Here is a 72089-nt window from a genome sequence, read left to right as displayed (position 1 = left end):
TATATTTGCTGCCTACAAGATACTCACTTCAGATCTAGAGACATATACAGACTGAAAGTGATGGGATGGAAAAAGGTATTCCATGCAAATGGAAATCAAAAGAAAGCTGGAGTTGCAATAGTTATATCAGAGAAAATAGACTTTAAAATAAAGACTGTTACAAGTGACAAAGAAGGACACTACATAATCATCAAAGAATCAATCCAAGAAGAAGATATAACAATTATAAATATATATGCACCCAACACAGGAGCGCCTCAACATATAAGGCAAATGTTAACAGGTAGAAAAGGAGAAATTGACAATAACACAATAATAGTGGGGGACTTTAACACCCCACTTACATCAACAGACAGATCATCCACACAGAAAACCAGTAAGGAAACACAGGCCTTAAATGACACATTAGACCAGAGGGACTTAATTGATATTTATAGAGGATTCCATCTGAAAGCCCAAGAATACACATTCTTTTCAAATGCACATGGAACACTCTCCAGGATAGACCACATGCTGGGCCACAAAGCAAGCCCTGATAAATTTAAGAAAACTGAAATCATATCAAGCATCTTTTCCAACCACCATGCTATGAGACTAGAAATCAACTACAAGAAAAAAACTGCAAAAAACACAAACACGTGGAGGCTAAACAACATGCTACTAAACAACCAATGGGTCACTGAAGAAATCAAAGAGGAAATAAAAAAATACCTAGAAATAAAGGAAAATGAAAACACAGCAATCCAAAACCTATGGGATGCAGCAAAAGCAGTTCTAAGAGGGAATTTTATAGCATTCCAAGCTTACTTCAGGAAAGAAGAAAAATATCAAATAAACAACCTAACCTTATGCCTAAACCAACAAGAGAAAGAAGAGCAAACAAAATGCGAAGTTAGTAGAAGGAAAGAAGTCATAAAGATCAGAGCAGGAAGAAATGAAATAGAAACTAAAAAACAACAGAAAAGATTAGTGAAACTAAAAGCTGGTTCTTTGAGAAGATAAACAAAATTGATAAACATTTAGCCAGACTTATTCAGGGAAAAAAAAAAAAAAAAAAGGGAGCGGGCCCAAATCAATAAAATCAGAAGGGAAAAGGAGAAGTTACAACCAACACCACAGAAATACAAAGAATCATAAGAGAATACTACAAGCAACTATAAGCCCATAAAATGGACAACCTAGAAGAAATGGACAAATTCTTAGAAAGGTACAATCTCTCAGGACTGAACCAGGAAGAGATAGAAAATATGAACAGAACAATTACCAGGACTGAAATCAAATCAGTAATTTAAAAACTCCCAACAAGCGGAAGTCCAGGACCAGATGGTTTCACAGGTGAAGGAACACTTCTGAACTCATTCTATAAGGCCACCATCACTCTGATACCAAAATCAGATAAAGATATCACAAAGAAAGAAAATTTTTCATCAGGCCAACAGCAGTGATGAAAATCGATGCAAAAATACTCAACACAATACTAGCAAACTGACTCCAACAATACATTAAAAGGATCATCCACCATGATCAGTGGGATTTATCCCAGGGATGCAAATATTTGTCAGTATCTGTAAAGCAATCAATGTGACACACCACATTAACAGATGGAAGAATAAAAAGCATATGATTATCTCAATAGATTCAGAAAAAGCTTATGATAAAATTCAACATCCATTTATGATAAAAATTCTTCAGAAAGTGAGCACAGAGGGAATATACCTCAACATTATAAAGGCCATATATGACAAACCCACAGCTAACATCATACTCAACAGTAAAAAGCTGAAACCATTTCCTCTAAGATCAGGAACAAGAAGGATACCACTCTTGCCACTTTTATTCAACACAGTTTTGGAAGTCCTAGCCACAGCAATCAGAAAAGAAAAAGAAATAAAAAGAATCCAAATTGGAAAAGAAGTAAAACTGTGACTGTTTACAGATGACATGATGCTATGCATAGAAAATTCTAAAGATTCTACCAGAAAACTACTAGAACTCATCAATGAATTCGGTAAAGTTGCTGGTTCTATACACTAACAACAAAATATCAGAAAGAGAAATTAAGGAAACAAGAGATTATCATACTAAGTGAAGTAAATCAGACAGAAAAAAGACAAATATCATATGCTATCACTTATATGCGGAATATTTAAAAAAAGAGACAAATGAACTTATTTACAAAACAGAAATAGACTCACAGACATAGAAAACAAACTTAAGGTTACAAAGGGGATAGTGGGGGTGGGGGAAGAGATAAATTAGGAGTTTGGGATTAACATATATATACTCCTTTATATAAAATAGGTAAATAATAAGGACCTACTATATAGCAAAGGGAACTATACTGAATATCTTATAGTAATCTATAATGGAAAAGAATCTGAAAAAGAATAAATAAATAAATAAATAAATCTGAGTTACTTTGCTGTACACTTGAAACTAACACAACATTGTAAATTAACTATACTTCAATGAAAAAGACACTAGACAGCAACATGAAAATATACAAAAATATAAAGCTCTCTGGAAAAGGTAAATATATAGACAAATACAGAATCCTCAAGTATTGTAATGTTGGTACATGAATCACTTTTATTTCTGGAATAGAATTTAAATGGAAAAAGAATTTAAAATAACTATAAATCTATGTTATGGATATACAATGTAAATGATGTAATTTGTGACATCAATAACAGAAAGTTGGGAGGTGTAAATGTAAAGAAGCAGAGTTTTTGTATGCAATGTAAGTTAAGTTGTTATCAGTTTAAAATAGATTGTTATAACTTTAAGATGTCTTATGTAATCTCCATGGTAACCATAAACAAGACCTATAGAAGATCTATAAGAGGAAATGAAAAAGGAGTCAAAGTATATTACTACAAAAAAACACAAGGAAGGTAGCAAGAGAAAAAGAGACAGAACAGCTGCAAGACATATCAAAAACTATTAACAAATGGCAGTAGCAGGTTCTCCCCTACCAGTAATTACTTTTAAAATGTAAATAGATTAAAATCCCCAACCAAAAGACATAGATTGATTAGAAAGATTAGAAAGAAACCCAAACAGATCCATCCAAATGCTGTCTACAAGAGACTAACTTGAAATCTAAGGGCACATACAGGCTGAAAGTGAAAGAATGGAAAAAGACATACCATGCTAATAGTAACTGAAATAGAGCAGGGGTGACCATAATTGAACAGACATAATAGACTCTGAGTCAAAAACTGTCACAAGAGAAAAAGAAGGATATTTTATAATGATAAAAGTGTTAATTTACCACAGAGACATAACAATTATAAATATATATGCACCTAACAACAGAAATCCCAAATATACAAAGCAAACAGAATTACCGAATTGAAGAGAGAAATAGACAGCAACACAATAATAGTAGGAGACTTCATTAGCCCAATTTTAATAATGAATAGAACAACCAGACAGAAGATCAATAAGGAAACAGAAGACTTGAACAATAACAATACTATAGACCAATTAGACCTAACAGACATACAGAACATTCCACCCAACACCAGCAGAATACACATTCTTCTTAAGTGTACATGGAACATTCTCCAGGATACACCACATGTTAGGCCACAAAATAAATTTTAACAAATTTAAGAAGATTGAAATTATACCAAATATCTTTTCTGGCCACAATGGGATGAAAGTGGAAATCAACAGCAAAAGGAAAACTGGAAAATTCACAAAATGCAGAAATTAAACAACACCCAAGAATAAATGAGTCAAAAAAAGAAAAAAACAATATCTTGAGACAAATAAAAATGAAAAAAATCGGTGCTTTGTGACCACCTAGAGGGGTGGGATAGGGAGGGTGGGAGGGAGGGAGACGCAAGAGGGAAGAGATATGGGAACATATGTATATGTATAACTGATTCACTTTGTTATAAAGCAGAAACTAACACACCATTGTAAAGCAATTATACTCCAATAAAGATGTTAAAAAAAAAAATGAAAAAAAACCCCCAGCATACCAAAACTCCTGGGGTGCAGTGAAAGCAGTACTAAGAGGAAAGTTTACAGCAGTAAACACCGAAATTAAAAAAGAAGAAAGGGGCTTCCCTGGTGGAACAGTGGTTGAGAATCTGCCTGCCAATGCAGGGGACACGGGTTCGAGCCCTGGTCTGGGAAGATCTCACATGCCGTGCAGCAACTGGGCCCGTGAGCCACAACTACTGAGCCTGCACATCTGGAACCTGTGCTCCACAACAAGAGAGGCCGCGACAGTGAGAGGCCCGCGCACCGCGATGAAGAGTGGCCCCCGCTCGCTGCGACTAGAGAGAGCCCTCACACAGAAACAAAGACCCAACACAGCCATAAATAAATAAATAAATAAATTTATTTTTAAAAAAAAGAAGAAAGATTTAAAGTCAGTAACCTAACTTTACATATCAAGGAACCAGAAAAGAAGAACAAATTAAGTATAAATTTAGCAGAAGGAAGGAAATAATAAAGATTAAAGCAAAAATAAATGAAATAGAGAACAGAAAAATAGAAAAATCAACAAAACATAAGAATTAATTTTTTTGAAAAAACAACAAAATTGACAAACGCTTAGCTAGACTAAGAAAGAAAGAGAGGACCCTTATAAATAAAATCAGAAGTGAAATAGGAGCTATTACAACTGATTTTCCAGAAATAAAAAGGATTATAAGAGACTACTATGTAAAAAATAAAAATAAAAAAAGAGACTACTATGAAGAATTACACCCAACAAACTAGATAGTATATAAGAAATGCATAAATTTCTAGAAACATAGAACCAAACAAGACTGAATCATGAGGAAATTAAAAATCTAAACAGATCTATAATCAGTGAGGAGACTGAATCAGTAAACAAAAACTTCACAACAAAGAAAAGCCCAGGACCAGACTGCTTCTCTGGAGAATTCTACCAACATTTAAGGAAGAAATTACCAATACTCCTCAAACTCTTCCAAAAAATTGAAGAAGAAGAACACTTCCAAAATCATTTTATGAGGTCAGTATTACCCTGTTCCCAAAGGTAGACAAAGATACTGCAATAAAAGAAAACTACAAATATCCCTGATGGATATTGATATAAAAATCTTCATCAAAATAATAACAAACTGAATTCAACAGAATCTTAAAAGCATCCTACCACGACCAAATGAGGTTTATTCCTGGAATGCAAAGATGGTTGAACACATGAAAAGCAATCAATTTGTACTGTTAATGTAGTGTATCAACACTACATTAATAGAATGAAGAAAAAAACTACATGATCATCTCAATCAATGAAGAAAAAGCATTAACAAAATTCAATACCTTTTCATGATAAAAACATGCAACAAACTAGGAATAGAAGAAAACCAGTTCAACATAATTAAGGTCCTATATGAAAAGCCTGCAGCTAACATTTTACTCAACATAGAAAAACTGAAATCTTTTCCTCTTAGACCAGGAACAAGGCAAGTATGCCCACCCTCATCACTTCTATTCAAATAGTACTGGAAGTCCTAGACAAAGCAATTAGTTAAGAAAAAAAGGCATCCAGTTTGGAAAGGAAGAAGTAAGATTATCTCTGTTCACAGATGACGTATACTTATATGTAGACAACTAAAGATTACACACCCACACCCACACAAAACTGTTTGAACTAATAAACAAATTCAGCAAGGTGCAGGATACAAAAACAACAGGTAGAAAACAGTTGTGTTTCTATACACTAACAATAAACTACCTGAAAAGGGAATTAAGGAAACAATTCAATTTACAGTAACATTAAAAAGAACAAAATACTTAGGAACAACCTCACTCAAAACACATAGGAACAAACTCACTTAGGAACAAGACTTATACACTGAAGACTACAAAACAGTGCTATAAGAAATTAAAGAAGATACAAATAAATGAAAAGATATCCCATGTTCATGGATTGGAAGACTTTATATTGTTGAAATGTTCATACTACTCAAAGCAATCTACAGATTCAATACAAACCCTATGAAAAACCCAATGACATTTTTAAAGAAATTGAAGAGCCATCCGAAAATTTGTATGGAATCTCAAGGGACCCCAAATAAATCTTGAAAAAGGACAAAGTTGTTGGCCTCATACTTGATTTTAAAACATTACAAAGATACAGTAACCATAAAAGTGTGGTACTGCATAAAGACAGATACATAGACAAATGGAATAGAATACAGAGATCAGAAATAAACACTCACACATATGGTTGTATAATCTTGGACAAGGGTACCAAGACCACACAATGGGGAAAGGACAGTATCTTCAACAAATGGTGCTGGCAAAACTGGGGATCCACATGCAAAAGAATGAAGTTGGATCTTTACCTTACACCATATACAAAAATTAAAACAAAATGGGTTAAAGGCCTACACATAAGATCTAAATCTGTAAAACTGTAAAAGAAAACATAGGGGAATAGCGTCATGACAATGGATTTGGCATTGATTTCTTGGATATTACACCAACACACAGGCAAAAAAAGGAAAAAAAGACAAACTTAAAAACTTCTGCGCATTAAAGATAATCAACAAAGTGAAAAAGCAACCTACAAAACAGGAGAAAATATTTGCAAATCATATATATGACAAAGGGTTAATATCCAAAATATATAAAGAATACAACTCAACAACAATAAAAAAAACCCCAATTTTAAAATGTGCAAAGGACTTGAATAGACATTTCTCCAAAGAAGATATCCAAACAGCCACCAAGCATATGAAAATATGGTTTATCATCACTAATCATTAGAGAACTGCAATGAGATATCACACACACACACACACACACACACACACACACATATACTCAGAAAATGGCAAGTGTTGGTGAGGATACAGAAAAATTTGAAGCCTGTGCACTGTTGGTGAGAACGTAAAATGATGTATCACTATGGAAAGCAGTATAGAGGTTTCTCAAAAAAAATAAAAATAGAATTACCATATGATCCAGCAATCTCACTTTTGGGTATTCATCCAAAAGAATTGAAAGCAGGATGGAAGACATTTTGCATAACCATATTTATTGTAGTATTATTCACAATAGCCAAGAGGTGGAAGCAACCTAAATGTCCATGGAAGAATGAATGGATAAAGAAAATGTAGTATATCCGTACAATGGAATATTATTCATCCTTAAAAAAGAAGGAAATCCTGTCATATGCTACAACATGGAAGAAACTTTAGGACATCATGCTAAGTGAAATAAGAAATAAGTCAGTCTCAAAAAGGCAAATAGTATATGATTCCACTTATATGAGGTATCTAAAGTAGTCAAATATACAGAAGCAAAGTAGAATCGTGGTTGCCATGGGTTGGGGCGAGGGGGAGATGGGGAGCTGTTGCTCAATGGGTACAGAGGTACAGTTTTGTAAGATAAAAAAGCTCTAGAGATCAGTTGCACAACAATGTGAATATAATTAATACTACTGAATGGTACACTTAAAAATGGTTAAGATGGTAAATATTGTCTTAGATTTTTTTTTTTTTTTAAACCACAGTTAAAATAACACAAAACTCCCAGGCCCAGAGATCATGGAGCCATCTTACAAAATTACATTACAGTTAACACCTTTCCTACCTGCCTCCCATTCCATCTCTCTTTCTTCCCCGTTCCTCATCCCTTTAGCTTCAGCTTCAGCAGGGTCAAAATCACTGCTATAAATTTTTAAACAAACTAATTTTTTAAACAGAAAAAAATACCTCACTAACTCTATCAGTTCCTGGTAATAGTGAATGAGTTCACCAAGAACAAATACTGAACATTATAATGCTGTCTGCGTGTATTCCTTTTCTTTTTTAAAAAAGCACTTTTATGGATAGCGTAATTTTATGGAGAAATTTTATATCAACATGGTGCTCCCAAAAGTTAAGAATTACTAACAATGTTTTTACTTGAATTCCTTTTTTAACATAGAAAGAACATCGGATTACAGAGGCTTACAAAAAGACTAAGAAAACCTCGAAAAGTCTAAAAAAGCAATGTGGAAAACTTTCTTTGAAAATAATTAATGATAATAGCAAACATTGTTTTCCTCAATATTCTGCCGTTATTTTGGCCCTTCCTCACATGCTACCACTAGAATCCTATAGAAGCTGCTTCTTGCCAACATAAGCATTGTGTGAAAACTTTACAAACATAGCTGGGAAGAATAGACAATAAACTCTATATGACTTCGTAGCAACTTTGCAAGATGAAGGCCTAATTTGACATGTGGATTTGGTGGTTTGACCAGCCTTGGCTAACATCAGGTCCACATGTAAGGGGGGGGGTACAGTGGTTCCCTACTCCAGGGCACCAACTCAGTCTCATGTGCTGTGAGTCACAGTGGCAGAAGAAAGCCTCCTTCCTGGCTGTCTTGACTCACTCGGGAGCAGAAGAGGATGCTCATTGGGGTTGTGGTCCTGTGTTACATGAGAGACCATGGTAAGCTAAACGGCTTCACCAAAATGCAACCAGATCCCTCAAATTAGGAGAGAACAGGATGAGAATGAACAAATTCACTGATGTTTTGGGTTGGCAAACTTCTATGAAGTTCTAACATTAGCTCTGGTCTCATAAGTCGGGTTTTACTTAGTCTTTTAGACTTCTAATGCATATATTGCTGCAGCTGAAGTTGTCTTTTCAATAAATTCAATATGAATTTACATTCTGTTTTAAAGTAAATTAATATTTAAAGTCTATCTTGGATCAGACCCAAATGTCCCAACTTGCCCAGAACCCATGTCACTTTACGTGGTATAGATACTGCCCTTCCTAACAGGTATCTACTATTTCATTCTTCTCCAGGATTGGTGTGCTTTTCCTTTTTTAAGTTGAAATCATCTATCCCAGGTTTTTCACTTTTTTATTTATATAGTAGTATTACTTAGTGGGAACTAAGTTGCAGTGTGCATCAGTGATTTTGAAACCAAGCAGGACTTTGCTGGGCCTTCCTGGGGACAGAACCCCACATGCCCCTCACCTCTTGTTTGTAGAAAAACTTTAGCCTCCTAGGCTTTTCCCAAGTTCCAAAGAGCAAATTTAATCAGAGAAGTGAGAAAATGCTGAAACAAACAAACAAACGAACGAACAAAAACAGTCAAGCAAGACAAAATAATAATTTACCCATAAAGCAAAGTCAAGGACTTTTAGTTCCTCCTCAAGGGCCACAGATAATATCCTGAGCCATATCCTCGAGTTATTTTACAGATACTAAACCTCCACCAGGCAGAAGAAGTTAACTGCATGCTGACCACCAACATGTAGACTGCTTCCAACCAGTTGGAATCAGAAGTTGATAATTCAGATTACCAAAACTTCACTCTGTTACCTCACCATCAACCAGTCAGAGAATTGTGCACGAGTTGATCACACATCCTATGACCCTCTCCCTCCCACTGTCTTTAAAAACCCTTTCCTGAAAGCCATTGGGGAGTTCCAATCTTTTTAGCACAAGCTACCCATTTTTCCTTTCTTGGCACCCTGCAATAAAAGCTGTACTTTCCTTCACCACAACCTGGTGTCAGTGGATTGGCTTTGCTGCACTTTGGGCAAAGAGACCCAAGTTTTGTTTGGTAACAATGTGTCTAATTATTAAATTACTAAAAGGATTGTCCCTTTTAGACAAACTCCTAAGATTACTTTAGCTGCAAACTAGTGATAAAGGAAATATAAGAAAAATTTTAGGAAAAAATGCGTTAATCCCTCCTTTCATCATATGACCAACCATAGGCCCTCTCAGAACCTAAAGTGATTTCTCAATTTAGATAATTCAGAGACCTATAGTTTCATGTACCATTCAATCATGGCTACCCTCAAGGCTACTCACACATTACTGCTGCCATTTCTCTTCCTATAACGCTTGTCCTCCATCTTCCACTTATCATCTTACAGGTTTATATCACTTATATCCTTAAAAATCCAAATTACAGTTTATCTCTTTAAGTAAATATTTTCATATTTTTAAGACCACTGCAGTACCTGGGAGGGGGCTGGTCAAAGGCAAGTAAAAACACCCAAAACCCTTCTACCATTATAAAGTTGCCTTGTCTTGATTCAGCACTTGCTTGGTTGTTTGAAACCTTTGCCTGTTTTCCTGACTTCTGGCAAAATTGATTCTGTTTCTGCTTAATTTTTCAAAATTTCTGTGGAGGGATAAGCCATTGAACATGCGTACTCTGCCATTTTCACCACTGACATTCAAAAATAATTTTCTTATGGTGCACTGTGCTATTCTAGCCTAAGGTTCACTAAAATAATATTATTCACACCTGTCAACATGCTCAACCCATTTTGAGCTATAATTGAGTATACGGTATCAGACCAACTTCCCACCATGAATAACCACAGTGCTGGATTAAGTTTGAAAAGGAAACAGTAGCATCTGAGAGTATCCAAAGCAGCCAAGAAAGATAGCTTAGGTATCTCATCTTAGATAGCCTGGTAGTGCTTTTTGTCACCAGGAGATATGCTCTAAAACTTAATAAAGAATGAAATGATTTCAAATTTAATCCCAGAAATGCAAAAAGCAATGAAAAGCAAAGTAAGGCATTAATATAAGGATAAATCTAAACTAATATTGTCTGTTTAAAATAAATAATATTTTGTTGGGTTTTTAAATGATTAAATAGAATTAAAATAAGTGACAACAATTGCACAAAAATCAGGAATTGGGTAAATGAAATCAAAGTGTTCTAAGTCCTTGCATTGTCTGGAAACTAGGGAAAGTACTAACGTGCAGAAGATTCCAATAAGTCAAAGATTCATTTTGCAATGAAAAAGCCACAGAGTAAGAAAAATATCTGCAATACAATTATCTGCCAAAGAATCATATCTAGAATATAGAAAACCTCCTAGAAATCAGTAAGAAAAAGACAGATAACCTAATTTAAAAATGGGCTGAAGACTTGAAAAGGCATTTCACAATATCCAAATGATATATAGACACATGAAAAGGTGCTAAACTCTTTTTGTCATCCAAAAAACGCAAATTAAATACATAATGTGATAGCCTACAGATGCATCAGAATGTATAACATTACCAAATGTCCTCCATGCTGTTTTCCATAGTGGCCGCACCATTTTAGATTCCAACCAACAGTGTACAAGGGTTCCAATTTCTCTACATCCTTGCCAACACGTGTTTTTTGGTTAATATCTTTCCTGATGTGAGGTGATATCTCATGTTGGTTGATTTGCATTTCCCTGATGATTAGTGACATTAAGCACCTTTTCATATACCTGTTGGCCAATTGTATGTCTTCTTTGGAGAAATGTCTATTCAAATCCTTTGCCCATTAAATTGGGTTATTTGGGGTTTTTTTGCCAAAGAGTTGTAGGAGTTCCTTATAATTTTTGGAAAGTAATGCCTTATTAAATATATGGTTTGCAAATATTTTCTTCTACTTTTGGGTTGCCTTTTCACTCTTGATTTTTTCCTTTACTGTGCAGAACCTTGTTGGTTTGACATAGTCCCACTTGTCTATTTTTACTTTTGTTGCCTGTGTTTTTGGTGTCATATCCATGAAATCATTGCCAAGCCTACTCTCATGAAGCTTTTCCCATATTCTTCTAGGAGTTTTATAGTTTCAGATCTTTTGTTTAAATCTTTAATTCATTTTGAATTGATTTTTGTGTATGTTTTAAGGTAGGGGTTTATTTTCATCCTTTTACATGTGAATATTCAGTTTTCCAAACACCATTTGCTGAAGAGACTATCCTTTCCCCACTGTGTATTCTTGGTGCCCTTGTTGAAGATCAGTTACCTATATGTGTGTGGGTTTATTTCTGGGATCTCTATTCTGTTCTATTGGTCTATATGTCTGTCTTTATCCCAGTATCATACTGCATTAACTATGGCAGCTTTGGAATATATTTTGAAATCAGGAAGTGTGATGTCCCCAGATTTGTTCTTTCTCAAGGTCACTTTGGGTATTCTGGGTCTTTCAGTGTTCCATATGAATTTTAGAATTGTTTTCCATTTCTGTAAAAAAAAATGCCAGTGGAATTTTAATGGGAATAGCATTGAATATATAGATTCCTTTGGGTAGTCTGAACATTTTAATAATATTAAGTCTTCCAATCCATGAACACAAAATGTCTTTCCATTTATTTGTGTTTTCTTTAATATCTTTCATCAGTGTATGGTAGTTTCACATCCTTTGTTAGACTTATTCTTAAATATTTTATTGATTTGGATGCTATTGTAAATGAGATTATCTTCCTATTTCTTTTTTTGGTAGTTCACTGTTAGTGTATGCAAATGCAACTAAATTTTGTATATTGATTTTGTATCCTGAAACTTTCCTGGATTTGTTTATTAGGTCTAACAGGTGTGTGTGTGTGTGTGTGTGTGTGTGTGTGTGTGTGTATAATCTTTAGGGTTTTCTATATATAAGATCAGGTCATCTGCACATAGGGACAATTTTACTTCTTCTTTTTCAATTTGGATGCCTTTTATTTCTTTTTCTTGACTAGTTGCTCTGTCTAGGACTGCCTATGTTATACGTTGAATATAAGTGGTGAGAGTGGATACCCTTGCTTTGTTCCTGATCTTAGAGGAAAAGCTTTCAATTTTTCACCATTGAATATGATGTTAGCTGTGGGCTTCTAATATTTGGTCTTTATTATGTTGAGGTACATTCTGTCTATACCTAATATGCTAAGAGTTTTTATCATGAAGGGATGTTGAATATTATCAAATGTTTTTTCTGCATCTACTGAGATGATCATATGATTTTCATCCTTCATTTGTTAATGTGGTATATCACACTGATTGATTGTATATGTTGAACCATCCTGGTATCCCATAAATAAATTCCATTTGATCATGGTGTATAATCCTCTTAATGTAGTGTTGAATTCTGTTTGCTAGAATATTTGTTACAAATTTTTGCATTTACATTCATCAGAGATATGGAGCTGCAATTTTCTTGTAATGTCTTTTTCTGGTTTTGGTATCAGGGTAATAGAGGCCTTGTAAAATGGATTTGGAAATGTTGCCTCCTCTTCAATTTTTTGGAGAAGTTTGAGAAAGACTGGTGTTAAGTTTCTTTAAATGTTTGGTAGAATTCACCAGGGAAGCCATCTGATCCTGGGTTTTTCTTTGTTGAGAGGTTTTTTTTACTACTAATTCAATTTCCTTACTTGTAATTAGTCTGTTCATATTTTCTATTACTTTTATCATCTGATCCAGTAATTCTACTCCTGGATATATACCCAAAAGAAGTGAACTCAGGATTTTAAACAGATATCTACATTACCATGCTTATTGCAGCATGATTCACAACCGTCAAGATTTGGAAACAACCCAAATTTCCATCAACAGATGAATGGATAAAGAAAATGTGGTATATGCATACAACAGAATGTAATTCAGCCTTAAAAAAGAAGGAAATCCTACCGTTTGGGACATCATGGACGGACCTAGAAGTAAATATTATGTATACCTCTACATTATTATCAAAATTCATTTTTCATTTTAAATGTCCTTTTATCTAAGTGACAACTGCTTTGACTGAAGCAAAAGCTAAAGTGCTACTCCATGTATTTCTTGCCTTTCAGATTCAATCGGGTGACAAATAATTGCACCATCGAGTTCTAATGGCTTAAAAGGCATGTGATATAGATCAGTTGCACAACCAGAGACATCTTCTTACTCTGACATTGCTTCATTCGGTTCAATCATCACTTTCTCTTTACAGCATCTGTCTTTTCTAGATAATTCCTAAAGATTTCTGGAATACAAAATTCAGGGCTAAAACCTCTCATGGGCTGCTTCAGCAGCTGTGGTGTCCCAGAGCCCAAACCTGGAGCGGGCAGAGAAGTTTTTGGGCTCAGGCGCCTGGCCTGGGGGAGTGTGAGGTGAGGGCTGAGTTGAGCTGTACTTGGGGATGGGGAGAGGGAGACCTGCAGTTGTAGCAGCACCTCTTACCTGCCCACACGTGGCCCTCTTATGGTGCCAACCATCTGAAAGGCAGACACCAAAGACCAGCCTAGCCCGCGGCTCACACGAAGTTCAGAGGGAGGAGCTGGAGATGCAGCATCATCATGGCAAACATTAGGCCTGGAAATAAGTCAGTCACAGGATAACAAATACTGCATGATTCCACTTAAATGAAGTATTTAGTACAAACTCATAGATGCAGACAATAGAATGGTGGTTGTCAGAAGATGGGAGAGGAGAAAATGGGGAATTTTTCAATGGTTATAAAGTTACAATTATATACAAGACTAATAAGCTCTAGAGATTTGCTGTACAACATAGGGCCCATGGTTAACATAGGTTGTTGTTTACTTAAAAACTTAGGACAGTAGATCTCTTGCTATGTGTTCTTACCACAAAAAAAAAAAGCAAGGGGACACAAGAAATATTTTAGTGGTGATGGACACATTTTTTTTAAAATTTATTTTACTGAAGTATAGTTGATTTACAATGTTGTATTAGTTTCTGGTGTACAGCAAAGTGATTCAGTTATATATATATATGTGTGTGTGTGTATTTAAATACACACCTATATATATATAAATTCTTTTCAATATTCTTTCCCATTATGGTTTATTACAGGATATTGAATATAGTTCCCTATGCTATACAGTAGGACTTTTTTTTTTATCCATTCTATATATAATAGTTTGCATCTGATAATCCCAAACTCCTAATCCATCCCTCCCCCTCTCCCCTCCGCCTTGGCAACCACAAGTCTGTTCTTTATGTCTGTGAGTCTATTTCTGTTTCATAGATAAGTTCATTTGTGTCATATTTTAGATTCCACACAAAAGTGATATCATATGCTATTTGTCTTTCTCTTTCTGACTTACTTCACTTAGTATGAAAATCTCTAGGTCCATCCATGTTGCTGCAAATGGCATCATTTCGTTCTTTTTTATGGCTGAGTAGTATTCCATTATAGATATATACCACATCTTCTTTATCCATTCATCTGTCAATGGACATTTAGGTCATATCCATGTCTTGGCTATTGTAAATAGTGCTGCTATGAACACAGGGGTACATGTATCTTTGTGAATTAGTTTTGTCAATGGATATGTTTACTACCTTGTTTGTGGTAATGGTATCACAGGTCTATGCACGTGTCCAAACTCATTAAAATGTATCCATTAAATCTTTGCAACTTTTTGTATAGTTTGTCTCAATAAAGTTGAAAACAAAAAACAAACAACAAAAAAAAGATGAACACAAAACTGAGAATATCGAGTGCTGGCAAAGATGTGGAGCTACTGGAATTTTCATTCACTGCTAGTGGACTGTAAATTGACAAAACCAAAAAACTATTTGGCAGTGTCTACTAATACTGAATATATGTACATCCTGTGGCACAGTAATACTACTCTTACGTATATATCAAAATCAAATGTGTAACTATGCGCATCAACAGACAGGTATAAGAATATTCATAGCAGCATCATTTGTAGTCACCCCAAACTTTAAACGACCCAATGTTAAGCAATATTAGAATAGATAAAGAAATCTGGGGAAATATACAAGTATGAAAATGAATAAACTACTATTATATTCCTTACTATGGATCAATCTTACAAAAACATATTATTGAGTGAAAAGAGCCACACAAGAATACATACTACGTGTGGCCATTTATAACCATTGGAAAGCAGGCAAAACTAATTTTGGTGATAAAATTCAGAACAGTGACCATTTTTGTATGGGTTGCAATGACTAAGATGGAGCACGAGGAGAGCTTCTATACTGCTGGTAAACATTTAACATCTTGGTCTAGGAGGTGGTAACACACGTTCGTTCAGTTTGTTACCAAGATACGTGCTCAGGATTATCGCACTTTTGTACATATGTTATCTCTTAACAATTTTTCGCACATCCATTCAGAAAATTTTTTAAATTATATTTCATCAATTTTGGCGAGGGTGCAGGGAAGGGGTGCTCATTTATTTACGGTAGTAATGTTAGTTTAACAGCTACTTTGAGGAGTAAATAGAGGGAAATCTACTACTGAGATTGAAAATGTGCACACTCTATCCAGCGCACCCACGTTAGTATCTTTGCCTAGAGAACACTTGGATATATGTGCAAAAAGGCACAAACACATGTTGAAGGTAGCAACGCTTCTAACAAAAAACCAAAAAAGAAAACAAACTATGGATACATGTCCGAGGGTAAGGGAATCATAAATTATATCTATTGGTTCTGAGAACTACCACGTAGTAATTTAAAAGAATGAGATAAATTTATACAGAGATACGGAAAGATCTCAAGGATATAATGTTGATTGGGGAAAGAAAATTACATCTACACATATTTAGATGCAGAGGAACTAGGAGTCAACATATAGGGACTGGTTTGTAATTCCTGCCTGAAAAGGATTAGCCTAATGCGTGATGTTTAAATTTATGGTTATGTGTAACTTAACATGAATAATATCAGCAACCCTGACTCAGGCACTGACTTCAACAGGCGAACTGAGTGCCTGAGGACCTGGAAGCGGAAGGAGAACGTTCACTCTGTAACCTTCTATTCCTTCCTGTATTTGAACGATGTAACTGTAGCATCTATTGTAAAAAAAGGTTCATTAAAATATAAAGATAATGTGAAGCCAAACAATGATTAAAGGATGGCAATTTCATGCGAAAGCCGATACAAATATAATTGAATGTGACTACTATATTAAGGCTGAGGTGTTAGTTATGCGATAGGAGCGCAGAGAAAGGGTGTGTCCTAAGTCTGGAGGGGTCTGAGGAGAAGTCAAAGCTGAGGTGACTCTTGAACAGAGAAACTGAATGTCCTACTTCTTCATTCCTGGAGAGCCCAGAGGCCCTGAAATCCAGTCCCATAATTATTTTCCAGAGCTGGAGCCTAAATCCTCACCGAGAGACTGGAGGAAGGCGGAAGAAGAATGGATGAGGAGGAAGAAGCGACGTGTCACAAAACGGTGTGGTACGGGTTTGTGGCAAATGCAACCAGCCGGAGTTCCAGATTCCCACTCTCTCCTCAGGGCAGGCCGGCCCGCCCTCTCCCGCCTTCCCGCGACGCTTACTGGGCAGTAGATGATTGACAGAGTCACCCCTCAATCGCTGCTCTGCTACGGGGGGCAATCAGGCCCTCAGCCTGGTCTTTGGTCCCTCGGGCGAGATGCGGCCTCTGTGCGTCGACGTCAGCGTGCTGACGTCACGGGCCGGGTACTCGAGGAGCTGGGGGCCGCTGTCCGCGGGCGGTGGGCTGTGCGACGTCTGCAGGGCTCGATTCCTGGTCCCGCCCCGTCGAGCCCCGCCTCTCCGCCCGCGAAGAGTGCAGCGGGCGCAGCCACAGAGCCGCTGTCGCCGGGCCAGCCTAGGGCGGCCGGCCCGGAACCACCCGATGAGGTAGGCTGGGTTTCTCGTCACCCTATTTGACAGATTGGAAAACTGAGTCATCCGGGATCAGATGATTTGCCCGGGACTCACTGGAGACCCGCGAACGGAGGCCAGAGCCGAGCGTCCGGTTGTGTTTGTTGAGCCCTCGCCGTCCTCCGGGGAGGAGGAGGGGCTAGGCAGGCTGTATTTATAAAGGGTACAAAAGTGAAGTTGCAGATTGCGGAGCCCCTTTTCATCCAGGGTTTGGGCTGGGATTCAGGGGATGGATGCAGGTAGCGAGGTCTCCATTCCTTAACCCTGCGGACCCCGAGGAGCCCTCGGTGGGGTCCAGACTGGTGCTGGCCCCTTGGGCCCTCCAGAATGACCAAGAATGGTGACTGGGGTGATGCGTGGATTATACAGACAAGGTCGGTTACTGACCTCTTTTATTCATCAAGAAAAGCTGTGTTCGAAACAAAATTGAAAAATTAAAGCTCAAGTCACGAATGTTCTGGCTCTGATTTCAGTTCACTGCTTTGCCCACTCATGGGTATCTGGCCATATTTTGAAATCTCAGTAGCATGCTTATTTTTGTTTTAGGATTAGAAAGGGATTTTCTCTCTCTCTCTCTCTCTCTCTTAGTTCAAACATGAGTTAACATTGTGGAACTTACCACTCTCTTCATGTGCCAATTGTTCACCATGTCATTTGTCTTCTATTTCACAGATGGAATCACTGAATTCATCATTTGACTCAGTAATAGTTTGGATAAGTTTAGCAAGGTAACAAAGTGACAGGTCGAACCTCTCAATACTAATACTGGAATTAATTGTTTGTTTCTCAGAATTCTTTGTTGAGAAGGGTTCTGAAAGATAATCCCTATATATATATATATATATATATATATATATATATATATATATATATATATATACACACTGTCTACCCATACACCCTTACAAAACAAAACAGCTTAGGGTACCTTTGCTTTATTTATGGGTTCTAATAAGGTGGGGCATAATTCATACTCATAAAGTGAAAATGTGTACTATAGGATATATGTATCCATATGTAGTATTTTGTATTGCCATGAAGAATTTATTCTCTTTAAATCTTGCTGTCTCAGACATTGACCTTTTAAGACTGTATTATTGCATAAAACTGCATTAAAGAAATGAAATTAAAGCCACTTCAGGGGACTTTTCCTTACTTAGGTTCACGGAAGAATGGTTATTATCATTTGAATTTAGTCTTTGGACAAATTTATCTGATGAGTGCCTCATCTATGCCATGCTTTGTTTTAGATGTTGGGGATTGAATGCTGAAACATTTAGATAAGGGTCCTGCCCTCAAGACCTTCCATTTTGGTGGAGATACTATAAATATATAAACAAAAATGGCAATTTTAGATAATGATAAATGCTAGAAAAAAATATTACAGGGGAAGGGGCTGGAGCTTGACTGGGATGTGGAGGGAAATTTAGAAATGGGTGGTCAGAGGAGATTTCCTTGAGGAAGTTTGGAGGAGACCTGAGTGTTTAGAATGAGTCAGCCATGGGAAGATGGCTGGAAGTTTCCAAGCAGAAATAACAGTGCAAAGGAGCTGAAGGAAGAAGGAGCTTGGCATGTTCCAGGGATAGATGAGAAGCTGTGTGGCTGGAGTGAGGTGAACCTAGGGGAGAGGGAGATGGGGAGACACGGGGAGGAGATGACACTCAAGAGGTAGGCAGGACTGAGATCGTCTGAACCCCATGTAAGAATTGCAGCCAGACAAAGGAAATAGGATTTAGATATAGTCAAAGCGCTCCATTTTTTTAAGTGACATTCATAGAAGCTAACCAGCTCTCTGCTTTATATTGGTTATGAAATCACTGTAGTAAATCATTATATATATATTTTTTTTTACTGATGGTCCTCTTTCTTAATGGAAAAATGTCTTCTTCCCTCAAGCCCTGTGTCCCAGGCTGTTTCTTTCCTGTTCGTTCTTATTACTGGCAGGACTCTGAGCCTCTGCTTATCTTCCATTCCCTGCTTTTATCCTTCCTGCTCCCAACCACGAGTCCTCTCCAGTATTGATGTGCAGGCACTAAGTCCCTTCACTTCCCCACGCGGAGTTCTAGGAAACTGCATTGGCAAGTGGATTACTGTTTTCCATTAAAACTTTTATTACTGACCAGAGACTTAACGTCTGCCTTTATCTAGTGCCTACAATGTACCAGGTGCATTATATACATTCTGATCCTTCTAGCCTTCTATTGCAAAGGTAAATGTTATCCCTTCTTGATGGAAGAGGAAACTTCTGCCTCAGGCCACCCAGCTGGTACTGAGGGAGCCCAGGTTTGAAACCAGTTAGCCTGCCCCCAAAGCCTAATCCATGCTACTCCACCTCTCCGCTTCCCTGAGTACATAACAACTACAAATCTCTATTATTTGAAATTAATATTTTATGAAATAGCATTTTAGGGATCGTGATTCAATCCTCTTAGTTTAAAGGTGAGACTGTGGAGGCCCATTGATATTCAGTGCCTTTCAAGGCAGAATTGGCACCAGATTCTCGCCCTGCTGATTCTCAGCCTATTGTTTTTGTTTGCATGTTTGTTTGTTTGTTTTTCTGCTGTACTTCATGAAAGTCCCTTCACAAGGAGTTTCTGTATACACAAAAATATAATATTTCAACATCATGAATTTACTGTCCATAAACTCATACAAGGCAATTTTTTAAAAGATGAAACAGTGCTGCTTCTCGGGCTAAAATAACCCCTTGTTTTATTTTACTTCTCTTTTTCAGCAGTGAGCAGGTGTAAACTTTCTGGATGAATGTTAGTTTTCTTAGTAGAAAGTGGTTTCAAAATGACTTTAAAATTTAAGTTTTAACTTCACAAATCTTTGTAAGGGAGTTTTAAATTTCCTGTTTTCCCAGCTTTAACCATTTGCTTACAAGTATGGGAATATTGCCGAGTGTTTGCTGGCTCATAGTTTCTGCTGGCAAGTAGAGTTTCTTCCTATAATTGAGGAAGCTGTTGGGTCAGCTCAGGAATACAACTTCTCTTTCTTAGTGTAATGTATTATCATTTTTAGAAAATGAGTAAAAATCAGTTCCTAAATTATATGGTTGGAAAATGGGTTACTTTGTTTTTACAATTTAAAAATACCCATTCTTTATTTCTAAGGTTTGCTTATTTTATTAATTATGATTGGGATATGGTTGATGAAAAATAGTAAATTAACAAATAGCTAAATTTACTTTCTGGTGGCTTTTTGACTCTCCTATAACAGTGGAGATTGTCTTTTCTATTAGTCAAATCAGAATAATGTTATTAGAATTAGTAGCACCTGCTTTCTTAAACGTTGTAAGATATTTAAATTTAGCCAAAAGAGACCTTTTGCTCTTTAAGTCATCTACGGGCTGTTTTGACTGAGTATCTCTATCCTTTAAGATTGTTCATGCAACTGACCTCCACCTTCTGAAGGTCCAGGCTGTCATGATTTGAGCTCAAATTATAGTGCTGTCCTTCCACCATGAACTCAGTGCCCCAAACTGGACTCCTGGCCTTTCCAGCTTTAGTGCCATTGCTTATGCTCTGCCTACAGCCTGGTATGCCTTCTAGATGGACAAACCCAGCCAAAGTTCTACCTGTGCCTCTGTTTCCATCTATGCTCCTTTCTCAATGAGATACTTCCTGTATCTCTTTAATGGAAGCCTTCTCTTTCACAGCATTTTTGGTAGTCTTTCTCGTGACAGTTTACCAATCTTGGTATCTTTGGTAATACACTATATTGTATGTAGGTATTCAAATATATGTTGACTTGAGCTTAAAAGGGACTTAACAATTCATGTTAGACATGCAAAGTTTTTTGTAGATTATAGAGCCCTGTAGTTTCCTTTAGCCCTTTTAGATTTGTAGAGCTTTTATTACCTCCTCTTTTCGGGAAGCATTGTTATGCTTTTCTTGGCTTTGATTCAATAGAACCTCTTTCCTGTTTCAGTTAAGGGTCTGACTGCTACAGTTACCAAGGGGTCCCTTGAGAGGAACTCAACTCTACGCTGTAAATATTGAAGACACATTGTTGCAAATAAAAATCAGTGTTCTCTGTGTTTATGGCTTTGGAAAAAAATAACAGTAATTCCAGTTTTTAATAGTGAAGATGAGAAAACTGAAGCCCAAAGGACTAGCCAGGGGCTCCTGTAGTGCCAGGCTGAGGAGCTTGAGCAGCCCTCCTGGTTCACGGCAGCAGGGCTAGTGCGGGCCGGCACTCGTCCCGATGTTCTGCAGCAGAATTCCTGGTAGCCTATTAAGAGTGTATCAGTACAGCTTAGGCCTTTTCCTGATTGTTACACTTGCTTTGCTAGTGAGTTGCCCTGGATCTGGGAGACACCTCTTGTTGTGACTCACGGTCAAAGCAGGACCTCTCACCAAGGATCCCGGACTGAGCTATTTAAGCCCGTGGGATCTTCCTGGGCAAGCATTGGCTGGTATTGGGTTGGGCAGGCTCTTTAGTTTAAAACCTCTCTCTTCTACTTCCCCTCTCATCACAGTTTTCCAAAAAGTATCTTGGGACTGGTGGGCATCCTTTGTATTAAACTTGGAGTTTGGAGGAATTCAGTCTAGTGCCTTCTAAGTTACGGTAATCACAGGTTTCCACGTCCCATATTTTCCAGGACAGTTTACTTTTCAGACACTGCATTGTTGCTCACTAGAGCATGTTCTTGTTTGCTTTTTGTTTCAGGAAAATGTATTCTCATAATTCTTTCTTTAATTAATCAATCACTTGCTGAATTAATGATGTAGAACCAGAGAATTTCAAGTTCATTTTCCTATTTGTATGGTATGTTAAATTCTTCCAAGGGAACACAAGGAGCTCTTGAGAAATTAGAATTTTCTCCAGCTGAGGTTGGAGCACCAGCCAGGACTTGCTTCTGTTATTATTAATAAAAACTGACACTTAGAGAGGGCTTCCTCTGTGTCAGGTGCTGTTTTTTTTTTTTTTTTTTTAATAAATTTATTTATTTATTTATTTTTGCTGTGTTGGGTCTTCGTTTCTGTGCAAGGGCTTTCTCTAGTTGCGGCGAGCGGGGGCCACTCTTCATCGCGGTGCGCAGGCCTCTCACTATCGTGGCCTCTCTTGTTGCGGAGCACAGGCTCCAGACGCGCAGGCTCAGTAGTTGTGGCACACGGGCCCAGTCGCTCCGCGGCATGTGGGATCTTCCCAGACCAGGGCTCGAACCCGTGTCCCCTGCATTGGCAGGCAGACTCCCAACCACTGTGCCACCAGGGAAGCCCAGGTGCTGTTTTAAATGCTGTGTGTCTGGGTTTCTCATCCTCAGCACTGTTGACATTTTGGGTTGGATAATTTTTTGTGGTGGGAGCTGCCCTGTGTGTCCTAAGGGGTTTAGCAGCATCCCTGGGCTCCATCCCCTGGGTACCAGGGGCCCCTCCCCTAGCTGTGACAACCGAAAATGTCTCCAGACAATGCCAGCTGTCCTGAAGGGGGTAGTGAGCAGAGTCCTTCCCTCCACAGCCCAGACACCTTGAGAACAACTGCTTTATATAAACTAATTTATTCCTCTCAGCAGCCCTCTAAGGTGGGTCGTATTATTGTCCTCATTTTATGGACGGAGAAGCTGAGGCATAGAGAGCTTAAGTAACTTGTCCGAGGTTACACAACTAGTCCACAGTCATACAGGATGTGAAACCAGACAATGCTCTTTGTGAACCCTGGCCCAGCGCATCCAACAGACTGGGCGCAAACTGTTAGGGATCCAAAGACCCATGTAAGCCAGGGGACAAAACAAATGCCAGCGGCATCGAGCAGGGCTGTAAGTGAGGTGGCTGGAGTGAACTGGGGAGCCTTGCCAGAATTGCCTGTTTTTCAAGAGAAGCTCGAAATCTGGATTTTATTTGTGTGAAAAAATTCTTATCTTTTAATATTGGCAATTCAATGTTTACAAAACATCATGCAAGCCACTAGACAGGCAAAGAGTATCACCTACATATGGACAAGATTTGGTCCCGGGCCATTAGTTTGTGGTCTTTTTTTGTGGAGACTTTGCAGCAATGTAACATTATAGAGAATTGTATATTCATTTGATGAGGGGCAAGGAGGTAGATTCTCTGTGGAGAGCGAAAGTTTCGCTTCTTGGAAGGCTCTGAAAATAAGGATGGGTGGGTGGAGCGTCTAGCTAGAAATGGTTGTCTTGCTTTCTTATAAGCCAAAAGAGTGTGAGAATTAGGCTGGCCATCCGTCACACTTTGAAATTTTAATGCTCTACCGCTCAGACTCAGTTTGCAAGTTCTGTACTTTTATGTCCTTCAGCAGCATCACTCATAACAGTTTCTTTTATGACCTCTGCTTGTCCAGGTGTTAAAATCCATATCTTAACATGACACTGAGAAAACATAAATTCTGTAATTCAATGGCTGTATCCTGGAGAAGTGAACCACAACCGTACCTCACTTTTTTAACAGCCGGTAACCAGTTGAGTACGGTTTAACTCTCTAGGTAAGACCAGGCTGTCTGCCTGCTTTAGTAGCAGATGGAATTCTGCGGGCCTTTGCAGCATTTTCCTTGAGCCTGTGTGCCATCATGCCCCTGCTCTGGTGTGAAAAGCGAACTCCTTTTCTTACGCTGACTTTTCATGGCCTCCAGATCTGTCCGTCCTTCAGTCCCCTGTACCTCCTAAGACTCCCTCAGGTGGGCCCCTCCCCAGCTGTGGATGGCCCGGTCTCCAGAACTTGTTCCTGGTCCTCCTCCGTTTCTCATTTCCTCTAGTCTGCCTCTTCCTTGCTATGTGTCACCTTTTCATTTCTTCTGAAGCCATCCATTTTCTCTTAGGCCAGCTTTTTCATCAAGCCTTTTCTAGCCACAAGAACCTAAAGTTTGGTCCTTTAGACTTACAGCTATCTTAGGCTTTAATTTCTAATTATTTGTATAACCATTTCACCTCCTTTATAAAACTGTATTTTACTTGAGGATAGGGAACAGTCTTGCCCATCTCACTTTTTCCCCATGGCATCTAGCATAGTGTTTTACATAGGGTAGATACTTAATATGTTTCAGTTTATTCACTGGAGTCTGGTAGGTTCCCACTCATACAGTGATCTCTTTCCTTTTTTTCCATATATTTGTATCCGTTTATATAGTGTGTTGTTAGAGTGACTTCACTAAATAGAATTCAAAATATGTAGGAAAAAAGTGATGACCAAATTAATTTGGGGAGGTTGGAGCATTTTTATTAATTACGTTGTCAATGTTAGTAATCAGAGATGAAATATTCTTGGTTAATTTAATATAATATATTAGAGCTCCAGACAACTGTGTAAACTTGTCTAACTTTAGGTAGCAAGCACCGAGACTCCATACTTTTATACAGTGATATTTGTAATTCATGAATTTAACAAACAAATTGAATGCCTAAAACATGGCCAGGCATTTCCCTAGGTGCTAAGGGCACAGAAGTGTCTTCTGGGAGCTTTTGGTATAGTACTGAGAATAAGACATGTAAACAATATGTGAAATACATATGAAAGATTAGAAGTGCTGGTAAAGGAAGATAGTATATCAGTGGGATCAGAGAAGATTTCATTGAGGAAGTGATACTTAAGCTTCCTTGAACAATGAATAGGCTTCTATGGCTGTTAATTGTTTGGCAGTTGGAGGGAAAGGCACTCCAGGCAGAAGGAGTATTAGGACAAAGGCACGGATAGTGCCACCACCTCGTGTACAAGGGAACCAACAATGAGTTAGTACATCTAGAGCCCTGGGTGTGAGGGAAATGGAGTTTTGAGTAGAGGGAGGAAATGGTTCATTCAGGCTTTCATTTTAGAAAAACTAGCATGAGAATGTTTTGCAGATAGTAGACTGAATTACAGAGTAATGTGGATAAATGCTGATTGGGAAAACCACAGAAAAGACTGATGAGAGCTATTAGGAGGAATGACACAGTCACCAGTTAAGAATATAATGTTTGGAAGATAGAGCGAGTAGCAGAATCACATTTAACTCATTGTCTTAATACAAGGTGTAAACGAGATCTTACTGATTATTATTGGTTAATTTTTCTTACCTTAAACATTTGTGAAGTATTTCTAGGTAGTGTATATATATTATACATCAATATCAGTATTTTTAAGTCATTCTTAAAATTTTCTTCTTTGATTTTGTAATTGTTTATCTCTTATTAATTATTTGAGAGCAAATAACTTGAGAGCAGTTTTTTGGAGACACGCTAGTTTCAAACCTCTATTGAGAACCTTGTGAGCTTAAAAAGGTCTTAACTTTAGTGATATCCTCTGACTCTGTAACACGTGTTCCCAGCCCATTCTCATTATTAGGCTGTAGTTCATACTCTATTTTCTGGATATATTAGCTTGTAGTTGTATTGAATCTTATAATTAGTGGTCTTTGTTTCTGTGATCCTGTTTCCTGAAGCACAAGCTAGGTTGATAAAGTCCTCTGAGGCTGATCTCTCAAGGCTCTGTGTTCCTTTGTGACTGCCTAAAAAGTCTGATGAAGAAAGAGGAAAGGGTACTGGTTTAAATCTCGGTATCAAGATTTGAGATTGACTTTCCTTACAAGTCACATGCACCAAGCTTTGAACCTCAAACCTTGACTTATGGTAGAGATTAGTGATTTTTTAAAAGAACTGTGTTTTATCCATGTCTCAAAGTATGGGAGATAACATATGTAACTTCTGCCTGTTGGTAGATACCCCCGCACAAACATGCAAATGGCCTTCCCTTTTATTGACTTGCTCTAGTTTGTGAGATAGGAAGTTGGCCTCAGATAACTCCAAGGGCAGTTGATGTTACGTCTTCCCTAGCATTGCTATTAGTGTGCTACTTCTACCAGCTGTAGAGCCACTACAGGAGCAGTGAGTAGAGGATGGCTCTGACAACTAGAGCGACACTTGCAGGAACCCTTATCCTGCCAGAGAAGGAGTCTTGTGTTGTTGAATAAAAAGAAATGCATCTTGCCTCTGAATATCCACCTTGGCTTTGCTGTTTGCTCATCAGCTGGCTACTTATAGTTTAGCTTCTGTTTTCTCTGCATAGGGAAGATAGGTCTGCGGAGGCCTGCGAAGAATGTGTTCATCACACGTTCTTAATTCTAGTCTTTGAGATGAAGAAAGCCAGTTACTAAAACAAGTGTACACCTTTAGCTACCTTCCTATGGTTCCTAGGAGAGCAGTGAGCTCACTGCCTTGAGATATTATTGATTTTTAGATCTAGATCAATAAGATCATCAGTTCCACCCTGAGAATTGAAAGCGTTTGTTGGAAAATTGCTTGCAGTAAGTACTGAAGAAGTGGCATTACATAGTGCAAAGGTATCCTTGTATGCATTGGAATATATTTCAAGTTTCTTAATTGAGGAACCTTCATCTGTCTAGATAGTAATATGACTGTTGATTCCATTATTGCCAAAGCTGGCAACACATCTCTAAGAGGAAGGTTTAAATATTCATGAGAATATATGCACTAAGGAGCAACATGGTTCCTTTGAATTACTGTCAGCTGATGGTTGACTGGTTGACAGTAATAATGAGGTCAAAATGGGGAAAAATAGTGGTAACTCCATAATAACCATTCAGTATTTTTGTGATTTTTAGGAAAGCTAAAAATAGATTTAGTTCTATGGGAAGAAAAAAAAGTCCTGGAAAATGATAGGCAGTCAGCAACCAAAAAAAAATCAGCAGTCTTTTGACTTGTGGAAAAGACTGACTCATGAAGAAAAATGAGGTTATGTGTAGCTTCTATGATTGGGAAGATTAAGGCAAAGGAGTTTCTAGGTAAGCTGTGGCGAAAATATTTGAGTGTAGGAGTTGAAGCTGAAGCTCAGAAAGGGGAACAAGTTGCAAAGTCTATTTGAGCACCAGAAGAGATCTATTAGGAGGAGAATCAGAGGTTGGAGAGAGACAGTAGAAGCTGGAGGAAGGTAGCTATAGTAACTTTGTTGTTCCAGTGATTCCGGGCCACTTGATAGCAGCTTCTGAAAAAGATGAGAGACAAATAAAGTAGTGTTCTTGTTTGTCAGAGGCCATCTTGAGAGAGACTTTTGAAAAATGGTGAGGTGTAGCTATAACATTCCAGCCATCTGACTCAACCAGTGCTGGTGACAAAACTGGCTACCGAGTTGTTGAGCCCTGCAGGGTGATCTAACAACGTGTACCACCCAACATGACTTTGACCACTGTGTGGCCTATTTTCATTTTGCCAACCTATGATCTTTAGAAGAACAAATATACATTGTCAAAAGACCTTCCTCTGTCCAGCTGGCTCATCCGCCCCTGGACCAAGCAGCATCCCACTGGCGTGGTTATTGTCAAGAGTATACACTTGATTTCTTTCCCTTCTCTCCGGTCGCTCCCTTGTAGTATTTATATATCTGCTTCCTTGACTGTTTGGAAGTTTTTCTGAGAGCAGGGAAACTCTTGCGTTACCTTTTGGATCCTTTAAAATATCTGCTTGGAGTTTTACATTATGTAGGTGTTCAATGCTTATTATTTAAGAAAATGAGAACTCTTAGAGGATTTAAATAGGGCCCACCTCATTATTATTTTCTGTTCTACAAATAGATGCACTTTCTTTGGTTTTTTTCCCCCCTCTTCTTTTATGGAGAGAAAGGAGAACATTCTGATTTCTGTTGTATCTCATGGCTGTTAATAATTTCCATCTGAATGCTGTTGACTCCCTTTCTATTTCTCTCTCAGACCTCTCCCCTGAACTCCTGACTCATATCCAACCGCTTACTTTTATTTCCACTTAGATATTAATAAGCATCTTATACTCAGTGTGTCCAAAGTGAACTGATGTTCTCCCTCAGAGTCGCCCCTCCTCTAGCTTCTCCCTTTAAGTCAATAGTGAGTCCATCCCTCCCTTCCCACAGGCTATAAATCTGGCAGCTCTCGTTTAGTCCTCCCTTTGTCCTGTATCCCATGACCAACCCATCCCGTACTGCTTTTGGCTCTGTGTCTGGAACCAACCACTATCACCACCCTCATCCTCAAAGGCAGTATGTCCTCTCTCTCCTGAATTATTGCCATAGTCCCCTAAAGGGGCTTCCCGCTTCTATGCTTCTGTCAGCCAGAGAGTCTCCTAAAGCTTAAGCTGCATCAGGCTTCTCTGCTACTGAAAAGCTTCCAGTGTCTTCCCATCTCGTTCAACATCTTTACTGTGGCCTACGACGTACCACAAGGCCGCCCCAAGTTGTTACCTTCTCCGTTATCACCTCCTGCTGCTCTTCCATGCTGTCAGCTCCTGCAAAGCTGGACGCCGACGACCTGCTGAACTCCTGCCTGGCCAGCTCCACCCCATCCTCAGGACCTTGCCTGTCCTCTTTGCTCCAGCTGCCCTGCTCTTCCTCCTGATACTATGTGACATTTCTCCCTTATCTCCTGCTAGTCTCTGCTCCACCTTTGTTCACCTGTAAATGACCTCAGTGAGGTCATCCTGACCAAGCAGTTTAAGGTTACAGGGCTCCTTTGTTTATCCTGTGTCCCTGCACTCTAGAAGGTAAGCTCTGTGAGGGGAGGAAATTCCTTCAGCTTTATTCATTGCCGCATCCCCAGCGCTCAGAGGAGGACCTGATATATTTTTGGTAGTTCAAAGCATATTTGTGGAGTAAATGAAGTAGATGCGGTATATTCTCGGCAAACTTTGAATTTTCAAAAATTATCAAGTGCAGTTTTTAAACCTTATAGTATACATCCAGGTTCAGTTTCTTAATAAATGTTTTAGATTTGCCTCATAAATTATGAAAACATCAATATGTATTTACCCAGCTATCTTTAAATCTTAACATTTCTCTCTATGTTATATGTCAAATAAAAGTTCACTAATATTTCTAATATTGGTATAGAAATAGGTCACTTAGAAATTAAGTTGCCATAAGAACAGGTTTGGGCTTGGGAGATAAAGTAGTGTCTGTGAGGGGAGTGACTTAAAAACACCATCACATGCTTGTTTTCTGCTTTAATTCTTCCAAGTCATTGATGCTAATTTCTAAGTAAATTTGAGTCTTGAAACATGCTGTCAAAAAGTTAAATTCTCTTTATGCACACACAATTACTTTTATCTGTTGATATTAACAGAAATTGTTAAATGAGATGAGACTGCAAGAAATGACATAGAGCTTGATTAGGGGGCCTTAATGTGTGTCGAGGGGGAAGAGGGCAGAACACATAGCAGCAGAGAGAGCGGACTTATCAGGATGGAATAAAACGTTTCATTACCTCCCAAGTGAATATGAACGGCAATAGAAAATATGACACCTGGAACATACGTATTCAGAAGAAAACCATGGAATTAATACATAGAGATATTACTCTGGAGTCGGAGTTCTAAATTCTTGAAGAAAAGTAAGAGAAAGAAGGAAGTGCAGTTGAAATGTAGGTCCCAGTGGAATAAGTCAGCTGCATGAATAAAACGACACATGGTGCCCCCAAGCCTCGGTGGATGATGCTTTGTAAAAGATCCATCTTTCCCCAGGTGTCTGGGAAGAGTATAAGTACTAACATATGGAACAAGTGAAGGATAAATTTGGCCTTTAAAAGCTTACAGTAAAGTTATGTCTTATGCACACTTTCACTAAAGACCAGAGCAAACTTTAGACCCCAAACTGTTGCATGGTGTGCACTCCGTTATTTCATTTAAGCCTTGTGACGACACAACAACAGCAAAAGACTATTATTAGGTATTTGGTATTGGCTCAAAATCCAGACAGAATGACTCCTGTCTGCAGTCACAAGCACTTTAGAAGTGTTCGTCCAATCTCCATTTGTGTCTAGGAAATTTGATAGTTTTATTAGGGGCAGAATGATTTGGATGCCCAGAAATCTTATATAGGTTTTCCTTTGAGTCTATCAGTGTGTCTCAAATTGTCACGTACATAGGAGTTATTACACAGAGGTATGTGTACAAAATCCACATGCATTCTCTTTTATAGAATGATTTATGAGGTTTTCTAGGATGATTTCAGTTACTTATTCCGCTCTTAAAGGTAGCTCATACTTACAGTAAAGTTAGTTTAATGATTTTTTGCAGTGAAAATTTGTCTTTATTCATATGTTTATATAAACACACATACAACATACACATATGTATACTATATGCTTATTATGTTTAAATATATTTATATCATATATACATGTTTATATATACTGGATGGATTGATAGATAGAGCAACTCTATCCCAAAACATCCTTATGTCCTTATGTTTTTCTGAACTATTCAGAGGTTAAGAATTTCTAAGAATAAGGGAATTCTCCTGCATAATCAGAATACTAAACTATAATCAATTTTCCAGCTGTCTTTTGTAGCATTATCTTTTGGGTTTTTTGTTTTTGTTTTAATTCAGGATTCAGTCTAGACTTCTGCGTTGCATTTGATGGTTGTGGCTCTTTATGCTTTTTTAAGTTTGAAGAGTATCCACACCGCTTTCCTACCTTTTGTTCTTGTTTTGTTTTTCAACACGTTGACTTCGCTCAAGCTTCCAGGATAGCTGTCTTGTAGAATGTCCCACCTACTGTGTTTGTTTGATTGTTTCCTTATGGCTGAATTCAGGCTAAACATTTTTGGCAAGGGAACATCATAATTGTTGTTATATACTTGTGACTGTATCACATTAAAAGGCATATAATGTCAGCTTGTTCTAATATTGGTAATGCTGTTTGCTTACTTGGTACAGGTGGAGACTACCAGATCTCTCTACTATGAAGTCATATTATTCCCAATGAAATTATTAAATATTCTGAGGGGTAACACTTTGAGACTATGAATATCCTATTCCCCAACAATGTTTTAATAATTTTAAGCATCCTTGCCTGAATCACTTACTCCAACTGGGGCTTACAAACTATTGATTTATCTAATTTTATTATTTTTTCTACATTTCTTAATCTAACATTTGTTTCCTGTAAAGGAGAATTTCTACCCTCTCTCTCTTTTTTGCAATATTACTATGGACTTATGGAACTTCTTAATTTTTCCAACATAAATTCCAGCATTACAGTCATTATTCATTTTTATGTTCAAGTCACCCAATCTGACCCGTGGGAACTCCTCATAGCCTACACAATTTTTTTTTTAATGATTATGGCTTTTTGTGCCTTCTCTTAAGAAATCTTTGCCTACAAAAAGGTTTTAAAAATATTCTCCTGCAAATTCTTATAACAGCTTTATATTTTTAGTTTTTTTGCCTATGATCCATCTTGAATTATTTTTTGCATGGTTTGAGTTAGGGTTTGAGATTCATGTTTTTTTTTCAATTTTGATATCTGGTTGTCTCAGCATCATACTTTCTTTTCTTGTTGGATTGCTTTGACATCTTTGTCAAAAGTAAAATCATATAAGTGTGGGTCTGTTTCTAGACTCTTCCTTATGTTCCATTGATCTATTTGTTGATCCTCACGCTAGTGCCACACTGCCTTCATTACTGAAGTGTTATAGAAAGTCTTTAAGTAGTGTGTCTTCCAATTTTGTTCTTTTTCAAGATTGCTTTGGATATTCTCGTTTCTTTGCATTTCTGTATACATTTTAGAATTAGCTTATCCGTTTCTACCAAAAAAGCTTGATGAGATTATGATTGGGATTGAGTTGAATCTATAGATCAATTTGGGGAGAATTGAAATCTTAACAATATGAATTCTTCCAATCCGTAAACATGGTCAGCTCTCTGTTTATTTTCATCTTCTTTGATTTCTCTCAGCAGTGTTTTATAGTTTTCAGTGTTGGGGCCTTGCATGTATTTTAAGTTTATCGCTTACAGTGTTTTATGTTTTTGGTGCTATTTTAAAAGCACTCCACCCCCTCCTCATTTCTTCCTACTCCCAACTGCCCAGAATGGAGGGATTGGTAAACAGGTGAATCACAACATCCTGAATAAGCTATTTTTTTGTTTTCTTTTGTTTTTTGGTGTTTTTTGTTTTGTCTTATTTTGTTTTTATCTAAAGTAGATCGAAAATAATCTTGAGGCAGCATGATCGATGTCTGTGTACACTATTTTCTGATGGGGCAGAGAGGTGTAGAAGAATGGGAGGAAGCAAAAGCCTCCCTGAGAAAGTGACCTTTGAGTTAAGGCTTATTAGGATGGCTAAGAGTCATAGAGATAAGGAAAGTAGCACTCAAGGTAGGGAGAAAAATACAAGCCGGGGTTGGTGAGAATGTGATTCCTTTAGGGAACTGCTTGTGATTTGTAGTATGGTGAAGTGATTCTGGAGAGGTAGGTAGAAGTAGGCCATGTGTTAGGTTAGGCAAGATTAAGGAATTTGAGCTCTACCTGAAGGTCCCAGGAAACTAATAAATGATCTCATAAATTTAATTTGCTCCCCTAAAAAATTTACAGGTGTTGGGTGAGAATTACCTTAGTTTATCAATAAATTTATTTTTCTAGTGTACCTTGACTTCCTTGCCCATTTTTCTAATTGGATTTAAGGTTTTTATTATCTGTCTTTCAATACTCTTGTTTTGCTTCTAATGTTTTTGAATAGAGAAACTTGATTTTTACGTATTCAGTTCTGTTTTCCATTGTAGATTGTCTTAGAAAGAATTCCACATCCTAAAATCATGTGTTATTTACCACAATTTCTTCTACTATGTAAACCATACAAATGATTTTGCTTTGTTAGCTTTTTAATAAAATATTCAGTATATTTTGATATGTAGATTTCTTTCTCCATGTACTTGAATGACTGGTTAATAGTTTTATTCTTTTGCAACTGAATTTTGATGGTATCTTTATCATCTGTAGATATTTTTTGATTTACACAAGTTTTTCCTTTCAGAGAAGCTTAGGGAAGTACAGGCCACACAGTGGCTTATTGGTAATGAGTTTTCCTTGGCTATCAGTGTTTTTATTATTTTTTTAATTGAACTAATGCTTAATATTTTGGAAATTTCCTATGACAGTTAACGTTTCTGGCTTCTACTGATAAATAACAGTATCCTCTATGCCCACATGTTTGGCCCTAGAATATTGGGCATATGCCCCTCTCCTGTTTGCCGGTTGTTCCTTGTCTCCTGACACTGATTGTCAGTTGCCCATTTTTGTTCAGCTTACTGTGGTGTTTTTTGCAATATCACATATTTTTCCCTAGGTCTCTTTCAAAGCCTGGAGAATAAGAGACTTGAGAGAGACACATTTTAAGAAAAGTGGAAGGTAGTGGATATCTATGCGGAAATGAAGAGTCCCATGAAGTTTGAAATTATGCCAGTCCTCCCAAATTCGAAATTAGTCAAAACATACATAATTTCAAAGCTTTTTGGCTCAAATAAGTTGTAAGTTGTGTTCATGGGTGCTTTCAAAATGCAGTGAAACATTTCAGTGGGTAAACAGAAATATTTGCCTTCCGATTAGGTTTAGTTTTTTTAAATATGAGTTTTGACTTATTTTTTGTGATGTTTCAGGAATACATTCTAATACGTGGGTCCTACTTGTGGGAGCTATTGTGAGGCTTAAATGACATAATGTATGTTAAGTACTCAGCACCAAGCCTGACTCAGTCTCAGTGTAAGGAAGCTATTGATTTTGTTAATATGTTAATATAAGGCATACAGTATTACATAATATAATAATATGTTAATAGGTGGGATAGGTTTGTACTTGTGTTCTTTTGTTCTTGTGTGTTCTTGGTCAGATAATGTTAGGATTATGCTAGCTTTATTTAATGATAGGATAGATAGCTTTTCTTTCTTTTTAATGTTCTGGAACAGTTTATAGGATTTTGTTTATCTTTTATTTAAAATTTTGAAATACCTGTCATACTCTTTGACTCTCATTCCTTTGCTAGGTAATTCTTTGTCAACTTTTTCACTTTTCTTTTGGGGATGGTTCATTCTATTCAGTCCATCTATGTCTTCTTGATGTAATATATATATTTTTTCAGAGTATGGACTTTCTTTATGATTTTCAAATGTGATTAGTATAAAGTATCACTTACACTTTGAAAAATAAGCTCTCCTATTATGGGACTTGTATTCCTTTCCTAATCTCCCCTCCCGAATCTAGGTTTACCTATATTCCCTTTTAAAACACTAATTTTGGGGTTTATTTATATTTTTTAAATTTGTGGAAATGTTCATCCATGTACAAAAGTAGAGGGTTTAATATAATATATAACATTGTATTCATTCCTCAGATTGGAACAATTATTATTATTCTTCTTTTGGATTTATTTATTAATTGTACCCATTGTTTTTCTTTTTTATATTTTTTCCCATGGGGATAGAGTTTTTGTAACTTTATTGTTTAAATGCCTAATTCTTTAATTTTATTCTTTATTGAAAAGTAATTAGAGCACTTTAAGGAAGTGAATTTGATAATAAGCTTAACTTTGACAGCTTTCCACTGTGACTATTTTCTAAATAGTTTGTTTTAATTTTAAAATATTTTTATCTCAGTAGTTATTTTAGAAAATACTACTATGTTATTAATTTCTATTTTATGCATTATTTGTTCTGTATTTAGCTCCTAATTGCAAGGCTTACTGAATTAGATTTTTTTTGATAGTCGAGTTTTATGATCAATTTTGTAAACATGGTGTATCTTCAAAATAGCACATAGTCTATGGTTGTAGGGTTGAAAAAAGAATTATCTTTAAAAAACTTACAGTATTCAAATAATCTATATCCATGTTTGTATCTTTAAAATACTCAGTAGATTTTAAAAAGTAATCTTCAAAAACTTCCCATTTTGATTATAATCTATCACTGAGTAACTTTTGCAATTTTTTAGTTTTTGGTTTTTTTTTTTGGAGTATAGTTGATTTACAGTGTTGTGTTAGTTTCAGGTGTACAGCAAAGTGAATCAGTTATACACATACATATATTCACTCTTTTTTAGATTCTTCATTTTTAAAGACGCATTTTGTATTTCTGTTCTTTCTGGTAAGGAATACATGGATACTGATTGGTAAATCTTAAACCTGATTTCAAATGTATTACACTTCTTAAATTTAAAAATATCAAATATTAGCTATACTTGCTTAGTTAAGAGTATATATATATAAATCCTCAGAACTTAATTATACATCTTGAGTCTTTGAAGTTTTTGTGTACTTATTAAAAATCTTTAGCTGAACTATGTACCTTCCCCTGCTTTTTATTGAGTATGAACTCGTAATCATACCCAAATGCTTACAAGTCAGATTTAAAATAAGCAGATATTGGATCACTGTTGCATAATCAAGTTCAGTTACTATAGCTTTGGGTTGAGCTTGGTAACTGTCATGTACTTAATAATTCTACTTATGGAAAATTATTGATAATTATATGTAAGTTTATAAAGAGATATTGGAAGAATACTGGAGTGATGATACAACCTTTATATAATTCTCTTTTGAAACGTTACCACTTGCATACTATATACAGAATATACTTATATTTTTTGGTGGCTAACCATCACTAAAATGGTCTCTGGATGATATCTCTAGAAGCTCCTAAAGAGCAATTTTGTACGATAAGGCCGTTGAGGGTCGTCAGGAGACGTCCAGACGTTTATCTCCCAAAAAGCTTCTCAGTGGCATCACGTTGGTGACTTTATTAGGTTTGAGTCCAGCCGTCTTTCTTGTTGACTGAGAAACCTGATTGTCAGCTTGTGTATTCAGAGCCCAATGGAGAGTGGCTCTTTCTCACATGGGTAAACTTGCATCTCAGAATCTCCAGTGAACACCGTAACTGCCGTGTAGACTGAATATTTATTTCAAGCTGACCAGTCTATTATCTCCCTATCACATTTTAATAAGCACAGAATTGTGAAAGGTTGTGGGAGGCATGTAGGGAATTATTAAACTGTTCAGTGACAAAAGGCACTGATGATACCCTGATGCCATCACACTAATGATAGGAATAACAAGGCCAGTGGATTGAAGATACTTAAAATCGAACAGACAAGGTGTCCCCACTTGAAGAGTGCCAGACTGGGCACAGGTGCCATTTGCTTGTGACACTCCTTTTCCTGTATCTTCGGGACTGACCCACCCTCTTTCTGATGGGCACATTCCCTCTTCACCTCTTTAGATCTGAGCATATGTCCTGTCACCTTGTTCTTATGTCTTGGCCTACAAGTCGTTTTGCTTCTTTAAGGGCAGAGCACATCTACCCTGATTCATTATGTGCAGATTTTATGGTTTAACTTTCAGAGGGCAGTATTATTTTAATTGTTTCAAAATTCTCTCCCCATTATAGTCCTGATGATATGGGCAAATCTATAAAAAGCCTAGCAGAGTTTCATACATACACATAGATCTTTTTCTTCTTCTTTTTTAAAACATTTCAGTCATTTTCAGTTGGAAAATCAATAGGAATCTGCTGGAAAAATTTGATTCCTTGCTTCAAGAAACAGTTTTTTCTTTAAAGTAATGCCAAACAATTGGGTGATTTTATTTAGATGCTTTAAAAAAATGTTTTTTTACTTATTAATTTAAAATAACTTTATTTTCCAGATTTCTTTATCCAGTAATTTCCTATTGCTACAACTACTAATCTGGATGTGATGTGTAGGTGTTTTAAAATTCAATCCAATAGTCTAGATTTTAGAAATGCTTTTCTAGACATTCTATTTAACTTGTAATATATAACGCATAAAGTAAGCCAGGGCTGTTTTGAAATGTGAACATAATGGTAACGGACATTTGCCAAAGACAGGTTTGTTTGATCTTGATTTTATTAAACTTCCTGTAGTGCTTCATCGTGATAGTTCTCCAGCCCAGGAAGCTGGAATGTTACACAAATGCATCAACTCCCTAACCTCAGCCGCTGCCAGGCTTTCTAAAGACACTTTCATCAGAGTTCTACCAGGTCTTTACCTTCCAAGGTAAAATGGACATACCTATAGCATCAGTACCATGAAGAAGTACAGGATGATGAATCATACTTTTTTTGTTGCTTAGAACATCTTTACCACAAACCAACTTTATGATGTTTTAAAAACATAAGCAGATCATTTAAGAAGACACTAAATAAACGTTCTGAATTTATGAAAGTTTGAATAGTTGGTTGAATCTGATGTGTAGATTTCCCAGGTCTTCTTAGGCATGCAGAACTTTCCTTCTCTCATACTTTAGAATAGGAAGGTTGTCTTATTATGTGTTTCTGATGCTGTGGATTAGCTTCCTTCCCACAGCTCTCTCTTCTCTCTGCATGTTTACTTCTAAAGCATCTGTGTTTGTTAGTTATCATGCCTCTTTCTCATACTGGCAAAGTATGTTTGTAAATGTCAGGTTACTCCCTTATGATTCCCGTTCTCCACTTCTAGCTGTTTCATTTTGGAAACTGGGGGCTCTACACAGAGCTTTTAAAAACCATCATAAACCAGGTCTCATAACACGTGGTGGGCCTTGCAAGAAGAGAGTCAGATTGAGGTGCTTCTTGCCCCCAGAGGAACCCAGACCCGGGGTAGAGTGGGCACAGCTGGGGCAGCTCGTGTCTTTAGGGACAAATCCAATGACTGCATCCCAGGGGCCATTTGAACACCTTCTGATGTCCCTCCTGTTTCCTTCTAGGAATCTGATGGAGAGGACAGAAGTGGAAGACCCGTGTCTTAATTCTAAGATATATCTTGAAATATCCCTCAGATGGGTGTGTCCTTATATAATCCACGTAGGCCTCAGCTGCTACCTTTTTGTTTTTTTCATCTGTAAGCAAACATTTACTTTAGAGGCGAGAATAATTTTGGTAACACAGATGAAGAAAGCTTTTTTTAAAATTTATTTATTTTTGGGTGTGCTGGGTCTTCATTGCTGCGTGCGGGCTTTCTCTGGTTGCAGCGAGTCGGGGCTACTCTTCATTGCAGTGTGTGGGCTTCTCATTGCAGTGGCTTCTCTTGTTGCGGAGCATGGGCTTCAGTAGTTGCAGCACACGGGCCCCAGAGCACGCGGGCTTCAGTAGTTGTGGCACGCCAGCTCAGTAGTTGTAGCTTGTGGGCTGTAGCGCGCAGGCTCAGTAGTTGTGGCACACGGGCTTAGTTGCTCCGCGGCATGTGGGATCTTCCCGGACCAGGGCTCGAACCCGTGTCCCCTGCATTGGCAGGCGGATTCTTAACCACTGCGCCACCAGGGAAGTCCCTGAAGAAAGCTTTGAAAGAACACGAAGAGACACAATCTGCAGGTGTAGAACTCTCTTTGCCTGTCAGACGACAGGGGGAATAGATCAGAGTGGCAGACTCAGATGACTCCAGGCTAGGTCAAGGCTGAGGCCAAGTGGAGAGTGCGGGCTCCATCCAAAGAGTTCAGCAGCTTCTTGGCTTTATTCTTATGGTAAGGGAATGCAGGCCTGGCTATTCTGTGTCTTTTAACTTTTCCAGAGAAGCTAGACATCTGGAATTTTAGATGAAAGATCATTATTTAAAATGTTAGCAATTAGTTCAAGATCTTTAGAAACACTGTACAAGACCAAGCAAAACATGTCTGTAAGCCAAGTCTGCTCCACAGGCCTTTGGATAAGATGATAAATATTTTAGTGTCTGTTATTCTCAATTCTCTCTGTCTCGGAGGAGAACACACAGTGTCCTGCTGTGGCCGGAAGTAATACAGAGGAGAAGGCTGGGTGCCTGGGTTGAGAGACTTGGTTTGGCCGCCCCAGTAGGTGCCCAGAGGCCCTCCCCACTTCTCCCAGGAGAGACTGTGGGACTTCTGTAAAATGCTAGCGGTGGTAGCTACTGCGCTGTAGCAGCTGCTGTTTACCATCTGGGTGGTATCAGTTCTGTGCTGAAGCAGGTGGAGCTGAAGTTTTGGCTTAGCTTTGCAGCCAGCCTGGGGACCAGTACCGTAGTAACGTCTCAAAGATGTAAGCTATTCTTTCTGGAAGCAAAAGGATTTCAGGTTTCTGTTTTTTTCCACGTGCAAAGGGTATCATCGTTTAGGAAGCCACCAGTATACACACGGTAGAATTTTTCTCCAGTTCTAGCAGTGTGGGATTAAGGGAAGAGAATACGGCAGAGAGCTGTGCGTTTGGGCTGTAAGTACTGCTGACGTGGCCCTCAGGTAAGGCAACAAGACCACCTGTACCTGAGCTGTGCTGTGTCACGAGAGCCACCTGTGGAAAAATAAGAATGGATTGCAAGTTTTTGCTAATTGCAGAATCAGAGCATGCATTGGAAAAATTAATATTCATCAATCAGCCTATTTTTTGCTAATTATAACACAGAACCTCTAAATCTCACATGGCTCCCCTTTGAGAAGCTGATGGAAGCAGCAGTCTCCCTTTCTAGAAAACTACAGGTAGTAAAGGAAATATTTTAGGCTTTGTGAACCATAGAGTCTGTGTTGTGACTGTTCACCTCTGCTCTCTTCATGTGAAAGTGTCCATAGCAATCGATACCAGCCATAGGACTGCATGTGGTAGTATTCTAATAAAACTCCATATTAAGAAACAAGCAGCCTGCAATATTTGACTTACAGGCTATAGTTTGTTGACTCCTAGTTTAGAACATTGACAGCTGTGGTAGATTGGAATATTTCTCAGTAAATACCCACTTACCTTCTCCTCCTCTTTGGATGGAATGTACATCTCAGCTCCATGCCTTTGGGGCTTGACCTTGAGATATACTTTGACCTCTAGAATGTGAACAGACATGTTGGATACAGAGATTGCAGTGTGTTTACATGGTTGAGCTTGTCTCCTGTGCTCCTGCCATTTGCCGTGAAGAGAACATGTAGTTTCTCCATGACTACTTCCCCATGTAGTCCTGGTCCAAGGGGAAAGACAAACAGGCAGCAGACTTAGACGCAACACAGTTTGAAGCCAAGCTCTGCTATCCACTACCTGAAGCAGAGTTGCCAGCTGGGCCCAGACTAGACCAGCTGAACTGCAGGCACCCTGCAGACCCATGAGCTTGAGAACAAATGTAGATTGTTTTAAGCCATTGGGTTTGGGGGTAGTTTGTGAACACAGCATGATTGTAGAAATAGCTAGCCAATACAGAGGAGGATAGTTACCCATCCAGATAAAACAATTATGATATGCATCTTTTTCAAAAACCAAAATAACAAAAGAGGATTCTCATCTCCTTACACAAATTCCAGTAAAAGATAAGGGGATGGTTTTCTTTATTTTATAATTCTCCACCCCACTCCTTATCACCCTCCCCCCTCCCCATGCTTCTTCCGTAGTTGGAATAAACCCTGCATGGTAGATTCAGCCTCCTGCGTGTACAGCTAATCAGAACTTAATACCCTCTTTAGAGAGGCATAGCTTTCCTCAAGCCAACCCCAGAGAGGACTCAGTACAAGAACTGGATATTTAATACTTTCAATATTATATCTGGGAAAATAACCAAGCTTTTCCTCGGAAACAAACAGTGTGGTCTCCTCAGTTCAGCAGAGTTTTTTGAGATCCCCCTCGGCGTTAGTGTCTGTGCTAGATGCTAGACAGGATTTATGCAGTCAATATCTGTTTTGTTCTTGCTGTGTGTTGTGTACTGAGGTAGTCCCTGCGGACACAGGGATGTGCAAATCAAATTCAAGGCCTTCAAGGAGCACTCCAGCTAGCAGGAGGGCAGGCAAGTAAGTGGATAATTAAGGCACAGTGTGGTAAGCAGTACCATAAGTGGCATATCTATAGTCCTAGGGGAGCTTGGAGGAGATGCACTTGGCCTTGCGTGGCGATTGGAATGTGGGCAGCATTTCAGGGAAGTCTTCTTGAAGGAATTGACACTTGAACTGAATCTTTCTGAAGGACATGGTTAGAACGAAATCCTATCATTGTAGAGTAGAAAGAGGCTTTAGACGTATCTTCCTCTTGACGCATTAAAAGGAAGCTCTCCCTCCCTTTTAAAATTTACTTCTGTCCCAGACAGAGATCAGTCTGATTAGAGTCAAGCTGCTGAGAGCAATCTGTGCAGTGGGTAACTTTATCATTGAAGCTATTGCAAGTAGTATCTATACATTCTAGCTAATTAGAAGTTATATATACACACGTCTGAAAAATAATGTAATGATTCTCATTTCCCAAGTCAGGTGTACAGCATTGTATGATGTCAGTTTTTTAGTTGGAAATAGCCTCCGATTTCTGGGGTGGCTGTTTTGCTTTGTTGTCCTTTTTATTCATGAGGGGTGGGCTCAGGAAAGGAGGAATGGGTGAGACTAAGAAGATGATCCAATTACCTTGCAAATGATTTTCTTCCTAAAAACAGTCCTCAGTTTGAGTTGTGAATTTGTTGAATTTTCTGTACAGTCTAGTGGCTTTAAATCATTGATACGACAGTAAATTATCAAAAAGTGAGTACAGCCATGTTAGCACTACCAGCCCAAGAAAGAGGACTTGACCAAGCTTGCACCCTCTTGTCACTTTTCCTTTCCTCTTGCTCAAAGGTAATCAGTGACCCAGCCTCTAATGACATAGATCAATTTTTGCCTTGAAGGTCTACAGTTAAGTTCCTATAGATTTCCAGAAGTAGGGTTACTAGATCAAGAAGTATGATTATTTTAAAGTATCATAGTTCAAACTACATAATGAAATTGCTTTCAAAAATGCTATGTCATTAAATCACCACATTGTCTGAAAATGTGGAAAGGACTTTTGTTCCTGAGTGTGGGGAGGGAGAGAATTGAAGGTCAAGTGTGAAGATGTAGAGTTCTGGACTGTGAATAGGACCAAATGGGACCATATTACTTTAGGGAAATTCCAGCAATGTTTTGAAATTGTATTTTACCCACCTGGGAAATGTTCTTCTTTCTCCTGGACATTGTCAGTCATTGTGGCAGAAAGGAGAGCAGGGTGAGCCATGCGCTGGTTCTTAAGATCTGGACGCAGGTAACACACATTACAGTGGCCACATTACACTGGCCAAAGAAAGGCACATGAATTCAGTAGAGCCAGGGGTATATAATCCTCCCATAGGGAGAGGTGGTGTAGGAAGGGAGACTACAATATTTGGCAAAGAAAAATACCATCCATCATACCCTCTGTCTCATGACTTTGCCTCATCCATGAGGAGATCAGATCATTGAGATCGCCAGTCTTTTATTATAGAAGCACATGCTGGCCTTGCGGGGATGGGGGTCCTGCATCTCCATATACGACTGTGATTGTTGCAGTTATCAGTGGGGTTATAATGGTAAACTAATGGTAAACTTTTTGAGGTCTGCATACTTCTTTTCCAAGAAGAGGCCCGGAAACATGCTTATTCATTAAGAGGTAATGGAAATGCTAAATTTGGTTTATTAGATACCTGTGGTGGAAAGCAATTCCTCTTTAGGAAACAGATTTTTTTTTTTTATAATTGGTTTACACATTCTGGTTACATGCTCTCTGGGAAGCTATTCAGTAAATGTTTTCCTAGTCCATGGGTAGTGACACTGACAGAACTGTAGAGGTTTTCTCCCTGGCACAGCAAAGAAGCTGGCTTGGCTGGGTCACCCAGAGGCTTGCTCCAGGTTCCAGGCACACCTGTCTGTTGTTAACAGCCTGTTTTTACCCTTTACTACTTACTATAAATATGCATTCTTCTTTACTGACAGTCTTTCCCATAACAGTTTCTTTGGTATTGATAGTATTGAAGGATAACATCAAGAATTGCTTCTCATTTCCCTTTCTCTCTGTATCTTCATCAAGACAGAAATGTCTTCAGTTAAAACACCCTGATGCTCAGTGAGACGGGCAGTCACACGGGGCAGGGGTAGCACTGTGGTATCAGGTGGGCTCTGGTTTAACGTGCGTTTCTCTTTCATTCCCCAAAGATTTCTTCTCTCTAGGGATGGTGAAGTTGGAGAGGGGCTCCTTTAACCCCCCTGCAGGATGAACCCTGTGCCGGAAGACATGGAGAACGCTCTCATGGGGAGTCAGAGCTCGCACGCTTCCCTGCGCGAAGTCCATTCCATCAACCCCAGCCAACTCATGGCCAGGATTGAGTCCTATGAAGGAAGGGAAAAGAAAGGCATATCCGATGTCAGGAGGACTTTCTGTTTGTTTGTCACCTTTGACCTCTTATTTGTAACGTTACTGTGGATAATAGAGTTAAATGTAAGTGGTTTTTTTTTTTCATGACATTATACAAATTGTTTCCAGAGACAAAAAAAAAACCAGTTTTCTTATTTTTCTCATCATTTCTGTCTCATTTTCGTGAATTTCATCTTTTTTTCAAATGAGGCACCACTGGTCTTCTCCAGCTGATTTGAACCTTTCTTGTTTTTTTATGGTTATTATCAATATTTAAAACGAACCTGGTTAGTTTAAAATTCACTTTGTCTGCAATTATGAAAGTTGAATTCTTGGGGTTTTGCTCTATAACAGGAGATGGCAAACTGCAGTCTGAGAGCTAAATTCAGGTGGTCTGGTTTTATAAATAAAGTTTTATTGGAACACAGCCCTGCCCATCTGTTTACATATTGTCTGTGGCTGGCTTTTGTGCTGAGTGGTTGAGTTGAGTAGTTTTGACAGAGTCCATCTGGCCCACAAAGGCAAAGTTTTTTATTCCCTGGCCCTTTTCAGAAAAAAACTGCTAATCATTGCTTTAAAAAATGTAACATGCTTCTGGAATATGTTTTAAATGTTGCATTTACTTTCTAGTTCCCACATTTAAGATTTTGCATGCACTTATTTTTTATTTTTTTGCAAAAGATTATTTGTTCATATTTTATCAAAAAATAATCCTAGAGGCATTTGGAGTTTTGTCTCTATTTTGTCAAGTTTATGTGGTTATATTGCCAAATAATTGTCTAAACCAGTACTATCCAATAGAAATGGAATGCAAGCCTCATGTGTAATTTTAAGTTCTCTAGCTGCTACATTTAACAAAAATAAAAATAAGCAGGTGAAATTCATTTTAATAATACATTTTATTTAACCCAATATATCTGTTTTCTCCAAAGCCTCGGCTTTGACTGTTTACATTCCTTACCAACAAATAGGTGAACTCTTCCAGAATGCTTCATCCCAAGCAAAAATTGTCTGTTTCCTTCACTTTCAGCAGTTCATTTATTTCCAAGAAACATTTGCTAAGGCCTGGGCAGCAATAGTTATTAGCTAGTGTTTATTATTAAGAGGTTCCTCTTTGCTAGGCATGGTGCTAGGTGCTTTATAAGAAATTTATTAAAATAGAGAAAATATGAAAGGATGCTGAGATTCCTGTTGGAAAATGATTTTTAATTTTGCCTCATAATAGAAAGAGTCAATGTCTTAATCTAAACTTTGATTAATATTCTGATTCATAGCAGCAATTTTAGTTCTAGATTCTAGACTCTTAAAAATTAGCATCATTGGATTCATTTAATTTCATCATAAATTCTAATAGAGTAGTAAAACTCTTCATGAAAGCAGATATATACTTATATTAGAAAATAAAAAAAATTTAAACAAAAGAAGATAGATTTTTCCCAGAATCAAGGTCATATGCAGCACGAATCTACTGTTAAGTTTCTGTTCATAGATTTTTCCTTCTGTTAATCTTGCATTGTGGGTATGCCTTAGTTTTGTTTCAAACCAAAAAAGCCAGTGATATGACAACAGTAATTTAAAGTGTCTCCTTTAACCATGTGTTCCATGTATACCCATTAAAGGATATATTTAAATTGATATATCTTAAAGGAGTAATATATTTTCAAAACCAGCAGCTGTGGCATGAGAGATGAAAAAGAAATGCATCTTTTAACAGGAAAGTTTAGCAGCAGTCTTAAGGAAGCACACTTAAAATTATTGCAGTGACAGCACAAAATCGAGGCATTCATTGGTTTGCCACTAATATGACCACTGAGTGTGCACTTAAGTTAGGGAAGCTATGGGATGGGGCCGTGGTGTGTCACAGGATTACACTACTCACTTCCCTCCTTTCTTACTGCTTCAAGGAAATTGAAATGGAAGTGAAGTAAGTGGGATGCACCCTGTTTCGTTCATCATAAGGGATCTGTTTCCATCCATATGCAACATTTTATCAATGAAAAATCACCAGGCCTAGCAATTAAGAAATTTGTTTCTATCCTCACTTTTCCACTGACTACCAGTTTCCCCATTTGTAAAAAGAGTATATGATCTTTAAGATAGTATATCATGACTTTCTTAGCAAGGCTATTTTAAAAAAAAGAAAACATTTAACTTTCTAGTTCTATTTGTTTTGAATTGTCAGTCCTGACCTGGGTTTTTCGTTACACACAGTACCATCCCTTTTCTTTTGTTGTCTGTCTCTGTAAATCTCTAATCACTCGGATCCACTGTTATTTTCACATGCCTATACGTTTACTGAGTGCCAAGACACAGGCTTCTGATTCAGGTGTTGCAAGCTCCACAAAAAGCTACATGAGCTTTAAAGTTTAGCTGAGGAGGTGTAACAGATATCTTATATTGCCTCCTACTGTTGATCTTTAAAAGAGGAAAGAGATAGCATAAAGGGAGCTTAGGCCTTCAAAAGAGTATGGGGACGCAGCTGTTCTATGCAATCATAACAATAACCAAAATATTTCGCCTTCATATATGACTTCCAACTTAGCCACTTTTCCTCCTGGCTCCAGGGAGCTGACTGGCGCCAACCCAGCCTGGTGTGTAGGGCCTGGGCGAGCTGGAGCAGCCTAAGAGCACCTTGGTTCATTTTCCTGCTGGAAGACCTTGGGCCAGCTGATTTCTTGGGCCAGTTGAAGGGATGTTTCTGGTTCTGTGTAGGACCTGCTGGTACACCCACCCTTGAGTAGACTGGTTTCCCAAATTGGATCTAGAATTCACCATCAGTTTGATTTGCCTGAAGACTCTATTTCCTCTCCAAGCTCTTTTACCCCAGGCTCTTTAGACTGACAGGGACAGGGATCAAAATGGCAGGAGAAGGGAAGTTGTTTTTCTTTTTCAGCTTTTGACACTTTGGTTGAGATTATGGTTCAAGAAAGATCTTTATCAGTGCTTATTGCCTGTCTTCTTATTTTCTAACTGGTATACCAGAAAGTGTCAGAATGCTTCTAATTTGTCCCAGAGCTGTCACAGCCAACTCTGTGGCCTCAGGCAAGCCATGTAAGTTCTCTGAGCCTTGGTTTCTCAGTCAGTTAACTGAGCTATTACCTGTCTTGCCTTCCTTGTCAATTCTTGTGAGGAGCAAATAAAAAGATACATTCTACAGCCCCTTGGCAGTTATGAAGCTCTATATAACTATAGATTATGTAATTTACTATTAGCTAAATAAATTCTACCCAGAAAGAGAAAAAACAAGTTGGTTATTAATCTCTATTGTTACACTTATGTTTCAGGTATTTATTATCCTACTGATTCTGATCCTGATTTTATTACCCCACTGTCATTATGTTCTATAGTTAAACTGTGATGACCCATGATAACAAAAACTCACTGGGAGAGTTCATTGGGTTGGAATTATCTGAAGAGTGGAATTGGGGATAGAAGGGTGATCTAGGATTGGATGGTGGGACCAATAGGGAGAGGGTTTCGAGATGAAGGTGAACAGAAGCACTGAAGCAAGAGTGTTGTGCTTATGCGGGGGTGTGTGTGTGTGTGTTTTGAAGGGGACGAGGGCAGATGCAGAGAAAATATTAGCCTGGCTAGAAATAAGGTGCCTATAGGAAATGAAATTGCCTAGGTAACCTGGTTCTAAACAATTGAAATTCTTAAAGAGCTACATGGAAGTGTTGGACTTACCTCAGTTGTGAGCTGAGATAGGTTCTAGAGCAGATTGGAAAACACGGTTTTGAGATGTTCCAGAGGTCACTGACTCACATTCCACATTACATCACGACCTACCTGCTATGTCGATTCGGACGCTTAACCTGACATTGCTCCCCGACGACACATACACACACCCAGTTCTTTATCAGTAAAAAAATACCCTGATGCTTAGGCCAAAGGTGAAGACTCATCCTTGATTGATTTGCTTGTTTGTTTTGTATTTCTCATGCCCCCTGTCCAATCTAAAAGTAAGTCCTGTCAAATCTGCCTGCAAAATATACTCACAATGTGATCCCTTCTCTCCATTTCTACCATTGCCACCCTCGACCAAGCCAACATTATTACTCATCCAAACTACTGCACCCTGTCTGTGCCTGACCAGTTTGCCTGCTTCCATGCTTGCCCTCCCAAAATCCATTCTCCTGATAGAATCCAGAGTGACCGTTAAAAGTAAAAACATAAATCAGATGTTACTTTCTGTTTAAAACCCTTCATGGACTTAACCGGAGCACTTAGCATAAAGTCCAAATGCTGAAACTTGGCTTGCAAAGCCCCCCAGAAGCCAACCCAGACTTCCTTTCCCACCCTCTGTTCCTGGCCCACCCAGATCAGCTAGACTTCTGTTCTCTGAACGGAACAAGCTCTCTTCTGTCTTAGACCTTAATACTAGTTCCTTCTATATGAAATGGTTAATTTCCTTTATCTTGATGTAGATTTCAACTTAGCATGCTGATATCAGTTTAAATGTCACCAAGAGAAGACTTCCATGACCACCCAACCCAAAGGAGTCAACTATTATTCCATCACACTGTCCTGCTTCTGTCCTCTGTGTAGCACTGATTTTCTTATGTGTCTCTATCTCCACTTGCTAGCATGGAAGCTCCATAAAGGCAGAGATATTGTTTTGTTTACTGGAGTATTTCCTGTGTTTAGAACAGTCCTTGGCATTCACTAGGTGCTCAACAGATATTTGGTGAATGGATCAAGATCATGGCAGTGGTTTGCAGATTAGGATAAATTCCGGGCAGATTGACAGTAAGAACATTAACTCAGAAACTGCTGAAGGAGCCCCATGGAAGGTGGTAGGAGTAGAAAAGGAGCAGCTAACTTGAGAGACATACTAAAGGAAGAAATATCAGACGATTTGTTGATAGGCTGATTTTATCACCCCCAGTATCCAAAGATGACTCTAAGATTTCTAAGGATGGTGCCTAGAATAACAGTACCAGCTCTGGCAGAGCTCTGATTGGGAAGGGGTTCCATGTGAAACTAAAGATGAATCTGGGACATCTTGTGCTAGAAACGACCAAGATTTTGAAATAATTTATAGTACAAGATGGGCTAGAAATGTAGATTTTAGATTTCTATATTTAAAGGCAACATGAAATCAGGGTCTCTTAAAGTATATGGATACCGAAGAGAACCCTTTTCTACTGGCTAATTATTGAGCTGTTATCAGCAGCTTTAATTCCTGTTCTCTCAGCCAGGAGGGGTAACTTCTATGTGGTAGAGAACTCCTCTTTGCCGTAGGCTACTTGGAATAATCTTTTTAAAAAATATGTTGGATATTGGTAAGTTTCCTTAGTCTGAAGAGACACAGCAGTGAGACTAGATGGTTGGTTGGCTTTTAATTCTCCTTGCTCCCAGGTTTTCAATTCTATTCATTTGTAAAGGTCTATCTATAGTCAGGCAGGTCTGTAGGCAACCTGCGCAAATTATACAGAAGTCTAAGCCTCCTTAAGGGATTTAAAGTACAGAATAGTGTTTATGGTATACTCCATTTTCATAACAAGTACAGTTGACCCTTGACCCCAGCATGCGGGGGAGGGGGACAGCAATCTTTGTATAATCTGTAGCCAGCCCTCCGTATCCGAGGTTCCTCCGCATCCACGGATTCAACCAACCATGGACCATGTAGTACTGTAGTATTTACTATTGCAAAATATCCACGTGTAAGTGGACCCGTGCAGTCCAAACCCCTGTTGCTTAAGGGTCAACTGTACTTGAAAAGGTATCTAAGCCAAGAGAATCCTTTCCTTATGGCAACTTTTATTCTAATTTGACCAATTAGCAAACCTTGCAAAGGTATTCCTTATTGATTTTTTTTCCCCTTTTTTCTTTTACCCAGGTCTTGGGTTAATTGCCCTCTAATTTGTCCTTCTCAGACCAGCTGCACTGGTTTGCCAGGACCAACAATGTCTGTGCTCCAGATTGGAACCGTGAATTTACTGTTGTACATCATGTTCACTATTATCAGCTAATCCACGGGCCCTCGCCTTATAGAGGGTCTGCTTAGAACGCTACATTCGCTACCACGCATACGTTCCCTTCCTTGATTAGTATTCTATATAGTTTGATATGCAGAATTTTGAACTTGATCATTTAAAATTCTTCTTGATAGGAAAATTGGGAGAGGACAGAAAATTTATCGTATTAGGTTTAATTTTCATCATCTATAACTTTCTCACATAGGTCTACTCTGGTCCTTATTTTGTTATCTATTCAAGTTAAAATATATATATACATATAAGTTGATAAGAGTGCAGAATTTTAAAGTGCTAGGAGCAAATAGGAGCAACCAGGAGATTTTTTACACTTCTATCCTGTGTCATGATAACTGTCTTCATGGATGTGTGCTAAGAGATCAGGGGACCACTTGACCTTCCAAGACTTAAAATAGTGCAGTGGTCAGAAATTGAGGGGAGCCCTGGATAAATGTTAATTGTCTTCTTCAAAAATATGTTTGTATATACAATGGAATATTACTCAGCCATAAAAAGAAACGAAATTGAGTTATTTGTAGTGAGGTGGATGGACCTAGAGTCTGTCATACAGAATGAAGTAAGTCAGAAAGAGAAAAACAAATACCGTATGCTAACACATATATATGGAATCTAAAAAAAAGAAAAAAATGGTTCTGAAGAACCTAGGGGCAGGACAGGAGTAAAGACACAGACGTAGAGAATGGACTTGAGGACACGGGGAGGGGGAAGGGTAAGCTGGGATGAAGTGAGAGAGTGGCATGGACATATATACACTACCAAATGTAAAATAGATAGCTAGTGGGAAGCAGCCGCATAACACAGGGACATCAGCTCAGTGCTTTGTGACCACCTAGAGGGGTGGGATAGGGAGGGTGGGAGGGAGACACAAGAGGGAGGAGATATGGGGATAGATGTATATGTATAGCTGATTCACTTTGTTATAAAGCAGAAACTAACACACCATTGTAAAGCAATTATACTCCAATAAAGATGTTAAAAAAATAATATTAAAAATATGTTTGTGTGATTGAAGACTTTATCTTACAAGAGAAAAAAAATTAGTGTTCACATTTAACATTTCAGTTTACCAAAATATGAACTACAAAAAAAGGCATTGTTCGTCATTATATATTTATATTTGTTGAACAAATGAATTCAGAATTCAAGTGGGAAATGCTCTTCAGCATTTTTCTATTTGAATTATGAGCATTCTTTTCTTCCATATTTTAACATTTCTGGGTTAGGAGAAGGCAGAAAAGTGTATGCAAAACCTTACTTGTATGTTCTCTTGTATTATTTTCACACATAACTCTCCTCATTTTTACTTCTTCCTCTCCTTCCCAGGTGAATGGAGGTATTGAGAACACGTTAGAGAAAGAGGTGGTGCAGTATGACTACTACTCTTCTTATTTTGATATATTTGTAAGTATTCTCTGTTGTAGGTTTCATTTTGGACATGATGAAACTAACCAAAAGGCAAATTTCCTGTCAGTAGACCTCAGATTCTATGCCATTCTTTTTTCCTCTTTTAAACATTATCTTTCCTTTTTCCTTATTCTTGGACCATTCAGTGCACTCTCTCTCTCTCTCTCTCTCTCTCTCTCTCTCTCTCTCTCTCTCTTTCTAAGAAATTGCCTGGCCATCTCAAGGAAAAAAAAGATTAATGAGGAATAAGGGAGCATAGCAGAAGAAGCCATTCTGATTTTCCTTTATTCTTTAAAATGGCTGAGATAGAAGCCACTGACAGACCCTAATCACTGCAAGGAAAATGCACCTGTTTACATAATAGCACAGTGAAAATGCCATTCCCTTTCTGTCTTGAGATAGATTTCTGTGTATATTTTTAAAAATAATTCTGTTTCATTTTTCCATAATAGGAGTTTTTGAGAAAAGTGATATATTGATAATCTTGGGCAAAACTAGTCAGTTGTAGAATTATATAGATGCAGTTATCTGTAGATGAGGCAGTATCTTTCCAGGACACACTGTGACTTTGGCTGGGTTTAATACATCTCACAGTATCTCTTTATAGGTGATAGTGTAAGTCAGTCAGATTCTAACATTGTGTTAGACACGACATAGGCAATTAAAATTCATAAAGAATCTCCCCTAAATTCATTTTAACTGCTTTGCTCACTATCTTTAGAAGCTGTGTGCAAAATGGATAAGACCCTTGAAGTCAGAAAAACCTGGGTTTGATTCACAACACTATCACTCATTGTATATCTTTGAATATATTAGGTCTAAACTTCAGTTTCCTCATATGTGAAATGAGATCATCATCGTTCTGAAAAGTAAATGAAATAATACCTGGAAAACACTTAAGCCCAATGATAGGTATGTCCTAGGAGCTCAGAGACTCACCTGCAATCACGGTTATTATCATCATTAGTTTTGGATGAAGAGTATTACTGATTATATTTTCTAGTGGTTTTCATACTACTCTAAAAAGTCTTGTTTTGTTTTGTTTTTCCCACACTCACTGCAGAAGTATGTATGAGGAAAGAGATGGGGTTCCCAGTAAATAGAGATCAGGGTTTATGTCATCACCCCCTTGCAATCTGAGTAATTCCATTTTCATCTGTACGGTATGTTAGGGTTCCAATAAGATTGTTTTGAAAAAGTGTTTGGCTGCTACAGAATATTTGGAAAATCACTGATATAATTTAATCTCCTTTTCCAGATGAAGAAATTGAGTCTCATGGTTCAGTGTCTTGACCTACCCCAGGTCACTGAACTTGGTGGCAGAGCATGTGAGATCCCAAATCTCTTGATAATTTTTTCCTGTAAAACTATTGACATGGAATAACAAAATTGACTTCTCTTTTTCCTTTTATTTCCCCTGTTGAATTTATCTTAGCATAGTCTGAGCCAGGACTTACCGGGAAGCCAAGTTAATCCACTGGCCAGATCTCCAAGGATTGTCTGAACTCTGCTTAGGGAGTTAATGATACTGGACAAATAGGTGGGACCTATTAGCTCAGCTTGGAAAGACTGTCATGCCTGGCCCTGGAAATGGACACAGCCTCCAGGAAACCTTGGGATCTGGGAGACTTTGAGATAGAGGAAAAGATGTATACTTTTGCCAAGGCCAGAATGCAAAGATAGGGGTAGGATACATAGAGAAACTAAACGGTTAGCAGATTATTAGAAAACACGTTTTTAATGAAAGCAGGAAATTAAAACAAAAACAACTGCAAACTTCATTTACGTGAAAGGATCTTCAGTGAGGTCATCCAGCCAGTGGCAGCAAAGAAGTTGTCAGCCTCCAGCCTTTCAGCAGTTGTGATTAGTGAGGAACTTTGGGCAGACCCCCTACCCTGGGGCATTGCTCCAGAGCCACCTGACTTCTCCCTACTCAGAATAAGTATGTTTTCCAAGTAAAATTAGTAAAGTTTTATTCCGTGTTTATTCCTTAGTAGAATTACTGAAACAGCTAAGGCATAGTGGATAAGAGTCTGGTCTTTGGAGTCAAGCTACCTGGGTTCAAATCGTGGCAACCTCACTAAGAGTTGTGTGGCCTTGGACAATTTTTCTATCCATCTTAATGACAGTTGACTCATGGGATTGCTCGGCTGGGGGATTACATGGGATAATAATGCACATAAAAGGTTTCACAAAAGTCCCTGAACCACCCTGAAAAATCAGAGGGCAGGTCCTGGGATAGCAGAACTCTCCCAACACCCCAGTAACTCAGAGCTTTGCAGTGGACTTCACTAAGAATCTGGTATCTTCCAAAAAGTCAGTATTTGTACTTGGAGTGAAAAGGTACTGGAGTGGAAACTTTCAAAGCATTTTCTCCAACCTTAAAAGGATATCACAATATATATGGACTCAGATAGAAAGGAAAAATAAACATCTAACTATATATTCTTTTGTTGATAATGGGAAGTTAATTTGAATCCCTCTTTGGGCAGTATTCTATAAATTCTAGAGCAGAAGATCCCAAACGCTGGTCTGTAGCCCAGTACACATCTGTGACAGTTTTCAGCTAAATCAGAATAATGAAGACACTTTGGTGGGTTCTTCCTAAAACCCAATGACTTTACCTTTGTGTATATTCCTTAAAACTTATCTTGTCTTTTCTTTTTAATACAGCTTTTGGCAGTTTTTCGATTTAAAGTGTTAATACTTGCATATGCCGTGTGCAGACTGCGCCATTGGTGGGCCATAGCGGTGAGTATGCCTGGTGAGTGGTTCCTCCCCTCCGATTTTGGTGGCTGGGCCCTGCTCACAAGAGGGCTGAGCTGCCGGCAGATGTGGATTCCATCTGGGTTGAATTCCACTTGCTTTTCCTGAGTCCCCAGTCCCCGTCCTCCACACCTCAGTAGGTTTCACTCTCCGGGGCTTCTTTCCAAAGGTAATGAGTAACTAGCTTTGTCGCTTTGGAGACTGAGACAAGTGAGGAATCTAGGGCCAACCCGTGATTGTGGTCCAAGCATCAGCCCACCCTCCACCTCATTATGCAAACGAGAGATGAGTTCCGTCCCTCTGTCACGAAGCGATTTGGACAATTTCCTCTCGGGTTGAAACTGCCTGGTGATTTTTCACGACTTGCTCTCTGCTTATTTTGATCACTGCCTTCCTCACTGTGTTATCCCCCTCGCTCCAGTCTTAAAGGGGAAAGCTCCCTTTTTATGGTTGCTTTCGGGCTTCTCGAAGACAGTGGCAGTTTTTAACTCACCTCTGTTTCCTGGCCTCCAGCCCAGAGCTTTGGCACAAGCTCTTCACCCTCAATAAATATTTATTGATTGAGAGAAGAATTACAAGCAGTTCTGCCTGAATTATTTCCCCTGTTTCCATGGACTTCTAAACAGTCACCTTGTTGAGAGCTCTAACGAGGCAGGTATATGGGGGGTGTTGAAGTCCTCAGACTGGAGAGACGTGGGCAGGACCAACCTGCTGTCCTGCTTCTGGAAGGTGAGACCTCAGTCTGTGTGGGACCGGCACGGGCTTGTCCAGCTGGGCATGGGGTTGTGTGCTGTCCTAAGGGGGAGTCCCCCAGGGGCTGCGTCTGCCGGGGCCATCTCTTCTGAGCATCCACAGAATCCCAGGGCTGCTGTCAGACCATCCGTTGAGTCCCAAGCTCACGGTTCATGGATGAGGGCTGACAGTTTCAGCCGGACTTGACTCCCTTTACTGAGTACGCCGTTCCCGATACCAAACGGCTGTGATGGTTATCCCTTACCCACTGTCTGCAGCAGCCCCAATTTGGGCCGTTCTATTCCAGTCTCCATGATGTGCACTGGTATTTGTCAGACCATCTGTCTCAGTGTTTGTTTCAGGAAAGTGGTTGACGTGCAATGAGAGTTTTAAGACAGCTTCTTCAACCTCTTCTTTGAAATGATCAAAGGGACAGGTCAGATTTAGCACATCCATTTTATTGTTTTTGATTCTCGTTTTTAAAAACATTTACAGAGAGGGGGCCAGGCAGCTGGAAGGAGTCAGCTGGTACCTGAAGAGCACTTAGTGTCAGCCTGTAAAGTTAATTAGTATCAGAATGTAAGATGCCTCCCCTCCCGTGTTGTGTGTGTGTGTATGTGTGTGTCTGGCTGGTGTGTGTGTGTGTGTATGTTTTGTTTTGCTGACAAAACTAACTGCAACTTTGTCAACACTAAGCACGATGCCTGATGTTCCCCAACCTCCAACCTCCGTTTTGTCAGTCAAGGCTGCTGTTGGCACTCACTTTGGTCAGGTTTCATGTTGCTACAAATATCAGTTGAAGGATGGAGAGACAAAGCCCAGGTGCTGTGGGATTGTCTCTGGGCTTCCCAAGCCCTGGAGGAGCCTTTCCTCTATTTCACTGGTCCTTTCTCCTATGCCGATAGCATCTTTGCATGTTGTACCCTCTAGTGGACGAAACAGAGTTTCCCAACACACAGCGTGTGGGTGAAGGGAAACCTCAAGCTGCCAGTCAGGGCTCGTGTGCCACGTGGAAGCCCACTTTGCCCCCGTCTGGTTTAGGGGATAGAGTGACATGGGAGGGAGCTGGGTGAGACAGACCCTTTTCAGGCATTACCTGTTCCTGGCTCAGATGGGTCTCTTGCTTGAGGAAGATGCCTTCAGAGTGTAAAATATCGAATTTGAACGCTGCTGGATTATGTGTCTTTCAGTTGACGACAGCAGTGACCAGTGCCTTTTTACTAGCAAAAGTGATCCTCTCAAAGGTATGGCTTTCCGCTTTTTCTGTGCCATGACCATCTTTACTGACACAGCTGCGTTCTCCAAGGTGAGCTCATGGTAACTGCGTTTCTCTTTCCTGGTCACGTCTGTTCTTCCAGCTTTTCTCTCAAGGGGCTTTTGGCTACGTGCTGCCCATCATTTCCTTCATCCTTGCCTGGATCGAGACGTGGTTCCTGGATTTCAAGGTGTTACCTCAAGAGGCAGAAGAAGAAAACAGTAAGTTTCTCTGCGAGTTCCCCTCCTGAGACTGGCCAGGCTGGGAGGAGGGGCTGCAGAGGTCTGTCTTTGTTTGTTTGTTTTAATTTTTATTTATATTGGAATAGAGTTGATTTATAGTGTTGTGTTAGTTTCAGCTGTACAGCAAAGTGATTTAGTTATACATATACATATATCTATTCTTTTCCAGATTCTTTTCCCAGATAGGTTATTACAGAGTATTGAGTAGAGTTCCCTGTGCTGTACAGTAGGTCCTTGTTGATTATCTGTTTTATATATAGTAGTGTGTGTATGTTAATTCCAACCTCCTAATTTATCCCTCCCCCTAATATATCCCTATCCCTAATTTATAGTTACCTTTCCCCTTTGGTAACTATACGTTCGTTTTCTAAGTCTGTGAGTCTGTGTCCCTTTTGTAAATAAGTTTATTTGTATCATTTTTAGATTCCACATATAAGTGGTATCACGATATTGGTCTTTCTCTGTCTGACTTACTTCACTTAGTATGATAATCTCTATGTCCATCCATGTTGCTGCAAATGGCATTATTTCATTCTTTTTTATGGCTGAGTAATATTCCCTTGTATATATGTACCACATTTTCTTTATCCATTCCTCTGTCCATGGACATTTAGGTTGATTCCACGTCTTGGCTATTGTAAATAGTGCTGCAGTGAACATTGGGGTGTGTGTATCTTTTCGAATTATGGTTTTCCCAGGAGTGGAATTGCTGGATCATATCATAGCTTTATTTTTAGTTTTTTAAGTGTACTCCATACTGTTCTCCATAGCGGCTGGAACAATTTACATTCCCACCAACAGTGTAGGAGGGTTCAGAGATCTGGCTTTGCGTGGAGCTATGGGTGCAGTTAGGCAGATCGCATGTCTCCACCCTGCAGGGCTGCAGGAGACATCGGGGGAAGGGTTGGATGAAAGGACGGGGACAGGGTGTGGCTCCTCACTCCAGCTGTTAGGCCAGCCTTCCCCGGAAGGAAGTGTGAACACTGGTGGAAAAGACATTCCAGCAGCAACAACCGCCAACACCTCCTTCTCCTCGGACAGGTTGACCTTTTCTCCCTGTGGATAATAGCCGGCGGACACGAAGCATTTTGTGCCGAGATAGCAATTCTACATAGAAGTCCTCAACTTTCCAGAGGCTCCCGTCGCTGTTCATTCGCAGGTGGTGCCTTTGAATGGGCCACAGCGTGAATAACAGCAGAGTGCCTGCAGGGGGACGGTTTGATGGGTTGCTGATGGAGATGGAGAGGAGGGAGTTAGCCAGCTGGAAATGCTCACCCATCTCAGACTTTCCAGTCCTCCTCTGAGGAGCAGAGTGAGAGCCGGCGTTACGTAGTCATGAGTCCTGTGAAAGCTGTTATAATCGCCCTGTGTGGCTTTGAGCATCACTGGATATTCACTGGGAAATCCAAATGATTGATTGAGCTTTAGGATGAATTATGGGGCTGGAATTCTTCTCTGCATGATGGCCTTAGTGAATGCCTGCACATCCCACCTGCCCTCTTAGAGGTGATATAATCAAAGTTCAGTGCAGAGACCCGGGCAGTTTCAAGACATGCTGTTTTTTTTTTAAATTATTTATTTATTTATTTTTGGCTGTGTTGGGTCTTCGTTTCTGTGCGAGGGCTTTCTCTAGTTGCGGTGAGCGGGGGCCAGTCTTCATCACGGTGCGCGGGCCTCTCACTGTCACGGCCTCTCTGGTTGCGGAGCACAAGCTCCAGACGCGCAGGCTCAGTAGTTGTGGCTCACGGGCCTAGTTGCTCCGTGGCATGTGGGATCCTCCCAGACCAGGGCTCGAACCCGTGTCCCCTGCATTCACAGGCAGACTCTCAACCACTGCGCCACCAGGGAAGCCCCAAGACATGCTGTTTTTATGCTCTGTCAGTCATCTGGCTGGATTTGCCCTGCCTAATAGGAAAAAAAAAAAATTCTTGTGTCTTATAGAAAGTTAAGCATGATTGTAACCTCAAGATATAGCAGAAGGGAAAATAACCTTGCAAGTGGTTTTATTTTTCAAAAGCTCATATACAAAGAAGAAATCTAGAAGAAAAGAATTATAATTTCAAGAGTAGATTTTAAAACACATTAATCAGACCAAGGTCCGTCTTCTATTCTGTGCCCTCTGTTCCTTTATGAAAATGTATTGTGGAAAGGGGACAAATAAAGCTAATGGAAGCCACTTTTTAAAAAGTTGTAAGTAGAGGACTTCCCTGGTGGTCCGGTGGTTAGCACTCTGTGTGTCCACTGCAGGGGGCGCAGGTTCGATCCCTGGTTGGGGAACTAAGATCCCCCTGCCGCATGGCACAGCCAAAAATAAAAAATAAAAAATTGTATATAAACATCAAACTGAACTTTATTGAAAGCATTATCAACTGTTAATGTGACTGAGGCTTGCATGCCTATGTGATTAAACCAAATTCAAAGTAACTAATAAAGCAGAATATATAATTAATGAAAAAATTGAAAACAGCATTTATTTTCACTGTAGCATGTATTACATGCATACCTGGCACCTGCTATTTGGCCCGGTGCTTCCTCTAGCTTTATCTTGGTGTTAACTCAGCTTCAGCCAGAAGAACTCATTGTCGACGGCCTCTCTCATCATGTGCTAGTGCTTTGATGCTTTATGTCTGCCATTTCTCTAACCAGACACAGATGTAAAGCATGACCAGGTTTTTTGTTTGGCTTTGTGCTTTGGTTTTGATGTTGTTGATTTCTATACGGAAATAGGTACTTCCAAAGGGAAAGATGCTATAAATACAGAGCCAAAGAATCCCATGAGTAACCTGAAGCAATTTTTTTTAACTAGTTGAAATCTGTCCTTATTGTACTGATTCATAGTTTATTAATAACACTTTGTTTTTGGTTGAAAGATTTTCAGAGTACCCTTCCTGCTAAGAGTTTTTTTAAAAAATGTAATAGTAACACCATTTCATTGTGATTAACCTCGCCACGAAGCTACCAGAACACTGACATCATTCCCAGTATCTGAATTTCTTCTCTTCCAGGACTCCTGATAGTTCACGATGCCTCAGAGAGGGCAGCACTGATACCTGGTGGTCTTTCTGATGGTCAGTTTTATTCTCCTCCTGAATCCGAAGCAGGTAAAAAATTTGATTATCATTTGCGTCTTTGTCCATCATTCAGAACTTGGTCCCCCTCTCCCCCTCACTACCCCCTCTACTTCTCAATACGCTTAGCAAACATTTAACATACCAGGCATTTAGGTTGTGGATATAACGAAGACTAAGACGTGGTCTTGATGTGCGACCCATGATGAGATGCAGAGATGGGAAAATAAACGTGGTCGAGGGCCTTAGACCTGATGTGTGGCCGGGGGGAGGGTCTCTATGCTCTGTTATCTGTCATCCCCTAACTGGCCTTCCTCCACAGTCCCCCATGTCTGAGAGTAGCAGCACTGCCTACCCAGTTGCCCAAGTCAGAAACCAGAGCCTCACTGGGGACTCTGCCCCTTGCCTGTGGCTCCCGGCCCATCGTTCACCATGCCGTTTTGATCCTCGTTGTTTCTGCCTCCTTGATTTCATTTAAATTGCACCACTTATCATATCTGTAGCCTCAGTTCAGCATTTCTCGTTTCTTTTTTTTTTTGGCCGCGCCGCGCGGCATGTGGGATCTTAGCTCCCTGACCAAGGCTGGAACTCGCACCCCCTGCATTGGTAGCGTGGAGTCTTCCCCACTGGACCGCCAGGGACGCCCCCAGCATTTCTCATCTCAGTTTCTGCGGCAGCCTCCTCCTCAGCTGCCTTCTCCCAACCAGCCACTAGAATGCCATGTTAAATAGAACAATTGCATTGTTCTAAAGGTTCTTCATAACCACTCTGTGAGGTAGAAGTCTCATTACCCCTGTTTTAGAGATGAGCCAGTTGAGACACAGAGAAGTGAGGTGGTTTGTCCAGCATCACACAAAGAGCAAGAAGGTGGAGGATTTGAACCCCAGCTCCAGGGCTAGAGTCCATGATCACAGCTAATATGCAGCCTTTCAGTATTAATGAATATACAAAATTGATCACGTTATTCCCTTGCTTGAAAGCCTTCAGCGGCGCAAAGGATTAAGAAAGTCATTGGATCCTTAGCCTGACAGAAAGCACCTCTGTGTCCACCCTTACCCAGTGAGCCAAGCTCTCTTCTCCTTATGCTCCTCGTGTGCTGTTCTTAGCTTTCTGAAAATAGACTAAAACCCTCAAGCCATTGTGCATCTTGCTTGTTCTATCCTTGGCATTACCCTCTGCAGTCCTAGTTTCCACTCACACGTGCAGAAGGCTTCTCCCCCCTCCCACCCTCCCCCTGGCTCCCAGCAGTCCTAGGTAGGGGGTCTTTTGCCTCGGTTCTCTAAGCTCTCTCCCACAGCCCTGTCATCCTGTGCTGACTGCACTGTCTTTGGCAGTGACTTGGCCTGTTTCTATTACTGGGATATAAACTTGGGTTAGAGACTACATTGTTTTATTCCCCGCATTACATTTAGTAAATATTTTAAACACACACACACAAACACACACACACACACACACACACGAGTAAAACCAGACTCCAGGCAGAAGGAGCCACGTGAATATCAAAGGCACAGCAATGGGACATAGGATATTAGGGGAACTCGAAGTAACTTGATATTCTGGACTGTTGGTGTTAGATTTAAAAGCAATATAAAACACAAAATCATAGAGTCAGATGAAATAAAGATATGAATTAGCAGAAAAGCTATTTCTCAGCCAGCAGAAACTAGAATAAGTATTAAACTTTCATTACCTCATTATAAGGATGCTTTCCTTGAGATTTTTGTATGTCACAGGACTCATTCTTTCAAAAAAAAAGTTTGCATTACAGTTCATGCTTTTGTATAACTTTTTTTCTAAGACTAATAAAATTTCTCAGCCCCAATGTATTTTTTTAATTAGAAGTTCAGAACAACAGGATAATAATGTGAGGAATACCTCAGGCATTTTTCATCCAGCAAGCCATTGGCTTCCTTCTTTGACTTTTACCACCACCTAGTGGCAGTTGGAAGCATTACCATTTCATTGAATTATGAAGGTAAACAAAAACAACCCTGTCAGCGTTCCACTGGGTGGCTGCATTGTATAAGACACAGCCCAGATTAGTAGTGGGCAGAGGAGTGTTCACAGTGACTTACTTTATTGTATTATATTTTCATTGTCTGAATGTTCAATTCAGGAAAGAATTAAGATTGAAAACTATTATTGGAATTAATGTGCCTAGAAAGAAGATTTTACTTTAAAATAAAGCTTTCTTAGGAGGTCAGCAGACAAATATTAAATAGTCTTCTAGCAGCAGAAGTTATAAGCTTTTTGCCCTTATACAGTGCTAATTGGTCCCTATCAATAAGAAGGTGTCTGGGGCCTGCCTTGCCCTTTCTTGTCTTTGTCTAGCACCTAGTATAGTGCCTGGCACATAGTAAACTTAGAACTGTTGAAGGAATGAATGAAGAGAGAAAGAAAGAAATTGGAGGCACCAGAAATTTAAATGTTAGCATTTTTGCTTGTAAAGGAATGGCTTGAATTTTAGAATCACAGAGTTTTGGAAAATTAGCACATTTTAGTGGATGTACTTTTAAAGGATATAAAGGTGGTTTGTTTTACAGATTTGCTTGTTGGTTTAGCCATATCCTGTTTGCCTGTGTATTAAATGGAAAGAATGAGGAAGCAGAGTCGTTTCTCGGATGATTGGGTTGAGGTTGTTATGTGCTCAGACAATTTAAGTGAACCAGTTGTGATGCTGGAGAAAAGGTAATTTGTCACCTCTTGAATCATTGAAAGACTGACTTAAAATGAAGAATAGCTCAATTGCATACTATCATCTGTGCTAAACAAATCTAGATGAAGGCATTGAAATTTTTGTGTGTGTGTGTGCCTTCTAAAATGGGTGTGGCCACACCGCACAAGGATCTGTGGGCAAGGATGTTCAGTGCAGTATTGTTTATAAAGTAAAGCAGGGCAAAATGAAACCCAAGCCTGGGAACACCTAAAAGAGGCAAAACATTTAAATAACTTATGGTACATCCTTATCATAAATCCTATGAGGCTGTTAAAAGGAGGCTGAGGTTTATAAACTAATATGGAAAGAAGTCCACTATATATTAAGTAAAAAAAGGCAACTTGCAGAAGAGTATACACACTATGAGTCTATTTGTGTTAAACATATGTATATATATACACTGCAAAATGTACTTTTATAAGTACATTTAAAAAAAAACTAGTTAGTAAAGTAAACTGCCTGAGGTCTAAAAAAATAAATAAATAAAAGTCATTAAAATAAAATGGAATTTAACATTTAAATACGAGTTTACCTTTATAAATTATGGACCATTTTTGTACGGTAGATAAGTTTTCTGTAGTTTTTGAAACATCTTTTTTTTTTTTGAATTTTATTTTATTTATTTTTTTGTACAGCAGCAGGTTCTTATTAGTTATCCATTTTATTCATATTAGTGTATACATGTCAATCCCAATCTCCCAATTCATCACACCATCACCCCACCCCCCGCCACTTTCCCCCCTTGGTGTCCATACGTTTGTTCTCTACATCTGTGTCTCAATTTCTGCCCTGCAAATCGGTTCATCTGTACCATTTTTCTAGGTTCCACATATATGCGTTAATATACTATATTTGTTTTTCTCTTTCTGACTTACTTCACTCTGTATGAGTCTCTAGACCCATCCACGTCTTTACAAATGACCCAATTTCATTCCTGTTTTATGGCTGAGTAAGGCATTGAAATTTGAATTTGACACAATGCATGCTGGTGTGGGCTAAGTCTGTGAAATTATGTCCCCTGTGGTGTGTGGCTGTGGATGTGTCTTTTCAGTTGTTGTTGTTTTTAATTCTTTCATTTTTAAGCCTGGCTTCCTAGGGGTCACCCCTGTGTCTACATAGCTTCGTGGTAGCCAGTGATTAGACAGCCTTTGTGGTCAGTCGCCTTGATTAATACTTTCATCCTCGGCCAAATGGATATTTGTATGTATTAGATAGCACGTTCAAATTTCAGGTCTTTTTGAGTCTTCTTCAAAAAGCCTTTTTCAGCTTCTGGAGTCTTCTTTTGCTGAATATTTTTACACCTCCTCTGCATATGCTCACAGCCTCATGGTTTTTAGGCTATAGCGTGGGTTCTCTTGGGTTTCCGTTGTGTATGTGCACAGCTTCAGCCAAGCATATGCTTGCTGCTGCCATGACCATCACCTCAAACCAGCAGAGGCTCTGGTCTCTGTGCTCACGTACCACCAAGTCTGTCATTTCACCATCGCATCACTTCTCACCCCAGATTAAATGAGCTCCTTCAACCGTGTAAGTTTGCCGCCAGTCCGCACGGCCTGCCGTGCTCTGGAAGAACCTTCCTGCCGTGGAGCTGGGCGATGGGAGGTGGGGGAAGAACGGGGGCAGCCAAAGGAGAGCGCGACGTGGTGTTCCCGCAGTTCTGCAGTTTCTCAGGCACGTCTCACATAGTTGTAAGCCTTTGGTCGTTTCCCCAACACTGAACTTGCCGTCTGGTTCATCTAGTTCAGTTTTATAGTCGCTTTTCAAGGAGAAGATTTGTTGAACTCCTTATTCGACAATAGCCAGAACGCCTTGCTAGCATTCGCTTGTAAATTATGGAAAGCGTGTGCATTATTATGTTTGAATTTAAAGTTTGGCTTTATTTAGGACTCCCAAATAGTTCCAAGCCACGTCAACTCATTGTGGCTTGAGTGCCGTTACCCTGACAGGTGGAAAGTGAGCCCGGAAACAGGAAGGCTCGCTGTGACCACTTTCCTTAGACTCCTTTCAAAGTGACATGGCAGTTACACCACCCCAGGGTCTCTAAGATTTCCAGCAGTTGAATAAGCTGGGAAGTGAAGCCTCCCAACCACTATATCTTTATGTATTTGTTTTACCACAAACTTAACCTGAACGACATGACATTTATGAGGTTGAGGGTGGGACTCAAAACTTTTCTTAAGATTCTCAGGCATTCATTCTTCTGTACCAGATTTGTTCTTGGCTGTAACCCAGGCAGACGTTCTCGAAGAAGAAAGTGCCCTTTTAAAAAACTTTTTATTGGGGTATAGTTGATTTACAATGTTGTGTTAGTTTCAGGTGTACAGCAAAGTGAATCAGTTATACATATGCATATACCCACTCTTTTTTTAGATTCTTTTCCCATATAGGTCATTACAGAGTATTGAGAAGAGTTCCCTGTGCTATACAGTAGGTCCTTATTAGTTATCTATTTTATATATAGTAGTGTGTGTATGTCCATCCCAGTCTCCCAATTCATCCCTCTCCCCCCACCCCTCCACTTTCCCTCCGGTGCAAGTGCCCTTTTTGAAGTGTATTATCTGATAAGAGTAAAGCAACAGTGAGGCTGGCTGCTTTTGCAGGTGAGTAGGTATCATTCTAACCTGTTCCCTTGGTCTCGTCACCACTCTCTTTAGTTCCCTTCCCTGATTGTGAGGGGAATGCGTAATTGTTATTAAAATGTGTGAAAAGAACAAAAATGAAAGATAACGCTCCTTCAAACTATTCAACAACATTAGTACTGACAGTTTAGTTTGTTTCCTTCTACTTTTGTGTAATTTACATAATTGTTGGCCGTACTGTCTGTGTTATTTATACCCTGTTTTAAAAATTATAAAGTCACTTTTAGTTTATTGTAGAAATTTTGGAATATCCAGAAATGTACATAAGTCACCTGGTCATTTTTTTCTAGTCTTACTGATTCGTACAGGTATATCAAGTTTTTAAAATTTTTATCAAATGTGATCTTACACTATATTTCTCATTACATATTTGCCTTTACTTTATAGCATATGCATTTCCCATGTTGTTATATACTGTATAAACACAGTTTTTAAGTGGATGGAAGATATTTCATGGAAATATAATAATTACTTAACTTTTCTTCTACTCTCAGACATTAGATTTTTCTTCTCATTTTTAGAGGGAAAGTCTTCATAATGGAAAAAAGTGTTATTTCCTCAGGGAGGTATCCTAAGGATATCATCCCAGAGTGGAATGACTGGGTCACATTCAAGAATAATAGAAGGCTCACGCAACATTGACCCAGAATGGTTGTAACCATGGTCGCTGGCAACAGCGCACAATGGTGACCATCAGCTTTGCCTGTACATTGGAATCCCTCACTGCTCTCTCACTCACTGAATACAGCTATTTTTCAAAATACGTAGATTAAATTATTAATACCCAAAGATACTTGCACTTGAAAAACAGGTAAGCTTTTCAGCAAAGAAGCAGAAGAGGAGGAGCAGTGCATAATAGTTCTTGGTCCATATGAATATTTTTGGAACATACGTGAAATCCATTTTGACAGATCAGTGCTTGCGATAGGTCCCATTTGAAAGGTTTTCCTCCTACAAGATATAAAGTAAAACTATTTTACAGTTTTGTTAACTTGAATCTCTTGTGGCTTAAACATATGTATCCCTCATTTAAAATTTTATGCTCGTAGATTATAATTTTAAAGAAATCGTTTGTTGCTGTAATCGAATGCAGTACTTTTTCTCCTTCCCCTTCCCTACCATTTAGGATCTGAAAATGAAGCTGAAGAAAAGCAGGACAGTGAAAAACCACTTTTAGAACTATGAGTAAGACTTTTATTAAAGTAAGTCTTCGAAAATGAAACTGTAATAATGAAGTGGTTAAATACGGAGCCTTTCTTTGAGTAGATTCAAAGTAAAATTCAAAGTATATGTGTGTGATTATACGTTATATTTCTCCTAAGTACATGAATTTGTCAGGCACATTTTATAACGTAAAATCTCTTAACCTTTTCTAGGTATAAATTTGCGAAGGATGAGAAATACCTCAGAGTCCCAAATTTCTAAATAAGGATGACTTAGTTCCTTTTTGTTTATGTAGCCAGAATGTCTCCGTGTCAGACTTTGTTTAATTACAAACCCTAACTTCTGAGGGCGGCGAGGGCAGCAGTCCTGGGAGGCTGGTACTGTCATTGTCTCCACTTACACAGAGGCGGGTAAAACTGAGGGTGAGTGACTGGTACAAGGTCGCACAGCTGGCAGGGGCAGAGCCGGGACTCAGGCGTTCCGTGTGGTACCAGGATCCATTCTGGTCCTGCACCGGATGGACGTCTCTGGAGGGTTCTGGAGCTTCTGAGATGACACATGTGGTCCAGTCACAGCAATCGGGCCCAATGTACCTCCAGGTCAGGGCATGTTGTTCAATCCCTTCAAATCATCAAAGGAAACATTTCAACCTCAGAAATACGAGCAAATAAACATACAGTCAATTGTAGAAGCAGCAACCCTGCTTAATTATTTAACCACAGAAGGGAAAAGAGAGTAGATCTTAAAAGTTCCCATCACAAGAAAAAAAAATAATCCATAACTATGTATAGTGAGGGATGTTAACTAGACTTACTGCGGTGATCATTTCACAATGTATACAAATATAGAATCATTAGGTAGTATAACTTAAACTAATAAAATGTTATATGTCAATTATATCTCAACTTAAAAAAATAATGAAATAAAATTTAAAATTGTATTTAAAAAAAATAAAAGGCAGCAGAGGCAGCCAGAGTCGCAGCAAACGGAGGCCCTGCCCTGCATCAGTGGTACCCAACACGCTCCAGCCCCTTTTTCTACAACTGTGTTCAGACATAGGACAAAAATATGGGCATGTGAATAAGGATGTCCTTTTCTAAAATGCATTAAAATAAGTTCTTGGGTGGCCTCACCCATGGTCTTTCAAGTGTCTGTAACACAGCCTATCTTTAGTATGTAGACTTTGTTGTAAATACATAAAGCAAAATGTAGCATTTTGCCTTTTTACACTGCATCTCAAATATTTCTGTGTTCTCTCTTTTCTAAGTGTGAAAAACCTTCACTGAACGTCACCAGAGGGAAAAAAGGACTGAAACTGGGGGTCTCCCTATTGAGGGTTGAAATGGTGACATCCACTGCTGACGTTACTGAACGGCTAATAAAGAATTTATTGATTGTAATACCTCACAGACATGGTACCATCTCCACATACATTTAATCACCTGCCTGTGGCTGGTAAGATAATGTCATGATCCATCCTGTATCCAGTGAGACTTGAGTCTGATCTGTCAATGAATAGTTGCAGAAAGTCTTGTGCTGTGTTCCTGATCAAAAGACTTCTTAATATATTGGAATAACACTTTTTTTAGTATGCAAAATATCTTTTTATTTTGACTTGCAGAATGGAATTTTTTTGTTTCATGTCTCAGATTTCTTTTGTCTTTCTTTTTTAACTCCCTACATTTCCCTTGTGTTTTTTTAACTCATGCACATGCACTGTTTGTACAATTTTAAAAGGTAATAAAATCCAACATATCAAAATGATCAGTTTTATTTTTCCTGTTTTGCATTATGTATTTGGCCTAAAGTGTTGGAATTACAAAAGGGGAACATGAGGGATTGTGAATACATATAAAAAGTCACCAGAAATAGAATCGTTCTCTCAGAAGTATGATCTAAAATAGTCTAAATGCTCTTCTTTGAACCCACTCTATGAAATCATTTTCCCTTGTGTTTAGCTAGTTTGAATTAAAATGAGCTCAATTATATTGTGAGCTATTTTTGTTAAACAGGAATATTCAACGCAATGCTTCATGGGAAGGCAGCATGTCTATCAGTTTTCTTTCATTATTCATTGTGTCATTCAAGAAATACTCAACTGTATGATGGAAATGGTGCTGGTTTGGATGGAAACTGACCATTTATGCACATCAAATCAACTCCATCCGTGCTTGGTCTAAGAATGGGCCACAGGACCGAAGTGCAGCTGGAGGCTCCCTGGGAGGCTGGGGCCTAACCAGGGGGAGCTTCATCCATGGAGAAAGGGGGAGGGAGAGCTCCAGGGCCTGGCTTTGGACTAAAGCCTCAAGAATTCAGTGGTGTCATCACAATGAGAACATCCTGTCTCGGGAGTGGACCCCCATCTACACCATGACCACTGATGTGGCCTGTGTGCCTTTAACCTGAGAAGGAGCTCTCCCCAGCACACTGGGTTGGACCAGTAGGATGTGGCCAGTCCTCCTAGCTGGGCAAGGCCCCCTCAGGTGTTGGCTCTCAGAGCAGAGACCAAGAAGAATGAAGGATGTGACTTGAATGTGCTGTAAGGTCAGACTGTGAGAGCTAAAGCATTGATCTCAGCTGTAGAGACGTGCGTCCCTCTGGGACTGGACGGATGGAGTCCAGGACTCAGACCCCTGCTGGGCGGAGTGGAGGTGGGGCACCTGCTCTTCATGCTCGCGTTGCTGAGCAGCCCTTGGCTCGTTCACCCATCACACTGTTATCTGATGTCAGTGCTTCTATTAAGCCTTGCTCAGGATGACTCTGAAGTCATTTTGTCCCATTAGGGGGACTTATGTGACTCAGTATATGACACTCAATTGCATGGGTGAGATCAGGGCCTCCGTGTCTCTGTTCTTGTGAGGGAAAAAGCACATGACATCTGTCCATGCAGCTGGGTTTAGGGGATCGGGTCTTATGTCACCCTGTCTACACTGAGAAAATGAAACCAAGAAGTACCAGCCTCAGTAAATCACAGATCATGGAAGAGCATGGGTGGTTGGTGGAATGTCAGGGATTATCTTAGTGCTGCAAGGAGTCCTGTCTGCTCTTTCCTCCAGAACAGAGTCCTGAGCGTGGACGGAGGAGCAGCATCTGAATATTCTGGGCGTAAGTTTCCCAACTCACATAGGAGCTAACTGGAGGAACTGCATACAGAAATAATGGGGAACCCAGACCCACAGCCTAGGAGTATGTTTGATAACAATTACGTGCCTGTGTAGAGGGATGTTTTCTTTCCATTAGCTGTGACCCTTTGAAAGTGAGCAAAGTTGGTTGTGGTTTAACTGTTCTTATTTCCTTGTGACACCCCATCTACCCCTTGCACAGTCCCAACCAGCAGGGGCCGGTTTGACTTTGAGCATTTTCCACGAATCAACCACATTCAACAGAGCACACGAACAAAAGAAGCCTGAGAAAATCAAACACCACCAGCCCCACCAGCGCCCTCCTGCCACTCACGCTGTCACCCTCACCACCACTGCCCTCCCGTCTCCGCACCTCCCAGGCCAGGGCAGCCCAGGGCGAGTTGGGAAGAAGGAAGAAGTTGCTGAGAAGTTGGAAACCACAGGAGACACTGCCCAGCAAGGCCCTGGCGGTGAAATCAGCTGCACAAAACTTTCAGAGATTTGCAATTTTTCCATCTTGCCTTTCTATGCTTTCCCAATGTAGAAATAGTTTCCAATCTCCAAGAGGAGGGCCAGGTACTTGGGCTAAAGAGATCTGCTCAAATATCTAATTTGGATAGTCTCAACCAAGGAGACTATCTAAATTAGATTTCATCTTTCTTGTATCTGGTTGCTCTTATTTTGTTTCCAAATGGGAACTTCTATTTGGTTTTCAAAAGAACTAGTTTCACAGAAGCTGAAGTGAATTGTAAACACAGAAACAAACAAAAAAACAGCTTCCCAGTTTTAAAGGAGACAATGTTTTAATTCTAATACATAAAAAGGATTTTTACTTTAAAAGGATTAGAGAAAATAGAAAAATATACAATCACTTATTTTTTCACCCACCTACCATGCAGTGAACATTTTGTTTTGTGTGTGCCTGTAGAAATACACAGATGCACATATAAATGAACATCATACTTGTTACTATTACCACTCAATAGAAAAAAGTGATCAAAGGACATGAACAAATATTGCACAGGAAAGGAAATACGAATAGACTTTATATAAAGAGATGCTTATCCTCACTCACAGAAAGAGAAAAACAAATTAAAACCACACTGAGATAGATGAGATACTGTTTTTCACCTGTCAGATCAGCAGAATCCTGCCCTTTGACAGCACTCTCCCAGCATTCACCTACATTGTGGTACAGGTGCAGGATGGTGCTGTGTCCATCATAGGCAAGTTGGCCACAGCCGTCAAAATGACCAATATGCATGGTCAAAATGACATAAAACACTATTATAATTTCAGCATCTTTTGTAATAGCAAAAGAGTGGAAATAAGCCAATGACATATCACGGGGGAACTGATTTTTGTAAAGTATTGTAATTCACCAGTGAAATATCACACAACTGTCCATGTGTCCCCAGAGACTGACATGAAAAGAGCTCTAGGTTGTATAAGTGAGAAGAGAGGTGCAGAATAATGTATATTGTTTACTACCTTTGTGTATGAAGCAGGAAATTAGAATATGTATACATGTATGTACATATATGTTTCATTTATTTATTTATTTATTTTGTATGTTCATTCGAATTTGCTAAATAAAAACTGGAAGTATGCAGAGGAAACAGAAGTGTGACCTGTAAGAGGTAGGGACGTAGATACAGTGGTTGAAGCAAGGTTTCTTAATGCAATTGCTAGAGTGTTTTGATTGATTTGGAACCATGTGATGGTGTATTCTAACAATTTTACTGGCGTTTGCTAGGCATATTTGTTTTTCAACAACACTTCCTGACTAATTCTCCATTTCTTTAAATAACGTACATTTTTTTGGAAGATGCATAGTAGTCAGTCATATGATGTCCTTTAGTTTATTTCTGTAGTTTCTAATTGGGCATTTGGGTTACTTTGGGCTGCTGTAAGTGGTGCTACATTTGATGGACATCTGGGCACATAAATCTCAGTACATACATTTTGTTTCCTTAGGAAATTGATGCGTGGATGGTAAGATCACTTTCCAGGTGAAGCACGTTGTACACTTGTGTAATGGGCTCTGTGATGACTCCTCGCTGCCTGAGATCTGAGCTGGCAGCACTGGGGCTGTTTCAGTCACTTGCTGCCTCAACCCGGCTGCACATTAGAATTACTGAAGGAGGCTTTTTAAAGTCTGATGCCTGGGCTGTTATGAAGTCTGGGCCTCAGTGATTCTTCCTTTTCTCCCTCCCTCCCTCCCTCCCTCCCCCCCTCCCTCCTTCCCTCCCTCCCTTCCTTCCATTTATTTTGAGTTATAATTAACATTCCATGGGTTCCCAAGAAGACAGCAACTGTTATAATGGATAAAGCAGTAGGGCTTAAGTTATGCAGACCTGGCCCATGTGAACTATGGCACTGCTCTGTGTTAACTTGGGGTATATTTCTTAGTTTCTCTGGGGCCTGGTGTTCTCGTCAGTGAAATGAGTGTCATACCTGATCTGTGTTTTAGTGAAAGCATCAGACATGAAGCAAGCAAACTGCCCAGCAGAATTCCTGATGCTCACTAAGTGGTAGGTACTTGCTATTATTCAAAGAAAGCAAATGTACAAAAAGTAGCCTAAGAGACCATTACAGAGACCGTGCACTTACCCAGACTAGTTTTCATGGCTAACAGAAGTGTTGAATTTCTAGCTTTTTGGCTGAATTATACCAGCTTGGTGTGGTATTTCTAGTTATCTCTTTTTACTCAGAATTTCTAACTGACAATTATATATGACTTTGAATAAATAAAGTGGGAAATTCTGTATTACTTAATCATGGCCTGCTAGATTGACAGGAAGCCTTCAAAAAATGAAGTCTATGAGGGAAAGAATTCTGAAACAGTAAAGAGAATTCATAATGGGAAAAACTTTGAGAATTGCTGCCTTGAAGTTTCCCTTTTGTATACTTGAGAAGTGTATGAAGTACTCTAGTTCTATAAAAACAACTGACACATGAGAGTTTTAATGTGGAATTGTATCCATCTTTGCCTAACTTTTCCATTTCACACCTGCAGATGCAGCCTGCTGTTGTGGTATATATTTTATCCAACCAAGTGTCATGGACTTTAGTCACAGAGGTTCTATCAGTGGTTGGCAAGTCAGTGTATAAAAGTCTTCCTGGCATGAAAAATTTGGGGGCAGGTTGGCCTCTGACCCTTTAATTGCACGTACAGCCCAGGAGCAAGGAGAGGAAACGTGGACAAGGAAGGAAATTTTCCAGTTTTAACTGAAAGTAAATGTAACCTGTTTCTATAATAGCAGCAACTAATGTAGAAGGTAAGAGCAGAGCTCCAGGCTCTGCTTGGGTTCAAATCCAAGTAGCCAGGCTGCTTGGGTTCAAATCCCAGGTCTGTTTCTTATTAGCTGTTTCACTCTAGGGACCCTCCTTAACCCTCTCTGCCTCAGTTTCTCCATCTATAGAACAGAGATAATTGCACGTGTCTTGTGAGAGTTAAATAAGTTAACAGGCACTTAGACCAGTACCAGAAAGCCTTTGCTATTATTACGTCATTGGGTTATTAATCATTGAATTTGTAAATTGCCATAGAAATCTGAAATGACTTAATTTGAACACTTTCTTCTAAAGATGGGTAAACTTAGGCAACGTGACGTGGTCAAGGAGAAATGACACAGACGTTTCTGTGTTCAAATGTTGTAACAGACCAGGAAGTGGAGGCTCTAACGATGGGATGTGAGGTAGAACCTCTGGTCCAGGGTTCCTCCCCCAGTACCACATTGCAGCCACGCTGTAGTGGAAAAGGATGTATGCCTTCCTCCCACCTCAGAAATGC

At 39.2% G+C, this 72089-nt stretch overlaps 1 protein-coding gene across 2 annotated transcripts; it reads left to right on the top strand.

Moving 5' to 3' along the window:
- The first annotated feature begins 17136 nt into the window (after positions 1-17136).
- Positions 17137-66884, top strand: STARD3NL (STARD3 N-terminal like). 2 transcript variants are annotated; one of them, XM_061197584.1, is made up of 9 exons: positions 17137-17343; positions 43000-43267; positions 50506-50583; positions 53260-53337; positions 55275-55328; positions 55443-55560; positions 58587-58682; positions 65134-65209; positions 66439-66884. In XM_061197584.1, exons 2-8 carry the CDS (start codon positions 43043-43045, stop codon positions 65190-65192), a joined length of 708 nt encoding a protein of 235 aa, XP_061053567.1. In that variant the 5' UTR covers positions 17137-17343; positions 43000-43042; the 3' UTR covers positions 65193-65209; positions 66439-66884. The 2 variants fall into 2 exon arrangements, with proteins under 2 accessions (XP_061053567.1, XP_061053566.1); XM_061197583.1 differs by having other exon boundaries at positions 42985-43267.
- The last annotated feature ends 5205 nt before the right edge of the window (positions 66885-72089 follow it).

The sequence above is a fragment of the Eubalaena glacialis genome, chromosome 8 (genome assembly GCF_028564815.1).
Source record: "Eubalaena glacialis isolate mEubGla1 chromosome 8, mEubGla1.1.hap2.+ XY, whole genome shotgun sequence".
NCBI classification, from domain to species: domain Eukaryota; kingdom Metazoa; phylum Chordata; class Mammalia; order Artiodactyla; family Balaenidae; genus Eubalaena; species Eubalaena glacialis.
Note: the sequence above shows the minus strand (reverse complement) of the source record. Positions and strands in the feature narration are given on the sequence as shown.

Coding starts and splice junctions, on each gene's coding strand:
- STARD3NL (XM_061197584.1), top strand. CDS start 43,043: ATGAACCCTGTGCCGGAAGACATGGAGAACGCTCTCATGGGGAGTCAG. Junction 50,584..53,259: donor CTTCTTATTTTGATATATTT/GTAAGTATTCTC, acceptor TTTTTAATACAG/CTTTTGGCAGTTTTTCGATT. Junction 58,683..65,133: donor TCCTCCTGAATCCGAAGCAG/GTAAAAAATTTG, acceptor CCTACCATTTAG/GATCTGAAAATGAAGCTGAA.